At 32.5% G+C, this 65,961-nt stretch overlaps 5 protein-coding genes and 1 long non-coding RNA gene across 9 annotated transcripts; 3 read left to right on the top strand and 3 right to left on the bottom strand.

Annotated features, from left to right (window-relative positions):
- The first annotated feature begins 23,301 nt into the window (after positions 1-23,301).
- Positions 23,302-26,915, top strand: LOC111025979 (transcription factor bHLH94). 2 transcript variants are annotated; one of them, XM_022303927.2, is made up of 3 exons: positions 23,302-23,933; positions 25,735-26,175; positions 26,572-26,915. In XM_022303927.2, the coding sequence occupies exons 1-3, from the start codon at positions 23,445-23,447 to the stop codon at positions 26,665-26,667; spliced, it is 1,026 nt and encodes a 341-aa protein (XP_022159619.1). In that variant the 5' UTR covers positions 23,302-23,444; the 3' UTR covers positions 26,668-26,915. The 2 variants fall into 2 exon arrangements, with proteins under 2 accessions (XP_022159619.1, XP_087980908.1); XM_088124782.1 differs by having other exon boundaries at positions 23,303-23,933; positions 25,735-26,179; positions 26,576-26,915.
- A 5,327-nt stretch (positions 26,916-32,242) lies between these two features.
- Positions 32,243-38,080, top strand: ERCC1 (nucleotide repair protein). Of its 2 annotated transcripts, none has more exons than XM_022304016.2 (9): positions 32,243-32,558; positions 32,662-32,788; positions 33,726-33,829; positions 35,050-35,149; positions 35,284-35,360; positions 35,744-35,843; positions 36,023-36,094; positions 36,187-36,244; positions 37,356-37,531. In XM_022304016.2, the coding sequence occupies exons 1-9, from the start codon at positions 32,326-32,328 to the stop codon at positions 37,382-37,384; spliced, it is 900 nt and encodes a 299-aa protein (XP_022159708.1). In that variant the 5' UTR covers positions 32,243-32,325; the 3' UTR covers positions 37,385-37,531. The 2 variants fall into 2 exon arrangements, with proteins under 2 accessions (XP_022159708.1, XP_022159707.1); XM_022304015.2 differs by having other exon boundaries at positions 32,244-32,558; positions 36,187-36,255; positions 37,356-38,080.
- Positions 38,081-39,885: 1,805 nt separating this feature from the next.
- On the top strand, positions 39,886-42,538 carry LOC148211025 (uncharacterized). The gene is made up of 4 exons (XR_015791958.1): positions 39,886-40,109; positions 40,408-40,686; positions 41,005-41,092; positions 42,401-42,538. It is a non-coding gene; the product is annotated as an uncharacterized LOC148211025 (long non-coding RNA).
- LOC111004495 (Protein kinase superfamily protein) lies at positions 41,168-44,419 on the bottom strand. Its single transcript, XM_022275540.2, has 6 exons — positions 43,841-44,419; positions 43,374-43,621; positions 42,337-42,722; positions 41,968-42,100; positions 41,784-41,873; positions 41,168-41,694 (listed from the first exon to the last, which is right to left on the bottom strand). Exons 1-6 carry the CDS (start codon positions 44,181-44,183, stop codon positions 41,569-41,571), a joined length of 1,326 nt encoding a protein of 441 aa, XP_022131232.1. The 5' UTR covers positions 44,184-44,419; the 3' UTR covers positions 41,168-41,568.
- A 5,318-nt stretch (positions 44,420-49,737) lies between these two features.
- Positions 49,738-54,056, bottom strand: LOC111026170 (glycosyltransferase family protein 28). 2 transcript variants are annotated; one of them, XM_022304195.2, is made up of 5 exons: positions 53,933-54,056; positions 53,715-53,847; positions 52,804-53,005; positions 52,269-52,365; positions 49,738-50,141 (listed from the first exon to the last, which is right to left on the bottom strand). In XM_022304195.2, exons 3-5 carry the CDS (start codon positions 52,981-52,983, stop codon positions 49,885-49,887), a joined length of 534 nt encoding a protein of 177 aa, XP_022159887.1. In that variant the 5' UTR covers positions 52,984-53,005; positions 53,715-53,847; positions 53,933-54,056; the 3' UTR covers positions 49,738-49,884. The 2 variants fall into 2 exon arrangements, with proteins under 2 accessions (XP_022159887.1, XP_022159886.1); XM_022304194.2 differs by having other exon boundaries at positions 53,715-53,810.
- A 1,007-nt stretch (positions 54,057-55,063) lies between these two features.
- LOC111026105 (ribosome biogenesis protein BRX1 homolog 1) lies at positions 55,064-59,723 on the bottom strand. The gene is made up of 9 exons (XM_022304100.2): positions 59,576-59,723; positions 59,248-59,476; positions 58,595-58,736; positions 58,067-58,145; positions 57,827-57,951; positions 56,917-57,018; positions 56,310-56,381; positions 56,129-56,227; positions 55,064-55,453 (listed from the first exon to the last, which is right to left on the bottom strand). The coding sequence occupies exons 2-9, from the start codon at positions 59,448-59,450 to the stop codon at positions 55,322-55,324; spliced, it is 954 nt and encodes a 317-aa protein (XP_022159792.1). The 5' UTR covers positions 59,451-59,476; positions 59,576-59,723; the 3' UTR covers positions 55,064-55,321.
- Between the last annotated feature and the right edge of the window lie 6,238 nt (positions 59,724-65,961).

Raw genomic sequence — 65,961 nt, 5'->3', positions numbered from 1 at the left:
AAATATTTTGAATGTAGAGAGACCAAAATAAATTAAAGTCAAAAGTACAAGAACCAAAATATTATTTAAATTAAAAATCAATTTTTACCAATTTTATCTTTTTAGCACAGCCTGTGAGGATGGGGATTGAAACTCGTAGACAGACGACTTAACTACTTAAATTGATAGCAGTTAAGTTATGCCTTAGTCCGATAGCCTATACAATATAAAAGAGGGGATAAACGTTAATCTTCAATTATTTTTATGTCAATTTCAATCATATTTGGGACCCAAAAGGCAAGAGATTAATAGCATAGAGAATAGGCATGAGTGATGAGGGACACAAAATAATTGTTCCCTCTAGGTTCCTGTCTCTCAAAGTCTATATTCTATACATAGCTTGCGTTTTTTTCCCTTAAATTTTGATTTTTTCAAATTCTTAATCTTGTTTTATAATTTTATAATTCTATTATTCTAAAAGCAAGCCATGTGCCTTTTGTAAGTTTGTTTCAAGTTCAAAGTAACCATTGCCCCTGATAATAATAATGACTTATTGGGTAATAATAAATTAATTAGCAAGTGAATCAAATCTTGTAAATCTTAATTTAAAGAGAGAAAAAGAAAACACCAAGGGAAATTTCTCCACCACACACATTTTTTTATTAATGAATTTTCCATGGAAGCAAACAAAACAGGAAAAGTGTAATTGAATATTTCATGACAATTTGTAATAAAATAAAATAAAAGAAGAATCAATTAGAACCACAAGTTTGATGCATTTGCTTCCAAATGGGAAATAAAAAATGGATAGTTTTATTTCTCTAAATATCTATATATCAATCAAAATAATTTTAAATATATTATTTTCAAAAATTACAAATATTGAATTTAAGTCGTTGGTTGTTGTTGGACTCTTTTTTGCCTTTTAACTATAAATATGGTGACGGAGATGTTTTTATCAGGAGAAAGATCACTTTTTACCTTAAACTCGGTAAAGTGTATAATTTTCATAACAATTATATCTCAAATTTTGATAATTGTTACAATTTATACCATAAACTTTAAAAAGTATTGTAATTTTTACATTCATGTAAGTTTTTGTTCGAGGAACGGCTAAAAAAAGTATTCTCATGCACACACGAATTCATATATTTATATGAGACGAAATTGATAAGGTTAAGATAAATACGATATTAACCATCATGGGTGACAAAGACTCAATATAAATCAAAAGAGTTAAGAAGAAATGAGTTCAATCTACATGTAATAGCCATGGCCACCTACGTAGGAATCAATTTGATTCCTCCTATATGTTTTCTTATTAGAGAATTTCTTTTTTCTTTTGTAAAAATTTATAATAGGATCCCAAACTACCAAACTTTTTTTTTTCTAGTTATAGCAAAAAAATAATTATCAAATTAATTTGAATCAATTTTTAATCGAGATATTAATTAATAATAATTATTGATTAATCTAATATTTTCACAGCTAGATATATGTATTTTAATTTTTTCTGTATCAATAATTATTTTTTTAACTAATAGGGGAAAACCCCATAACATTATAACAATATTATGTATAACTTCACTATGTAATGAGTTTGTGATTATGATTACTCAATGGCTAAAACCACATAATAATGATTACTTTATTTGCTTTAATTATGTGTGTATTATTTTTTTCATTGAAACAGACAAAATTTGGTGAATGGGGTGAAGCATAATTAGTTCTTCTTTTTGTTTTACTCATTAAAATAAATTTGAGCCAATCAAAACCATGCATGAGTGAGGATTTCCTTCTATAGGCATCTACTTCCTTTTTTGTGTGCTAATTATTATGGAATATCTAAAAATTTAACACTTTTCATTTTTCATTTTTTTTTTTTTGAGTTGATCATCTTGTTGTTTCATGAAATATGTCTAGGGATGAAAAAGACAAGTGATATAAGTGAATTATAAATGTAGATTTTGGAATCTATGAAGTTGTTTGATTGCTTAGTTGATCCACATATAATAGTTGCTAATAACTCAACTATTCAGTATGTAAATTTTAAAGAAAAAAAATACTTTAATGCTAAATTATAAATTTAATCTATGACCTTCATTAGTTATATTTATTTTATTTTTTTCTTTAAAAACATTAACATTTACTTAGTCTCTCAAAATTTTAAAAAGTATCAAATACGTTTTCGTATTAATATTACTAGTATTCTAACACGTGCTTGTTACGTTGTATCTCAATTTTATTTTGTCATATATTTATGTTAATTTTACTTTAAAAAGGGTTGAAGATTTATCAAATATTATAGTATAAACATTATACTATAATATTTGATCGATATTTTAAAATATAAGTATAATTTAAAATTCAATAATATAATTCAAAACATTCAATGACTAAATACTAAAATAAGATTACTAAAAAAATATTTTAAGAAAAATATATAAACCGTTGTAAACTTGAAATCTCAAAGGCGGTTCATTTTGAGAAGATGTTGTCGAGAGGAAATCGATAGGTCAAGAAAACTCTCATCCAATTAATAGCTAACTTGGTTTTCTAGGAGATTGACGGTTGCTCCTCTTTAGAATTAAACATAAATTTTCAAAAAAGTAAAATATTTCCAATAACGTGAGTCATACTCAAATATACTTAGTCCCAATTTCATATCCAAATGCTTCATTTTCTCGCAACCAACACAACTCTGCATTATCTAATTTATTGTATTTTTCTCTACTAGAAAAAAAAAATTGGTCACAATAAATGAGAGATAATTGGAAAGGTTTGAACCAATGGAATATGGAAAGGAGCCATGAAGAGAGAGCATTTTGAGAGAGAAAAAAAAAGAGAGGAGGAATTTAGATGGGTGGAGAGAGGTGAGATATAGAGTTAATTGAAAAATATTATTAAGGATTGAGAGATGTAATTTTGATGAGGTGAGGACAGAGGGGAGAGAGGGTTTCACGAGAGAGGGAGAGAACATGAGAGAGAAAACTTGGAGTGATGGAGAACATAAATGAAACTAGAGGTAAATTAGGTATTATATAAATAATCAAGGTTAAAATCGTCCAATAAAAATTTAAATATAGATTAATTTTGATTTTAACCAGTCTTTATAGTGACCGTGTTTATTAAATAAATAACGATTTGGCACCATGATACAAGGGAGTCGACAAAAAAGTTCAATGTGGTAAGTGGACAAAATACACGTTTTAAATTAAATCGAATTGTTTTACCTTTACTTGCACTCGACCCTTTGTCAGTCATTTCTACATTATATAAAATTATCACTAGTTAATCAAATCAAAATGTCATTACAAAATGATGTTGATTGTAATAGGAAGACAAAATTAGATTCAATAGGTGAGCAACATTACAAATCTAGAGCTCAACCAAACGTAAGGTATGACCAGGTCCGAGGCCTAACTAGGCCCAAGGCGTGACTAGGTCTAGGATGTGACTAGGTCCATGGCATAACTAGTCTTAGGGCCCAACCAGGTATCGACCGACCAGATCCTAGTCGACCAGGTCCCGACCGATTGGGTCTTGGCCGTCGGCCAGCCAGCGTCTGTGCCTGATTTTTGTGCTTCGCCGATAAGCCCAATGATAGGCCGATCCCCATTCACTTGTAATGTTCGGACTGAGATTATACTATCTCAGAAGCCCAAACTATTTGAAAAGAGAAGAATTGAAGAGCACCACACCAGTGTGTAATTCTTCTATTTTACAGGTTTGTCGAATCCATTTCTATTCTTGAAGATTGGTGTAAATTTGGTAAATTCTGAAAGTTAAAATTTATGAATCAAGATTAATAATAGATATTATTAGAATCAAAATTCAAAATTGAGAGGTGCACACAATTGTGAAATGTTGTTACTAAGTCAAAATGACGGCTCCATGTAAGCATTACTTGAACTTCACGAATGATCATAATATTCAGAGATAGGAGGGAACCTAAGAAAAGCTGCAAGGAAAGAGTTGGGCTCCTATTTGGTGTTTGTCAAAGACCCTCAAATGAGTGCCTTAATGGCGAGTAGATCATTTTGTTAATATATATATGTGTTAGAATTTACAAATAAAATTAATTTTTGACAAAAATAAAGACTCACAATTTATGTGATAGGACGTTTTTTTTTTTTAAATGTCCTTAAGTTTCTCTGCATATTGCTCTAATAATATATATACGATGTCGATTTAACAAATCAACAATGATTTGTGTGTTATCGTAGTTTACGACGTCGGCGTTGTGAGCTTAACATCAAATTAACTGTCATTGTAGGTCTATGATATTGGTTATTTTAACGTTGGTTCTCAACTGACATTGATCCACATGTCATTGTAACTTACAATGTCGGTTCTCAAGAATCGAAGAGAACATGGAAGCCTTGTTATATTAATGGAAAACATTTAAATAAGATGACAAGTTTTTGAAAAAGGATGAGAATCACAAATCGCGTACATCTCAGCGTTATTTACACCATTTCAACCCCACCTTAGATCATATGTGACACCTTTAAATGAACGTATGCGATTTTCAAATAAAATAAAGTAAAATAAAATAAAACCATTCTTTAAAAGTCTATAACCAATAGCTTTTATTGTATAATTATTACAACATTGCTGTAAAAATGATAATATATTTTTTTAAAGTTCAATCATGATTTGCTATTCCCATTAAATTGGTTGTTCCACACCCATACACGTTACAAAATAAAATAATAAAGAAAAATGGTCTATGGTCATATTCACCAAAAAAAAAAAAAAAAGAGCAAAAACAAATAAGCTTTTTCGAGAAATCTGAGAATGTATCCTTCAAGACGCATATTGGTACCTTATTTGGTTTATTTATTATACTCGAATGCTTCTAAGAGTCTAAAAATTTTAACGAAGGATTGTTATGTTTTATGTTTTATTATTTTTATTTTTAATTTTTTTCCTAAAATGCACCCTTTAAAAATCTAATAAAATTATTATTATTATTTTCATACAATATAGCAAATCTGACTTCATAATCTATCTTTCAAATAAATGTGATATATTTTTTAAATAGAAATATAGTTAATCAAATTTAATTTAATAATTTATTTTTTTTTGACCCATAAAATCAATCTCTCTAAAAATAATAATAATAAAAGAAACCAATTACAAAAAGATGGATTTAAGTTTAAATTTAAAAAATTGATTTTGTTAAATTTTTAAGGGTCTTAGACGCATTTAAGTTTAAATTAAAAAGAAAAGAAGAAGGTACTTGAAAAACAGATTTTGGAAAAAAAGAAAAACGTAAAATGGGAGAATACATTTGTTGAAGAGACGCATTTCCTGATTTTTCTAAATAATCTTGAACCTATTTGTTTTTGCTATTTATTTATTTATTTTTAAATATCTTACCCTCCCAAAAAGTCCCAAATTTTTCCAGTGAGCATTTACTCTTTTTTTTTTCTTTTTCTTTTTTTCCTCTCTGTAGATTTTCATAAGTTTGGTCGAATAATAAAACCACTCTTAGTTTAAAAAGTGGTATTTGATTTTGCAGCCGCAGTTTTTAATTTCTTTTTTGAGATTTTGATTTGTGTACCATCTGCCACGTGGAAGGCTGAGATCGATTCATGGCCGACCTGTAATTTCAAGGTTCTTTTCCAATGGGTAAATGACAAAAACAAATTTTTTTTTTTTTAAATCTTTATATCAAATCAAATTTAACAGTTGTTGGTGTTGTAAAATGTTTTTAGTTGAGGGGCCACTTGGCACTTATTATAAATTTATATTTTTTGCATGCATGCAATTGCAAAAACAATCATGCTAATTGCTATTTGCTACCTACCCCTCCTTTTTTCTTAATTTTCATAATTGAGATTTGTTTGTGTTTAAACATTTTTCAATTATATTCTTTTGGCTTGTAAATATGTACATTTTTTTCGACATGCCATTCATTTAAAAAAAGTATAAATAAAAGCATTCAAATTTAAAGAGAGAGTAGAAATGTCGTAATTACAAAAAAAGATCGATTTTGTAGACTAGAAAGATGCAACCGTTTTTATATCATCTCACGAGAGGGCCAACCTAGAAATGTCTGAGAAAAAATTATTGTTTCTGTCTAATCAAATAAACCAAAGAAGATATATATATTTTTTAATTTTTATTTGATTTATGTGTTTTCATATTTTGTGTGGTTCTACCATATAGAGTTAAACATTGACAGTAGTCTCTATCATTTTAAAAAGAATTATTATCAATCATTTCAAAATGGATTAGAAAGAAACCATATAATTTACATGTTTTTTTTTTCAATTTTACTCAACCCATTTTGTCTCTACTTTTTAGGAACATGTATGCAATAATTCAATTAAATAAAAGTTATTACAACTTTGGAAATTGATTGTCTATTTTTTTTTAATTTATAAAAAACCCATCTTTAAAATTAATCAAAGGACAAATATATATAGGAAAAGGGGCCTAACAAGATGGGCTAATAATTAAAATTTCACCACAAATTTGGAGACCAAATAATTAAATTAGATTTAGGGGTAGGGTAGCTATAATTAAATTCTATCATTTTACAGTTTGCAAATTTGCAATCATATGCCTGCATTCAAAAATTAACTTTAAACATATTCTCGTGTTTTCACACCACTCCGAATGTGTATCATTTTTATTTTTATTTTTAAATCAAATTCTAATTTAATTAATTTTTACCCTAATTTAATTCTACTTACTGGAATCTTAGACTTGAACAAATGTTGCAAAATTTTCTTTTTTTCAACCTCTACTGTATTCACCGTCTAATTTAACAAAAAAAAAAAATAATGTAAAAATCTTCGAAGTTAAATTATTAATTATGACAAAAAGTAAGTCTCTATTGAGTATAATACACATGATTAACCATCATTTAATAAAGAAAAATACTTCACTCTTTAACGGTAACAATCGATTCTAATACCGATCGTATTTCTTGGAGAGAGGTGCAAAAACTCTCTCTTTCACTGAGGAGGGTGTTCCACCACTTCGACTAATGCGGATGCAGACGCACGATTCCCTCGTTGTGAAAGAAGTAATGAAAAGGATGCCCTAATCAAACTACTTTTGCTTTTGACGGTATAGCTTTCTAAAGCGTAGATCTATCAACGCAATATTCTAGGTACACAGATCATTGGTATTGGACGCATCGTTAGGTTGTGCCGAGTCACATCAACTCCGTTTTTTTCCGTTGCAGCCCTTCCAAATCTTATCCTCACTACTATTAAATATTTGACAACTCAAAAATGCAAAAAACAATTTTTTTTTAAACAATGAGTTGTCAACTTTTGAATAATGGCGAGGACAAGGTCCTCGAGTAATCTAATGTAAAATTTCCAATATTTATTCAAATCTATGGTCAAATTATCTTAGCTATGGGGTAAAGTTTGGATTTATTTTTCTTAATATTTTATATCCATAATCTTCTGCTCTATATTCTATTCGTGTCATTTCCTAATCGATTAACGTACAAAATGGGGTTGCAGAGAGAAAAATTTGGTCGCTCGGATAATTATAGATTTGAAAAGAGGGAGAGAGAGAGAGAAGAAAGCCTCGAGGAGAAGAGGTTTGTTTTCAAATTTTTTAACCCAAAGTTTTTTATGTTTTGGAAGGTGGTGCCTTTTATTCAAACCTTATTACCTTTAAAGACTTACCCTATTTCTCGGGATCAAGAGAGAGAATGAAATTAATTATATATCCATGCTTTTATGTAAAAAAGAGTACAGTTGAGAAAGACTTATAATGGGATGATTCAATTCATCAACAATAATTGACCACAAAAAAAGAAAAACTCTCATTTTACCGCTTACTCACAGGTGTAAAATAATCGAGAAAATTCCAGATACTCATGCCATATTTTTTCTATTTGTTACTCGCCACATCAACATCGTATTAAAATAATATGAAGTAACAAAGAATATATATATAAATAAAATTATAGTGTGAAAAAAAGAATAGATACTGCAAAATTACGTTGTTCAAAAGATAATCCGCAAAAATATTATTAGATTATAATGGTCCCACATGTCGAAATTTCCTCTCTCTCACATGGATCGATAGAATTAGAATAAAACAAGAAGATGCATGTGTGTGTTAAGAGAGATTGAGGAACAGACACATAAATGGAAGCATATGTAGTCTAATTATATATTATTAGGGTTACTTAACCATTTCTTTAATGTGATCTATGATTGAGTGGGTCCTAAAGAAACGACTTTCAATTAATATAAGGCTACTATGTGAATACTCATTTAACTCATATGTTATGGACAAGATCTAGTCTTGCTCGTGGCACGTAGATTAGATATAGGGTCAGTCGAGAATAATAACAATGGTTCACATTTAATTATCTAGCTTTATGAGTTGGCCACAACTAATATATGACCAAGTATGGCTGATTTAATGAACGACTCACCTCTGTCGTAGTATATATGCTGCCATATATATATGTACACATATCGTAAGAGTGGTCATAGTGCAACGTCTATTATTAAGCACGTGGTGATTTATATATATTGGCGTGGACATATAACTGTCATCTACCAAATCGTAAGAGGCTGGATGTGAAAATTTTCTTCCAATATATATATAGGAAGAACTCTAAGATCATTAAAGTATGTAATCTGCCTTCATCCAATCCTATCGGACTCAAACCAACTCTGACTTAAGCATTAAATCCATAATTATTTGAAACTACGAAGGAGACTTTAAAGCCAATGGAAACTTTACCATAGACATGAATTGACCTAGTAGAGCGCCGTTACTTGATTCAAAAATACATCACGATTGTCCTGCAACACAATTTAAGTTAAAAAGATTGAATATTGAGGTAGTGACGACGTGTTATCATATTTGTATATCAAAGTCTTTTAAGGATAGTATAGTGACAAGTACTCTGGCCTTGAGTTATACCACATACATTGAGGTCTAAAGTTCGAGCCCCGCGCTGATTATAGTGTTGCTCAACGAACATTGATTATAGTGATCTACTAGCGTAAAGCACATGACGTTTGAGAAATCTTTCAAATTCAATATATTTTTTTCTCTCATCTTGAATTGCAAAAAAAGTGCCATGGGTTGGAAATATTTCATATATATAAGTAAAAGTATAATAACAAACTAAAGCCAAAAAGGTGTTTTTGTACACTTTTTTAAAATATTAAAAGATCCCTTTTCTCACTATTGGTCAAGAAGAAACTAAGAATAGCATGGAAATTATAATATATAATCTACCTCATCCTCAAACTTTGGAACAAAACGCATTTCCTTTTTGACAATTTTAGAGCTCACCAAAACCATTCAATATTCATTAGACCCACATGCATAACAGCCTGTTCAATTATTTTCATATACATTTAAAACTTTAATATATATATATATATGCATAGATCCTATAGTATAAAAAATACAACATAATATAATAGAATTACAAATCAAACCATATAGAGATTTGCTTAATTTTAAAATAGAAGTAATATAAAACTAATTTGGACAACCCTCAAATAGTTTGCAATTGCAAATCACACCCTTCTATCAGTTAGCTTTAATTACTCGTTGCATCTTTAATTTTATTATTAAACTTTACTATTAACTTAATGAAATTTATATACACGTGGCATAATTGTAATATAATTACGCCACATTTACTAATTTTACATCAACTTAAGCACATATAGTAGGTTCAAATTCTGAGCTTGTTATTTTTAAGAAAAACGAAATTAAGTGCGTGATTTTGAAATGATTCGATCAACTAAAAAAAAAATATAAACTTAAATGAAAGAATATTGTTTATTGAATATTGTTGTATGAGCCGTGATGGATCCATGGAGGTAAGTAGGCAACAATGGGGTGTTGAAACCCTAATGGCGTAGACCAAGGGAGGTGGTGGGGGAGTGGGGTTTCGTCTCCTCTTCTACATACAACCAATCTTCATTACAAAGTTGACTCCAACGGAGACAAATTAAAATAGATTAAAAAAGTTATATATATATATATATATAGTCTTTAATGTTGTGATTATTTCTTGATTTGATCCCTATTATTAAATAGGGGATTTGACAGTTTCTGTACTTTTAAAAAGTTCGTTTTGATTTTAATACTTTCAACTTTTGTTCATTTTAGTCTCTATAATTTTAAAACATTTGTTTTAGTCTTTGTATTTTTAAAAAGTGACAATTTAGGTCCCTATTTGTAAAGTTTTAATACAAACTTTATACGTAATGAAAATTTTTTAGGACAAATTTATAACTACATTTCAAGAAATTTAGTGAGTGAAAGTGTTTTTTTAAAATTTTGATAGAAAGAAATGAGACAAAAATAAAAATCGATCACTTTTAAAAAGTCGAATGACCAAAGGCACACATTTTGAAAATACACCAATTAAAATGAACCTAAATTGAAACTATAGGGACTACTCTCATGGATTTCTTGAAAGTAAAAGAACTAATATAGTATTTAAGCTAAAATTTTAATTTAGCTCTTTATGTATTTTAATATATATATTTTTTAAATTAATTCTTCATCAGGGGTGAATGTTAAATTTAACTAATAATAAACTTGCATGACATAATAGATTGAACCACCCAAACAAAGTTTACAGGAGACTACAAGTTTATATTTCTCCTCCAATAATTATATATATATATAATTTTGGTGGCATTTATTCAAACAGCCTGCGTACAGTGGCCAAACAAAGCCAAAGGGGTTAGGTCGGCCGACTGCTGCCTCCGCCGCCGACTCCCTCACCCGCCCGGCAGCGGCCCCGCCCATGCGATGTATTTGAACTCTAAACCTCTCTTTCAAACTTATGGTAGAGATGCACCGCCCAATCCTTAGCTTTTCTCCAATGAGTGTGATGGGAGTTGAATTTTTGTTTTTCTACTCTCTTTTTAACTAATCGAAGGTTCAAATCTCTGATTGCAAATGTTACATCGTTGAAAGCATATTTATTTTCTTACTATTTTGAGTGGATTAGAACAATATGACTGATGATTTTGTATTATGAGAGAAAATTTAAAACTTTGATTTAATTAAGCATTCATTTTAATTTATAACTCAGTTGGTTAATGTATTAGTAGTATTATCATCTCTATAGGAGTGATTTTAAATCTTTGCTTGATATTCTCAACTCGAATATAACTCAATTAATTAAAAATTTTAGTATCGTTTTAGACGGTAGGTTTTGAATTGAAAATGTAAGGAAATAATGAAATTATTTTTGTTGCTTGGTTAATTTATCTCTCCTCCATATATATTAATCTAGTAATATAGTACATTTAAATTAGGATCCATTTTAAAGAGACAACTAATAATAATTAATTGTAAATATGTGCAAATAACAAAATAATAAATTTTTGTTTGATTTTTTAAATAGTGTTGTTAAATAAGTTTTCTACATCCTTTTTTTCTTTTAAGTTATTAAGCTATGTTATTTAAACTTGATTGCCAAATAAATCCTCTTATATCTAAATATAAGAAACTCATTCAGTTCAAATTTCATGCATAAGCAATTAAAATTCTTAGCATAAAAGGACTCGAACTATTTACCTTTATTAAATAATGCAAGTATTAAGTCTTACAAGTAAAAGAAAATATATTTCTTTTAACATTGAATTCTTAGATAATTTCTTATAATGGTTGAATCAATCCATGTACTTAAAATGTGTAAGGACTAATTAAATTTCTCGTCAACAATGTTACAAAATTTATGCAATAGTTATATTTTTCATTATACTGTCTCTTCATTAATCTTCTATCCCCATCAATTAAGGAGTGTAGTTCATCTCAAATTTAAATTGTATATAGTCGAGGAAGATCAAGAACTCTACTCAACTGACTTTTTACCGGCGGTTATGTATTCAAATGATCTATTCTATGTGAAACAGGTTAATATTTTTATTTTCGTATACAATTCAATTTTCTCCTACGCATAGATTCATTCACAATTCCATATTATTTTTGAATTAGAAGGTTCTTGAATAGTTTTGTAATAGTTAGATGATACAACTACAAGTATGAGGACACAAAAACTTTTAAGAGAGTCAAAGTAAAAGATTAGAAGTATTTAGTAAGCTTAATTAATTTAAAGAGTAGTTTCAACTACAAGTTGAAGAAGAGGGAAATGGGAAATTAAAAAGGTGTTACAAGAACCGGCCTAATGCCTATAAATTATAAAGAAAATAGAACTCTTTGCCTATAGGCTTCAATATGTGGCAATTTTTGGTTGAATTTTAATTTCCATTTTACCTACTTCATCACCATCTTTAATGCTCATCATCAAATTAATCTACTTTGTGTAAGCCAGAGACTAAAAGATTTAGTAATAGCCTTTCTAAGTTGCTTTTACTAATTGGAAAGGTTGACTAATTAGTTGGGTAAACATGTTTATGGCAGTAAGATCCATAATTAAAGCTTTAACGCGTATGTATAGGTGGTGTCTAGAGTTTAAAAAATTCTATTTTAATTGTTCATGTCTTAGGAAATATTTGAATTCGCCATCGTTCATCCGGTAAGTCATCTATCTCCAATTAGAAGGTAGTAAGTTCGAATCCTCATCCCGTCTATTGTAAAAAAGGGAAAAAATTGAATTCATATATATATTTTTTAATGTGAAATTGAGTGAGTACTAATGCAAGATTTGGCACCTAATAGCCCTAATATTCTCCAGGGAACTGAATCTTTTCAATATGTTTTGTAGTCACTCACATGCTTCAAGGTCATTATTCTACCTAAAAGTAAGCTTAACTCTTAACTTGTTATATTGACTAAACTACTGAAAAGAATGTGCACTTTATTATTGGTATTGATAGTTACTATCGATTATTTTAACCATTTCTTAACCATGCTTGCATGAATCTCAACTCTCATTCGGATGTGATATCAGTTTATTCATGCACGATTCTTTCCTACTCGAGTATCACAATTATGGTCAATGATATTCATTTGTTCACATTACTCCTTAATTACTACTTGCACATTGAGAATAACAATGGCAAAATATGTAATGTATTCCCAACGTTTTGTTTTGGTTACCAGGTTGGAATATTCTCCTATTAGTTGCTGCTCAAATCAACTCATTTCCACCAAAAAAGAGATCATATCACAAAGCTGTTTCTTAAAAACCTAAAACTATACTGTAGAATAAATATATAAAGGGATTACTTAAATAATATGAAATAAATATGTATTTTTAAATATATAAAAAAAATTAAAATTTTACAAAAGTAACATAATTCAGGTGGAAAGGAAAATTCAAATATAACACATAACAAAAAAATCACACTTATGCTATATTTTTTAAAAAAATTGTGATAGGTTTAATTTATAATACATATTGTTATGCAACGGAAAATCAACCACATGTCGACCAACAGATCAGAAGGGACTAGGGAAGCAACTGGCAAAGAATCAAACCAGGTCGAGCAGGGCTCAGTCCCGACCCCTGCTCGACGTCGAATCGGGCTCGGCCGACGGTCCAGCCCGGAAATCACCCACCTTTGATCAACGATTCTCTTTGGGCCTTGTAACTTCGAATTAGGGCTCCACTGTAAAAGGTTCTGGAATCATTCTCGCAGCTATAATAGCAATGCATCCTAACCTTTTTGGGGCAGGTAACATGTTGGGAAAAATCCCCTACTTCTACCGCAGGAATAAGCAGAAAATAACTGAGAAATTTAAAAAAAGCAATAAAATAAAGAAACACAAGAATTAACGTGGAAAAACTTCAAACCAGAGAAAAAACCACGGCCCACAAGGGAAAATCCACTATGCGAAAAATTATTACAATCACACAGATTTCTCTCCCCGACCCCAATTACACAAAATACTCTTTCAAAGCAAATACCGCTCAGTTAACTAGAGCTAGTATATCAGACTTAAAAGTATTTCAATTGGGATGATTAAAACCCAAGCCAATGAGCTCATTTTATAGTAGTTGAAACACGAACTTGAATAACTTCGTTTTTCTGAAGGAGTCGTCATTTTATATCAGGAACGCTATGTCATTTACAACTCCGGCATATTTCGGATGCTTGAAGGCCCCGCTGACGCGAAGTGATTTAGAAAGATTCTTCTTGATCGATGGTGATCGGTCATGGTATCCATAGCGTTGCTTCTTTTTCGGCCAAATCCGTCTTTCGTTTTGCTTTTCCCGGTCGTCGAGCCTGATCGACTCGACTCTTTTCTCTGCCTCCCAGCCTCTCACTTCGTTTCGTTCTTCTTCTCTTGAGTCGCTTGAATGAAGACACCCGATTGGCCCGACTTTCCCAAATGCCCACCACCGGCCCTTCTCCTTTCCGGGTTTGGATTTTTCGCGTCGTTTCAGTCGTCGTGGTCGACGAGGAAGAAAGAAATGAATGAATGTTCTTTTGGGAAAATGTAAAATAATACACCTACCGAGACGAAAGCCAAACTCCTTCTTGTACTTTTCCGATGTGGGACAACTTCTAGCACATGGAGACCATCCTTATGAGAATAAATCCTACTACTTCTGGTCCTGAAGTTTCCACGCTTGAAAAAAAAACTTGGGACGTATCGCTCAAATCGTTGGTCCGGTACTAGATGTAGCTTTTCCCCCGGGCAAAATGCGTATTCTTCCAATGTGAGGACAACTTTAATTCCAATATTTTGCCAAAACCCAACAAATTTCACCTTGGCAAGATATTGAAAAAAGTTCACAGCTTCTACTGCACTCATTGTCTTCACTGACAATCATAATTCTCAATTCAGAGAACTATAGCCTACTCCACCATGAAAGTAGATCACTTGGAATGTCGCCTTCCAAGAGTTTTCTTCCTCGTCACATGTCGATAAATCCTGCTGAGATTTATGGTGCAACTTCCACCTACTTGGCTCACTTGGAAGTTCTTCAGCCATCGACATAACTTCCACCACACACACCTTTCATAACCGCCAAGTTAATGCCCATGTGTAAACTTGTGGAACCGCTAACATCACATCCTCTATCATGGTAAAGCGGACATACCATGAGGATGAATTCTCTCTCTCTTCAAAGGAAGAGATCATCGTCTCCACTGATGAGAGAAACATTGTCAGCATCCCGCCCAAAGCCCTTTGACAAATCGGCTCTGTTGGGACAATCTTTCTTCATGTGTCCAGACTGTCTGCATCCCCAGCAACAAGCTTTCTTTTGTACGGAGTCTTTCTTCTTCTTCCAATTGCTAGCTACCAGAGCCGAATCTTCATGTGAAGTACGCCCTTCACTCTTCAGCCTTCTTTCCTCTAAGAAGAGTTTACTAGTAACCTCAGCAAAATTCAAAGTATTCTTCCCATACATCAAGATCGGCTTCATGTGTTCATAAGAAGGTGGAAGTGATAAGATGAGCCTGAGTGCTTTATCTTCGTCATCTATCTTCACTTCGATCGCCTCCAGCTCAAAGATGATGCTATTGAGATTACTCAGATGATCTGAAATTTTCATACCTTCCTCCATTCGCAGCGTGTGAAACTGCTCCTTTAGGTACAACCGATTTGAGATGCCCTTTGCCTGATACAACGCTTCGAGCTTCTCCCAAAGTTCTTTGGCTGTCGAAATTCCCTGCACATTCGCAAGAATATTCTTAGCCAAACTTGTTCGTATCGCGCTTGCAGCTCTCAAATCCATTTCCTCTCAATCTTCATCACTCATGCTAGACTTCTTAGAACTTCTGCTAGAACCACCACTGGACTCCATTGGACCACCATCACCGCTTAGCTTTTCCGAAGCACCTTCACTCGGTCTTCCCTTCAATGCCTTGTGTAACCCAGATTGTATCAGCACATCCTTGACTTGCACTTGCCACAAGCCAAAGTTGATCCTTCCATAAAATTTCATTACGTCAATCTTCACTGGACTCATAAAGAATGACATATCTGCTTCACACTCCTAGCAAATCTGCAAATAGTGAACAATCCACACTATTCACAGAACCGTAGCTCGTTTCAAGAAATCTTTTATGATGTGGAAGTTTAGACAATGCTGCAACCACAGAGCATACTCAGAAATTCTAGAAACTACAAACCTAAAGCTCTGATACCACTTGTTGGGAAAAATCCCCTACTTCTACCGCAGGAATAAGCAGAAAATAACTGAGAAATTTAAAGAAAGCAATAAAATAAAGAAATATAAGAATTAACGTGGAAAAACTCTAAACCAGAGAAAAAACCACGGACCACAAGGAAAAATCCACTATGTGAAAAAGCTAGTATATGAGGCTTAAAGTATTTCAATTGGGATGATTAAAACCCAAACCCATGAGCTCCTTTTATAGTAGTTGAAACACATCTCCTCCTTGTACTTTTCCGATGTGGGACAACTTTTAGCACATGAAGACCATCCTTGTATTATTCCAATGTGGGACAACTTTAATTCCAATATTTTGCCAAAACCCAACATAACATATTGTCAACTCACCATTTCTCGGCTCCTTTTGCTAACTTAGACATCGGAGTCCGTGTGACTAAAGTCACACTGGTTTAGATCGATTCGGTTTTGTAGGTACCAGTTTTCTTATTATCAAGTTTGGTGTGTACGAGAAGGAGAACCGAAGGGTCGAAATCCACACGTCAACACATATTAAATTCGTGAAATTTCACATAAATAATAGACACGGTCTCATATGGATCTTTGATTTATCCCACGATAACACATCAATCAATGTATACAATTTTTGCTTACATCAACCTAAAAGAAAAGAGGCATGGTCTCATATGGATCTTTGATTTTTACCACGATTCAAGCCTTGACACATCAAAAATAGTTGAAAACGAAACAAATAATATTAAAAGGTTTTGCAAAACAAAAATATGAGTTTATATTCAAGTTAAACAAAAAAAGATAAAAAAGTCCGCATTCTACTCCGAAATAATCTTTGAAACATGAGTTTAACGTGTTTTGATGCTAAGTCAGCGAAAAATGTGTTTAAAGGTGAATTTTACGAGTCTAACGTATTGACAACGTCTCAACGTATTGTTTTCAGGTGTCTAATAAGTCCAAACAAGTCACCACAATGTTTTTATTATTGTAACTATAAACAAGACAACTTTTTCCACTCTTCAATCAAATCGTAAGTAAAATAAATGACAACGTCCTTAACAAACATAGACAAAAGTGAGATTCTCTTATAAACTCCGAAGAATATGATAAGTTATATCAAGTAACAGGTAATACTCTGTGTCATATGTTACAGGGAGGACATGCACACTCATATTTTTAATGGATTAAATCCATCAAGCTAATCTGATGCAAAATTTTAAGAAATTCAACATTCAAATGCTTCAATCATTCTAGATAGGATATTGGAATTCATCAATGGAAGATAATTAGGCCTAATTTATAATAATTAAAAATTAGTTGGCATGATTTCGAAATCAATTAGCCAGATGAAATATTTTAATCTCTTTATCTTATTTATCTTTTTAATTAATTTTAATATATTTTAATTTGATTTATTTAAATGAAGTTAGGGTCAGTAGATTACAGTACTTAAAGATTTTTACCCCAATCTTAGAGACGAAAACCATCTATTCCCAATTTCCCATCATCTATATTAAAAATTTCACCAGTACGCATGTGGCATTTTAATTGAAAACATCTCAATAAAACACATAAATTTTTTTTTTTAACCTTCCACTTTTTTCCACTTTTTTATCGAGGATATATACTTTGACTAGTTAAACCATAATAATATTAAAAAAAAAGGATTAAATTTAGGTATGACTTTTTCCCATAATCTTGCCATACATATCACCTAAGTAAAAAATACAAATTAATAACAAACTCAAACGAAACTATAATAATTATTAATCCGAATATAATCAAGTGGATAAGACAAATATTATCATCCACACCTTCACCGTTGCAATCGTTGCAATGGTTGAACTATAGAAAAAGAAAGAAACTAAAACAATTAAAATTCAAAAATAACAAAAATATTTGGTCATGGTAATAGAACTTAAACAACGAAAATTTGATGACAAACTAAAATTAAAAAAAAAAAACATGAATTTCTAGGATTTAATGATTCATAAATCTTGAGTGATATCTTATTAACTATCTGCATTGATTTTGAGTAGAGGAAAATGATAATTAAGGTTATCTAAAAGTCATATGTGGTAGAAATATTAAACCAATTACAACTAGTAGTGGGTCCTGGGATAAATATTGACTAGATCTTAGATATATCTTAATGCTAGCTAGAACCCTCCCAATTAATTGGGAAAAAGATCGAAACATTGACTAAATCTAGATATCTTAGTGCTGGAATCCTCACGATTGATTGGGAAAAAGTGCTAAAGTAATAAATATGGATAAAATGCATTAAATTTATTTCAACATTTACCAAAATTCGTCACCTTTAATTTCTCGATATGATGCCGAGTATGGAACTATATCTAGAATTTTTCTTGTGTTACTATAGGGTGGAATGAAATAATCTATTCATCCTTTAAATATCCATATCCTTTTAAAAAGACTGTTTTTAATATCTCATTACTTCAAAATATTGAGTTGTAAATTAATTTTTTATAAGAGGCTTTCTTTTGCATGAATTAATTAACTTATTGTTTTTAAAAGACAACTATTTCTAGCATGTTTTAAAACAAGTTTAGATTTGGAATAAAATTTCAAACTACACTACAAATTAAATAATTAGTTTCCCAAAGTATAATTTATTTTTACAACAAATGCTATAAAAGAAAAGGCCAGTGGTGAGGGAAATTTAATTTGAGTCTTCTACATGATGACTTTTTTTGGGTCATTAATTTATATTATTTATACAAACAACCAATCAATTGCCAGTTGGGTCTAGGTATTTATTTAATTTAATAGGTTTTAGATTTTGTATTTCTGATAAGAAAGGGTTCGCTATATTGCAATTTTTTTGTTTTTTCTACATATCTTCATGGGTTTGACCAAAAGATTTCATATTTATTTTATGGAAGTTTGTCTGTTTCTGTATGGACATTAATTTTGAAAAATATTCCATACTCATCCCAATTATATTTTAATTTATTATTGTATTTTATTGAACGTAGATGAGTGGTCAAACATGAATTTAGTTTAACGGTAATTGATACATATCTATCAAAAAGTTATAAGTTCAAATCTTCTCGCCCCACTTGATGTGAAAAAATAAAAAAATAAAAAACAAAAGAAGAACCATAGATTTAGTGGCTGTATTATTGAATATGATCTTTTATTTAGACTTTGAATCATATTTCTATTTAGTCTCTATTGTTAGTATTAGTGTATGTTGTTGTTGGCTGTACAATAAATTTTAGTTGTGGGTGTGAGTTAATGTGATTGTGTTCGATGGTTATACAACTAATTAATGTTCGGTTTGGGATTTGCTATAGCTGAATAATTAATTGTTGTTAATTATCTTTTTACAAGAACCAGCTATTAAAGCTTTGGAAGCCCTAGCAATCTTGGAAGGTCTCAAAGCATTGAGTCAATCCGTTACCCTAGAAGCTGGAATCAAAATTGAGGTGGAATCAGATTGTCTGGAAGTAGTGAACATCATCAATAAATCGTCCATGGAGCTCACCGAAGTTTCTCTAATTGTTGAAGACATATGGAAAGAGGTGAAATCCTTGCCAATTGTGTTTTCATGGGATAGTGGAGTCGCTCATGGAGCCCATCATCAATAAAGCATCTGCCGAGGAAGGCTAATGGAGTCGCTCATGGGATAGCAAGGAGAGCGTGCGAAGAGGGATTCTCGTCTTCGTGGAACCAGTTTTGCCCTATGTGGCTGTCTGCTTTGTTGGCCGCTGATTGTGTTTAATTTGTTTTTGTTGTTCTGTTTCAAAAAAAAGAAAAAAAGAACCAGCTATAACATAAAAGTAAATTAATATTTTATAAATTTAATTTTAAACCTGAAAAAGCAAGTCATATATATATTTTTAGTATAATATGTGGAGGTGGGAATCGAACCCTCAACATCGAAGTTAGAAATATATGTTAATTACTACTGAGTTGTGCTCTTTTTGTAAAAAGCAAGTCATGCCTTGGGTAAATTAATACTAATTAAATTGTTGTGGTTTAGCTACAATCACCCAAGTATAAGTATTATCTCAATTATGCTTATTTTTTCCCCCTGTTTGGGCTGATATTTGCTTTAAAAATCTTTTATAAGATAGTTATAAGACTTTTATAGATTTAAATTAAAAACTATATTTTGTTTACTTTAAATTATTTGATAAAATATTTGGGGAAAATTTCACGAAATTTTTTTTTGTTTAAGACCATGTTATTTTTTTTAGTAAAACAAATTTGGGTATGGACATTTGACCTCTAACCTCATGAAAAATAATATAGATTTCAATTATTGTTGAGATAGGTTCCAGTTGACTTAAATAATTTTTATGATTTCAAACCCTAACTAAGGGAAAAGAACGAAAAAAAGATATAGGAATTTGTGAAAGGATAAAAGAATAATTTTAAAAGAGTTGTGAGAGCAATTAAGAGGTTCTAAAATCGTAGGGAATTTAATCTATGACCAGCTAAATTAATATATAATCACATTTATCAAAAAAAAAAAAAAAGGTTAAGATTGTCCACTATGGCTATTTTGAAGATCAATCACAGTAACTATTAGACATGTCACATTAGACATTAATTGATTGTGTCTATAAAAGGTACAAAATAAATTTTCTTAAGAAGGTAACTTTGGAGCTCATCAACTTGCTCGCCAAGGTCGTTGACGAAGGGTTTAATCTATCTTTATTAGTTGTTAACATAAGTTTAATTTAGCGATAATTAATACATGATCAAAAGATTATAGGTTAAAATTCTCACTCTTTGTTCAAGAACTCAATAGATACCATTCCACTAAATTTATAAATATTGTTACAATCAAACTCTCATATTCTAAGATTATTAGATTTGAACTTAAAATTTTTATTTTTTTTTGTTTTTTTAATCAAAATGTCGACTTAATGTCAATTTGAAAACCAAATTATTTTATGGTTAATTCTGTAGTTTTCAATTAAAATGAAAAAAAATAGAGTTAAATATAACTACCTTTCCAGAGTTTGATTATAACTTGGAGTTCAATAGGTCGTTTATGAGTTTAATTGTAACAATCATGTAAGTTAATTGAGAGATGATTGATCAAATTAAAAATTTGAATGAGTAAGTACAACAAACCTGTGGTGTGTTTCGCAATTTTCTCTGTAAGTAGTTCGATTAGACAATATATAAGTTAAACATGAAACTCGTTTTATTGTCCCATTTAATGTTGTTTTATCTTTGATTTTAGAGTGATTAAACATGTATTAAGCTATAATAACTTTTATCTATTAATGATAGTTTAACTAATATATCATTAGTTATGTGATCATGATGATCACAATAATTTTTATATTAGTTTTTTAATAAAAAAGAAACGGTTTAGTGATAAAAGACGTCTACTGCTTTTTCTAAGATCATGGGTTCAATTAGGAGCCCACATTTAAAGGTGCCGTATTAGGCAAAGTTAAGGTTTTCTTTTTGTCTTTGAAGTTGTTGAAGTTGTTGAGGTGATTTTTCACTAGCCACGTGTTGACATCTGATAACTACAACAGGGATGAGTCAAGAAACAGTAGCTCGAACCTTCGACGAAGTCGAATTGAACTACTAGAGACGGTCGTGAATTATGTTATTTAGCCAAGCCGCCCATAATCGTCTCATACCTCAGCCGCCTGAGCTATCAACGAGTCTACCAATAACACATATTTCAGTCGCTTGAGTTATCAGTTGAGTCAACTTGTGTTAACTTCTGCATGCATAAACCTTTAACAGAATTCACGACAACATGCTGCAATTCTCAGGCTGTCGGAGAGTCGTTGGAAGTCTCTCAAAGGTCTTGTCGGAAGTTCCACTTCATTTTAAAGTACGCGAAACTATATTCTTTCTCTAGTATAGATCGACCAACTACTGATTTGAACATCAGAATACTACCCTATTTTGTAAATCTCTTACTTGCATTCGCCTCAGTTCATTCGGAAAGTCAATTCACCTGTACCGCGAGGTTCGCAGACCTGAACATTTTCTCACACAGACAAAAGTTTATATACCTTTATCATAAATGGGTTCCACAAACGCTTCAATTCTTTTAGAAATGAAAGTAATGATAAGTATCTTTTTACATATGTTGAAAATAATTTTAAAATTTAGTTTGTATATTGAATATATTGCATGATAAAATTCACACATGATATGTACAAAGAAAAGGTGGCATTATCCTTTTATCTCTTTATTCTCATATACATCAAAAGTTGTGTAAAGAAAAAATCAACTTTCTCGTCTATATAATTGAGAGAGAGTTTATAGAAAATAAAAATAATTTCTAAGGTACTCTTTCAAATTATTTTACTAAATTTTATTTTTTTTAGTTATTCAACTTGTAGCTGACACCTTAATTAATTGGGCTATATTTATGTAAAAATAAATTTTATTAATTTAATTAGAAATATCCAATATTTTAATTTGATACAGTAGGTATACTTACCCATAAAATCGAAAACTACACATTTTACAACTATTTCATTTTTATTCATATCCTAACAAACTTTGCTTAATCCATGCAAAAACTTTGAAACATATATGATTATTAAGGCCCTCCTTGAAAACTATTTCATTTTTATTTTTTATTTTTGAAAAAACTATCCTTGTTTCTTTGAGATTTATGTGATAATGTTTTTCACTTTTCTTAGAAATACATATCATTCTTGGACAAATTTTAAAAATAAAAACATTTTTTTTTAACTAGGCCCATTTGACACTTTTTTTTTGGTTATATGCTTTTTTAAATTATGTTTGATTTATCACCATTATCTTAGCATACCTTCCTAAATGCATTTGAATATTTAGCAAAATTCCAAAAACAAAACAAGTTTTTACACACTCCCTTTTTTTAATTTTCAAAATTGACTTACATTTCGAAAACGTTTTTAAAATGCAAATAATAAAGCAAAGAAACACATAAAGGAGTGATGCTTTGCTTCTAAGCCTAACTTTTAAAAACAAAGAACAAAAAAACGAAAGGTTATCATTTATCATCAAATGTTATAATATTTTATTAAAAGAGAAACATTATTATTTTCTTTTTTTTTTTATTTCGGGAAAAGGAACAACAAAACTGTGAATAAAAAGGGAAGATCTAATTGTTGAGATCTCAATGTTTCTCTCTTGCAATAAAATAAAAAATAAAAAATAAAAAATCCAACAAGAACAATAATAATAATAATGGTTGTAGTTTCACGTGCAGCCTAAGCTGTAGATTTGCATAATTCCCTTTTCCATGTACAAAAAAACCAACTTTAAAAACCCCATTTTTCCATCCCCCAAAGACCACCCAAAAACAACCACATTTTAGCCTCCCTTTTTGGGGTCCTCTCCTCTCTCTCTCCTTTTCCCTATAATTAGATTTCAATTTGAATTCCAAAAAAAAAAAAAAAAAAAATTTCAAGAGAAAATTATCATGGCACTTGAGGCAGTGGTTTTCCAACAAGACCCATTTGGCCAAGGCAGCAGCAGCAAAGATTTGTACAATTTGATGGGTTCTGCAGCAGCAATCTGGGGGAGCTATGATGAAGAATTCTCCAAAGAAGATGAAGATTTTTCTTTTCTCGGGAACCAAACAGAAAATTCTCCTAATTATTACCACTGTGGATCGGATCAATGGAATTATTATTCTTGTGTGGATCCGAGTAATTTTTTAAACGAACCACAGGCGCCGCCGCCGCAGCCGCAGCCGCCCCATGATGATTCTTCTTCTCCGGTGGGTCAGATCGTCGGCGGAGGGCGGTGGCGGGCGGCGAGGAGGCGGCGGTGGAAAACGGAGAAGAATAAAGAGGAAATAGAGAATCAAAGAATGACACACATTACTGTGGAGCGCAATAGAAGAAAGCAAATGAATCACTATCTCTCTGTTCTTCGATCATTAATGCCTCACTCCTACGTCCAAAGGGTACCCTTTCTTTCTCTCTCCTCTCCTCTCTCTCCAAAGAGATTCAAAAATATATTTTTTGCTTCTTATCGACGAGGATCAAATTTGGTTTTCGCTATCATTTTAAATTGAAGAGTCATTGATTCTTAAACAAAATCTCTATTTTTCATTTATCTCTTAATTATCAGATATTTAACGGTGGTCACGATAAGAAAGATTATCCGCCCCCAAAGAGTAAAGTATTTTTCAAAGAGAGAAAAAAAAATCATTTCTCTCTCTCTTGCTATAAGGCAGTAACTTTTTAGTTGGGGTAAAATTTTATATTCAACTTTTGATGTTTTAATTCTGAAAATAACTTTATTTTATTATTATTATTATTTTTTTGGTTGTAAAACGAAGTGAAAATGGTAATTCTGCCCACTACTATATTGTTTGACGGATGGGATAAAAAATGCAGAAAAGAGTGAATATAAAGTTTAGGTTAAAACACTTTTTTCGTTCTATTTTTACTAAAGTAACAAATTAATCTCTAAATTTAGTCTGTAACAATTTATTTCCTATACTTTTAAATTGATAACAATTTAGTCATTGAACTTTAATATGTAACAATTTAGTTTTTGTAGTTTAAAGGTGGTAACGATTTACTCCTTATCGTGAAATTTTTGTTTGTTTGTTAAGTTTCTTATATATATAGATTGATACTAGAGAGACTAAATATGTTTATAAAATTAGAAAGATTAAATTGTTATATGATAAAATTTGATACTTAATTTTAATAAAAAAATTTTACGATAGGGACTAGATTGTTACAAATTTTATACTACATAGACTAAATTATTACAGACTAAAGTTGAGGGACTAAATTGTTACTTTAGTGAAAGTACAGGGATTAAATCGTTATAAACTAAAGTTTAAGGATTAAATTGTTACTTTAGTAAAAGTATATGGACCAAATGTGTTTTTTAACCTAAATTAAATTTTTTTTTTTTAAGCAAACACTTGTCGAGAGAAGTTAGCAGCAAAAGGGAATTTTTGTTGGCGGAAAGTGAAAAAGCTCCCTTCAAAATGAAGCCAAAAATTTTCACATAAAAAGGGTAAAATTTTTCCACCACTCCCATTATAACTTTCTATATATGCATGCAATTTTTAAATTCCAAAACGTTAAGGAACAAATTAAAAAAATAATATTTAGGTACATATATATATGTCATTAAAAATTAAATTTATTCTATTTTGTCTCTCTCTTCTTTTTATGCATTAATCTTAGCTTTAAATATTTTGACACTATAGTTCCTACTTACTAGTATTCTCAAAGTAAATATACTTTAGAATCTGAATTTCTTTGATGTAATAATTCTTTGAATTTGAGGGGCATCTTGATCCCTTTCTTCTTTCTTCGATCCGTCCTGTTCTACTTTAACAGAGTAGAAAGAGAGAAGAAAGAGAAGAAAAAAAGTTCTCTCTTTCACGGTCTCGCTCTAATGTTCGGGACTCTCGTCTCCGCCCCCCACACCCACCCTCCAATTATAGCAAAGAGAGTGAGGAATATGGAAGGAAAAAGGAAAAGAAAAAAGAAAAAAGTAACTGTGGGCTTAAATGATACAAAGTAAGACCACGCGCAAGGCACCCATAGTTTTTGATTTGTAATGATATAATTGACAGAGAAAGAAAGAAAGAAAACCAAAGAATGATCTTAAATGACCAAAAAAGAAAGAAAGTTGACAAAAATAATGGAAACTTTGGTGGGTGAATTTATATAATTAATTTGATCTTTTTTATTTTTCTTTTTCTTTTGTGAGTTTGATTATTGCTGGCCGTGCAGGGCGACCAAGCCTCAATCATAGGCGGAGCCATCAACTTTGTGAAGGAGTTGGAGCAGCAAGTACATTTCCTTAGTGCTCAAACACATGTAAAGCCCTCTCCCAATGCTGCACCAAATATTATTGCTCCTCCCTTCTCTCATTTCTTTTCCTTCCCGCACTACTCGTCCTCGACATCGACCTCGACCTCGACTTCGGCGTCTGCTCCTTCGGGCCTCACCAGTATGGCTGCCTCCGCCGTCCCGAGCAACCAGATTCAGTCCTCTCTGGCTGACGTCGAGGTCTCCATGGTTGACTCCCATGCAAACCTCAAGATAAGGTGCAAGAAGCTCCCCAAGCAACTCCTCAAGATTGTCTCTGGCTTGCATCGCTTGCACCTCAGTGTTCTTCACCTCAATGTCTCCACTCTCCATCAGATCGTCCTCTATTCCTTCAGTCTCAAGGTAGGTTCGTTGTCTAATTATATACTTGCCTATACACCCGTCGGTATGAACTGGTTTTCACGCGTCGTCGTAAAAATTAGTAGGAACTTCTACTAATCAGTATGTAGGCAAGAATTATTGTTGATGTTAGTTTTGTTATTACGTTATGAAAATTACTTATATGGTGACTAATCAGCACTGATTTTTATGTTGAAAAATTGACAGCTCAATTTTATATTTTCTAGGTTTATTACTTGAATTTTGATTAAATTTAATGGGAAAAGAATGTAGCTTTCAAAAACCCATTTTTGGATTTTAGAATTTAGTTAAGATTTCGTGGAGCGAGAATGAAAATTTTTAAACAAAATTATTATCGAACGGAGTGGATCGTAATTTATTTTTCTTTTTTCTGTATAGGTAGAGGAATATTGTGGGCTTTCTTCTGTGGATGAAATTGCGAGAGCTGTACATCAGTTGGTTTGCAGAATTCAAGAAGAGGCATTCTCCCTCTGATTTTGAGCAAGAGAAAGAAAAATTAGCATTTTAATTAATGATCTTTTCCTTTTGTTTTTTAATCTCTTTCTCTCTCTTGATGAAGCTAGAGCTTCACATTGTAAACTTTGAGGTTGTTCTTTGTTCTGTTCTTCTTCTCTCTCTAAATTTTTGGTCGGTTCAACATGTTCTTTGTCTTTAATTGATTATTATTAGGCTCTGTTAACTTCGCATTTGTTGCAATTAATTAAATGTTACTTTCAAGCTAATTGGCTTTCTGTCTCTCCTCTCTCTCTCTCTAAAGAAAGAAAAACAATTAAATGACTGTGACACTGGCGAAAGCAACATCCTCAAATGATAGATTCCAAAAAAGTGTTCAATTTTAGAAAAACATTTTCTTTAAAAAAGTCATGTCCAAGTTTTGTTACAAACTTGGTTTCTTTGTGCGATTTCGTTTTTAGTTTCTAATTTTAAAAAATTAATTTTCTTTTTCTCATAATTTCTTTAGTATTTTTTCATTTTTTTAATTTATTATTAAATTTTTAGTCAAATTTTAGAAATAAAAACGAATTTTTAGATTTTGTTTTAATTTTAAAATTTGTCTTATATTTTGAAATTTTTTTAAGAAAGTTGATAACAAGACAAATGAATGCATTAGTAAAATTAGAGGTCGTGAGCTAATTAATTTTTAAAAATAGAAAAATAAAAACAAAATTGTTATCAAATAATTTCATATTTTAAAAAGTTTTAATACTTTCTAAACTTTTAAGATTGTACATGTACATCTATCTAATTCGAGTACTTTAAAAAGTTTATCGTAAGTTTAACTTCTAACTCTTTGTGTCTTATAAAGTTATTAACTTTGTTACTACTATTCATTATTAAAGATTACTTGGTAAATTGATTTATGACAATTTCAATTGTATAATTTAATTTGATAATGTAAGTAATAAATTAATGGAAAATGACATAAATTTATTAGATACAAAATAAAAAATTTAGGATAAAATTTTAAATGATAGAACTTAAATGGACAAAATTTCTAAAACTTCAAGGAATTATTAAAAAGACATATAATGTAGGAGAACTAGCTGGATAGAGATGATCCTAGTTTTGAGATTTTAACCTTTAAAATATTACATTTTAGGTTTAAGTGTCATTTTGATTGGTATATTTTTTACTTTGGTTCATTTTGGTCTATATATATTTTGAATTCTTTCTCATTTTAGTATTGGTACTTTCAAAACATCTTTTCTTGTTCCCTGAATTTTTAAAACGTGACTAATTTGGTCTCTAGTAACCTAAATTGTTTACACAATTGAATCTCTTTAATATAAATTTATGACTACATTTCAAGAAATTTAACGAGTGAAATGTCATTCTATAATTATGATTAAAAGAAATGAGATCAAAATTAAAACAGATCAAATTGTCACTTTTTAAAATTACATGTATTAAAATAAACGTTTTACACGTCAAGAACCAACCAAAATGAATCAAAGTAAAAAATACAAAAACTAAAATTGTATTTAAACATATTTTCAAGAGTCATGTAGGGTACTTGACCACTTGAAGTTGATGTCGGTACCACAACATAAAATTAAGATAATTTTATCTTAATTAATCATGGCCCAGTGGGGAAATGAAATAAAAAATGATAATTAATTAAAGTAATTAGTTTGGTTTTATGATTAATTATAATTTATGGTAGGTATATATATATGAGTTTGTTTATAAATTAAATGATGAGAGGAGAGGGATGGAATTTGTACGATGGGTAAAGGTGGAATCCCAATGTAATCGAAAAAAGCTGATTTGGTTGTGGGGTTTTGAATCCCTTTAACAGAACATAATAAAAAAGTTAAAAAAATAATAGAAAAAGCTATGGCTGTAAATCGTTGAGCAGAAAATTTATAATTTTACGAATAATAATATATTACATTTATAGAAGCTCCTTTTTCATTAGAAAAAAAATCATACGAATATCATTTCCAAAACATAAGTGGTTTAATCTAAAGTGAGCAGATCACAATGAGTCGGTTAAACTTTTATATATTTTGTTTTAGCTTGTGGTTGGAGGCGAATCATCACCTGTCACATGCATGTTATCATAGAAACTACTAGTCGCCATAATTTTGTTCACCTTTCACCACCTCTATCTTGTTGGAGGCCAGCTTCAGAGTTTAGTGAAAGGTTTAAGGTATAATCGGGAGGTCGTGAAGAATGAGTCGACCACATAATGCATTGTATGTTAACTTGGCTTTGACAACCACAAATTCGGCCACAAATTCAGCCATCTTAGTAACCTGGAATTCGCCTTCTCTCATAGTGATCAGGAGATCGATGGAGTCTTCTGGAGCTACTTATTCGCCTGAGAAGCCGATAAGTGGGGTGGGGCTAGGCTTCAGTTGACTTCACTCCCAATCGAGAGCGATGTAGGTGGAGAAGGAGAAGATGTTTGCCGAGGCACCTTTATCAACCAATATATGTCGGACTTTCACATGGTCAATCTAGGGCACGATGACCAGGGTGGCATTTAAAGGACATGGATGACCTGAAGGTCCTTATCGGTGGAGGCGATTTGGTAGGGGGTGATCTATAAGTAGTTGGCGCACACCTCTTGTCGCACATCACGGACCATTGCCTTCTGCTTATTGCTCGTTTGACCACGTTTGGCACTTTAAAGATCTTGTTGATGACGACGGGCCGATTTATACGCTTGGGGGGACACTATAGGACCTTTCTCTTTCCACCTTCTCGCTTTTAGAGTTGCTAGTTCCACCACTTGTGGCCCATACAACGTGGTTTTTGAAGTATCCCCTCTAAATAAGGGTCTTGATTTACCTTTTCAAGTCGTAGCATCGAAAGTGTCGTGGTCGTGGTCCTTTCGGAAGTGGCAGTACTTCAACCTGTCGCGTTTCTCAGGGCCCCGATGCATCGGGCTTGGTTTAATGAAGATGTCAAGCTTCTAATCTTGAATACGAGGATTTCTGCCACAGGGACACTCAGCGGAGTGAATCTTTCGAACTTTCTAGGTCGATCTAACCTGCGATCGTTGCAATTCCTCATTTCCCTGGGCAAGTTTCCTCTAGCGAGCTGCTCTTCCTATGATTGGATAAGCTTGTTCGCTAGCATAAACTTCCTTCCTTCACAGGTTGTTCATAATTACAGCTGGGTCAAAATACCGTTTTACCCCTGTAATTATCTCTTGTTCCTTAAGTCCCACTGATCCTTTAATGAACAATGATTTGTAGTCCAACTATCAAATCAAAAAATCCTCTCAAACCTTTTGATGAGAATGATGCCAATTGTTCAAGACCTGGATTCAGCTCTTAAAAGAACAACCTCTCTACTATCCCAAAATTGGGTGGAAGTGAATTCTTTCTTGTACCCTATGTCCCTAGCTATCTACCTGGTCTTACCCTTGAAATGAGAGGCTTATTGAGCCAGCGCTATTGAGCTGCTCTCACCCATGCAGATTTAAGGATAATCTCGAGTAAACAGAAGTTCATAGTTAGCTCAGAATTAAGATCGAGTTACCTAGGCCATCAAAGTCGAGATAGTTAGTTTTAGACAGTAAACAGTGTTATAAAGTAAAAGTGACTATCTCATGGTCCGGTCTTATGCAAACTCTTTGCACAGGATGACGCCCCCACTCGCATGTCTTCACATGAACGAATTAGGATCACATTGTTTATACTAGCTACAAATTGGGCCGCATCCATAGTGTCCCCAGAATAAGGCGCCCAACCTTATTCCTATACTATAGACCATTTAGACTATTAACTCAAACTTGATCCATATTTATGTCTCTACATAAAGTTTGAGTCTCATGTAACAATCTAAGATCCTTAGTTTATTGGATTTAGATCTAGTAAGAACATTTTATTGGATCAATAACTACTTATTGATTATAACCTTCAATAACAACTTTATTGAATGATAAAAGTATATATGGCATTTACAAACTATGAGTTTTAGGACATAAAACCCAACACAGAGAGCACGTCCTCTGTGAGTTCGCCTTGGTTCTCGACTTCCTGATGATGGGGGAGTCTTTTCATGTTCGGTTGCGTGTCTTTATGATTATTGGGGAACCTATCTTAGTCCTCCACGTTTTGGTTACTTGAACCTAGCTTGGTAACCTTTAGCCATTTCTATGGAGAGTGATTGGCTCGACGATACGTCCCCACAAATGGCTGTCAACTGTTGATGACGAAATCTGCCATGCGTCGTGGAGTGATGTGTTCTGGCCCTTATGAAGCTATGGGCGAGCAAGCTGGAAGTGAGATACCTGTAAAAACAGGTAAAGCACTCTTAACACTCAAGTTAGTTCTGAGTACGAGCTGGGCAGATTAGCTTCAGACAGATTTTCATACATAATTTGGTGGAGTGAGAGCGTATTTATAGGGGATGAGTTGGTAGTTATCCATCCTATCAACTGTAGAATTGTTCCCTGAGTTAGTAAGCTACTTTATGCTGTTGATGGAGCCACATGATATCAGGGCTCATCTCGGATAAGCTCTGGTACATTTTATCTAGAGATTGCTAAGTCAATTATGTTAACCTAGGAGTTCAGTGCGGGCCTTATGGGCTCATTCCACGTGGCTCGTGGCCTTGCCCCAAATAAACATCAACTAAGATAAGGAGCTCATCGGTAGCTGCAACAACTCTATTTGTATCATTATCATCATTACCAACACTTTGTTGATTTACGTTAGTTGAAGCACGACAGTTTTGGGAGGCGCTATAACGACAATTGACCAATTACATCGAATAGTAGGTCAGTTTTGACTCGAACCAATGCAAAGAAATGAGGAGGGGGAGAAGAAGAAAAATGGAGAGGGGAGAGGCACAAGAGAGAGAAGTAGAGAGAGGGGGAGAAGATGGAGAAAAGATGTGAAAGAGAAAGGAGTAGAGAAGGGGGAGAAGAGAAAGAAAGACATGAGAACGAACTCAATACGAAGGGGAGTAGAGAGAATGGAAGAATAAAGATGAGGAAATAATTGTTGAAGATCATGACACAATTTTCATAAAAAAAAATATATTTTAAAAGTTTTAAATAATATTGCAGACCAAGATTTTAGATGTCGATGTCAATGTAAATGTCGAAGTCGCAATTTCATGAAAATATTGATAAATTGTACGGATGTTTTTCAAAAAAAATTAGAGAAATTAAAAAATCATAAAAATTATTTAAATTAGCAAATATATATTTTTAAATTTATAAATAAATTTAAAATGATTGATTAATATTATGTATATATTATTAACATTTTGGTCATGTTTTTCATATTTTGTCTATTTTTTTTACTACAATGAAAACGTCAATTTATCCTTTACGTCGTCGATCATATAGATACATGAACATATGGATCGTCGACAAATATTTAATAACATGTTGCAGACTATGGTAGTTAAAAAAAATATTTATATCGGTTCAGTCGTTTTTTAGCTTTTGGGATAGATCAACTAACCGGCTTTTCCATTTTTAGATGGAAAATAGGTTTCGACCGAACTAAAAAACCGACCGCCGACCAACGCCGGTTCGGTCAGTCGGGTCGTTTCGTACCTAAAAGAAATAGGCCATTCCTTCGATTTCCACAACCGAAATACGCAAGAAAACAGAACGAAGCAGGAGCCCGTTTGAACGTCCCAAATTCCTTCGAGAATCTGAAAATGGAGCAGCGGGAGGAGGAAGACAACTTACAGCAGACTGTCCACAAAAAGAGCAAGACCATTATCAAGATACCCTCTTATCAAGAAGTCCTCGAAATCTCACAACCGAAACCCCAATCCTTCTCCCAAGCCTTTTCTTTCCTCAAATCCTCTGAATTCTACTCTCCTCCTCCAAACCCAGCCTCTGCCTCCTCTTCCCAGCCCCTTCCGCCTTCTCAAATCACGAACCCAAGGTCCATTTTTGTTCTTTTTCCCGCGCTTTCCTTCATTTTGGATTTTGTCTTCTGGGTTTACTTGGATTTCAATATGGTTTTTGTGGGTCGTTGTTGATTTCAGGAAAAATGATCAATTAGAGACTTCATCTTCTTCGACTTCAGCTTCAGCTTCTGCAGCTGCTCCAACTAATAGCTTGTCCGGGTCGAGCTCCGCTACTCGCAATGCCATTCTTGTGAGCAATAGACAGGTGAGATCATCTTAATTTGAACTGGCACGCTGTGTTTTCCATATGTCGTTGTCAATATTTTGGAGTGTACAGTTAGGATCACGGCTTCCACCGGCTGTGTTGTAGCTTATCTCAGTGTGGTACATGAATCAGTTATAATTATTAGGCAGATTGAAAAAGAGACACGAATCTTAGCTCATAACTGATTAATATGAAGTTTAGAAAATGGTAATTTTAAAATATTTTGAAGTTATTCTGCGAGAATTGATTCTTATTATGAATGCTAACGATGGAAGGGTGGAGAGACGTGGTTGTTAGGGGGAGATTCATCTGACGCATTTGCTATTTGTTGATAATAAAATTCTTTTACATTAGTAGTGATTAATGTCTTTTGGTAATGTTAATGGAAGGGAAGGCTAATGGTCTTCAAGGGATTTCTAGGCTCAGCATTAACAGATTGAAATCCTCAGGTTTAGGGGTCAATTGTGATGTACATAAATTGGAAACGTGGGTTCAATTGGTTGGTTGTAAAGTCTCCAAGTCCTCCCTTATTATTTTGGTTTCCCTTGTGCATTTTTATCAATAGGAAAGGAATAAGAGGATCTTCCATTGTAGGAATGTCTTCCGAGGAGGTCCAAAGCATTAATGCTTCATGCCTCACTCTAGACTTCTATGTTCTCTTTTTGTTTTGGGAAATTACAGTTAGCTTTGTTCTTATGTTGTTGCTTTTCTTTTTGTTGCTCTTGGGTGGCTTTGACCTGTCTTTTTTATGTTACCTCATGCTCGGTCTTCCACTATTCTTAGTAAAAGTGGCTTCTTAAAAAGAAAAATAAAGAAAGAAAAAGAAATATTGAATATTAGCCTTTTGGGCTTATTGCTTCATGTTTACTTTATTTGAAATTTATGGCAGTGTGAAGTTGTTAGTAGTAGTGAATGGTTTTTCTCATGTTTCTCTCAGAGGGGAAATCCCCTTCTCAAACATATCAGGAACGTGAGATGGACTTTTGCGGATATTGTGCCTGATTACTTACTTGGGCAAAGCTCTTGTGCTCTCTATCTAAGGTTCAAGTTTCATTCCCTTTCTATTTTTTATACTCATGGTATCTAAAAATAAATAAATGAATAAAATTCTCTCTAGATTTAATGTGTCCAGTGTGCATCTAAGCATGTTCTTTTCTGACATGTATGCACCCCTGGCACTCACAAACTAGAGTGTCTATGCTTATTATTTGCATTTGCTCTCATAAGAATTTATAGGATATAAAATGTGCACCATGAACAGCAGGATGTTGAGGTCTGGAATTCGAAGTGAAATTTTTTATTTGCCTGTTTTCATAACAATGCCTTCTGATTTGTAGTTTCTATTCAGTGTCATGTGTTGGAAGGCTTTTAGATAGCAACTAGTTCTTTAAGGTTAATATGTAATCAAATGTGGTTCTATTTGCGCATATAAGAGTTGTATTATGACAAAAAGTGTTTTCTTTTAGCATTTTAACCTCAGTACTGGGTTTGAACTCTCACAACATCTTATCCAAGCAAAACATTGTGCTAAGAAACACAAACACGGATTCATCTGGACACGTGTCTGACGTGCCAGAAAATGTGTCCAATACTTTTTTATTTATTTTTTTTCCAATTTCGAACATGCCTGGACACACCTTAGACACGCATATGAAAAAAAATAGAACATGCATCAAGAGAGATAAAACCCAGCCCATTAAGCCCAACCTAAAACATAAGAAAAAAAAACCCAGGAACCCTTGAAATAAAAGACCATAAAAACCCAGGAACCCTTGTGAGAAAAGATATGTTGCCAACTGCTAGTGCCTGCCCACTTCGCTGCCAGCTGCTGCAACTGCAAGGTTCCAATTGTTTTTTCTTAACTTCGTAAAAAACAGATGTTGTAGAACACGTATTGATTATTAACAAATCCTATATGTTGATCATATATAAACGATTAGGATAACATCTTCATCTTCCTCTAGCCAATCAAATCCTTCTATATTTTCAAGCTCTTCTATTGTTGAATATGAATAAAAAAATATATCAATATATATATGCATATATTCTTTAAAAAAAATAATGTGTCCCACATGTGTCCATGTCCATGTCCATACATTTTCAAAAATTTATGTGTCACCGACCACCGTGTAGCGTGTCCATGTCATGTCATATTTTTGCCCCGTGTTCATGCTTCTTAGACATTGTGCATCAATCGTTTAAATCATTCTTCTTTCTGCATGTTAGAATATTCCATTGATTAGATCAATCCTCTTTTGCAGTCTCCGGTATCATCTACTGCATCCTGATTACCTGTATTACCGTATAAGAGAATTGCAAAAAAATTTCAAGCTTTGTGTTGTCCTTTGTCATGTTGATGTGGTAAGAAACCATACTAACTAGCTGGCCCTTTTGGTACCCTTTTCTCCCGTTTTCCTGATTAAAACATTAATGTATTGAAATCTTAGTTGTTTTGGTGCTTGTAAGAAGTAATGGCATGTATAGTGTGATTTCAGGAGGATGTTGTCAAACCGTTACTTGAAGTCACTAAAACAGCTCTACTTCACGATTGTACCCTTCTATGTGCTTGGAGGTACATTTTTTATGTTTCTTTGAAGTGGATTTTGGCTAGCTTCTTTGGTATTTCTGTCATCAATGACTTTTGACTGTTCCTGCTATCAACCTACTTGTGAAATAAATATATTTTTAGGACTAATTGTGGTACATATTTCGTTGTCAAGCATTTTAATGGTTTCCGTTGATAATTTTGTCTGTGATAGGAAATGGACTTTTTTTTGTTGATAGAACTTCAATAACTATTAAATTGAAAAGTGGAATTAAAGATTGGAATGGGAACGTTTTGAGTAACCTGTTTGTGCCTTTGTGGGTATCTAATAGTTAAAGAGTAGACAACTTGATGCCCGGAAATTTGACTTTTAGATTTGCTCAAGAGTTTCCATTTCTGCTTTTTATTAGTTTGGAGGAGTGTGGTCGCTACTTGGAGACAATAAAAGTTTATGAAAACAAGTCCGCAGATATTATTCAAGGCCAGATGGACACTGACTATCTCTCACGGGTATTGATTTTCTTGAGGCTTTCTGCCTATTAAACATTTATTTCTGTGATATCAGTATCGTGTGGTCTTTTCCTATTTAAAATACTGATTATTTTTTCAAAATTCAAATCCATGACAATTTATTTTCCTTTCTTAGCCTATAAGTCTATTCTAAATTAAAATTCTCATTTCAATTGTAGCTAACTCATGTCTTAACATCAGTTCGGCATGTTAACAAGACTGATGTTGTCACCCTTGGAACGACATTCGGGGTAAACCTCTGCTGTATTTTGACTAAGATTCTTAAATTATTTTAATGTTGTCTTGAGTTGGTGCCAAACTGCTAATTCATTTTCTGTTGTAGTCCCTGTCTCATATCATGGATGCATCCATGGAAGATCTAGCTCGTTGCCCTGGCATAGGTGAGCGCAAGGTAGTCCTCCATTTTTGGAAACGTGACCCTCCTCTCTACATGTTTCCTTAGTTCGTGTTATTTGTATTCCTGTTTGTTGGCTTTTCTATGTTTATTTTGACAATATCCAATATGTACATGATGTCATACATACTGGTAAATTTTGAATTTATTTTAGCGAGAAGGATTACTCTCTTTGTCATCAAAACATGTTTATAATGGTTAAATTAACAGTTTAGTCCTTGAACTTTTAGAGTTGTGTTGTGCTAATAGATCCCTTAAAATGTGTTTAATAGGTTCTTAGACTTTTAATTTTATGTCTAATAGATCCTTAAATTTTTAATTTTGTGTCTAAGAGGGCTATGAATTAGAAAAAATTTCAAACAGATCAGAGACCTACTAAAACAAAATTGAAAGTTCAAGGACTTATTTGAAACTTTTAAAGTTTAAGGACCTATTGACATAAAAGTGAAAGTTTAGAGACGTACTAGATTTTTTCAACCATCATGGGATGGCTTAAGTAGTCAATGAGGGCCAATGTAAATAGCAAAGGAGTTAGAGGGAATGAGTTCAAACCATGGTGGCCACCTACCTAAGATTTAATATCCTACGAGTTACCTTGTCAACCAAATGTAGTAGGGTCAGGCGGTTGACCCGTGACTAGTCGAGGTGCGCACAAACTAGCCCGGACACACGGATTTCAAAAAAAAATAGATATTTTCTAAAATTTATGGATTAAGCTTGAAATTTAACCTTTATAATATTACAAGTAATTATAGAAACATTTATAATTATTGAGTAATGATATGTTTGAAGAAATGTTAATGAAGATGAGTCTCACATTTTGACATATTATGTTAATAATAAGTATTTAACTGTGATATAACTTGCTTGATTTAATAGTTGTCCCGTATTTTTCACTCATAATGGCATTTTCCTCGATATCCGGTCTATGATCTTGTAAATTTAGATTGCCGATAATTCTAATGATACTGGCAGTTTTCATACTCCACACCAATCTCATTTTTTGATCGGGTGGATGAGCTTATAGCATCTAGAGAATTAGAGTGATGTTTCATTTGCGTGCATGAATGCTGTTGTGAATTTCTCTTACTCATCAGGTAAGGCGGCTGTACGACACTTTCCATGAGCCTTTCAAGCGTGTTGTTTCGACTCACCCTGATGTTCCAGAAACCCCTGCCGAGAAGAATACCGAACCACTCTCAACGGGCGAAGATGTGGATGGGAAGAAAACAGAAGATGCTGGCAAACTCAAGAAAGAACCCGACTTAACCATCAAATCAGCTTTGTCTGCTGCTTTTGCCAAATATGGTAATAAAATTGGTAAAAGTAATAGCAGGTCACAAGGAGAGGAAAAAGAAGAAACAAGTGTGCCCTTGAATTCAGAACCTGAAAGTAGCAACTTACAGTAACGTCATCCTAAACTCACAAGCTTTTGACCATCCAAATCCATGAAGACCAATAGCATAAATATGTCTGAAGTCTTACTGTTGTTCCTGATGCTGCTTGATCACTTCCTACATGTCCACATGTCCTTCAGCAACACAAATGAAATCGAAATGAACTCGTGTTTTGTTTTTAGGTGTGAGCAAGCTTGGCCGAATACTTACAGATATTAAAAAAAAAAAGTGACTCTGCTGTTAGTTGAAATGAAAGATAGGAAGTAATTAAGTTTTGGGTACTAGGTGACTCTAGAGTAGTTTGAAATCTACATGTAAATTATGTTTGCCTTTCTTCTTTCTTCTTTGTTTGTAGCTGTAATTTTTCTTGGACAAGTGAAAACTAAGATCATCTTTTTCCTCAATAAACGTCTTCTTTTTAGACACATATAAGGTCTCCATCTGGCTGATATTCGGCTTCAAATTATTGTTTACAAAAGCAAAATTGCAACTTCTTGTTATATTGTTAATCATTGTTTACATCAGTTTGGATAGTAATTTGTTGAAATTGCAGCCTACTTGTTTGTATCGGGTGAGAAAGTGGTCAATGGAATGTAATATCTACAAGCTGTTTTTACTGCCTTGAGATGGAAAAAGGCAAATAGCACTTTGGCAGCCTTGCAACGTTGATTTGGTTATAATATTTTATTGGAGTTTTGTGGAAGCTATATTTTTCCTTCATCTTCTGATTGGACATGTTTTTCTTTCTGATCTTGCAGGTCTCAGTAAACTGAGAAAACCCACACTTGCAGGTTAACAGGATTTGCAAATTTCTTTAAGATATTCTGATATTGGCAAGTTGTAGATTCTGACCTCTATGGGAAATTTAAGGACTCTATCACCATACCGATTAAGGAGGCCCGGTTATAATTAAACTTGTTTGATAACGTTCGTGTCGTTTTTTTTAATTGTTTGTTATTTTGCATCTTTTTAAGTTTGTTGTTTTTTAAGAAAGTGAAGTAGAAATAGCTGGGCAATTATTCATTGTTTCTTGTTCTTCCTTTTGCCTAAAAGAATAAAAAAAATTATATTTTGGTAACAGTGTCTTAATTTTCCAACTTTAAATTTAAGGGAAAAAATTACTGGAAAATGGAAGTTTGATAAAATATTCCAAATTTATTTAATTTTTTGTTTGATTTATACATGATTTATAAGCCCAAAATGATTAGCTAGAGGCAATTTCAACAACACTAAGAAAAATTTAAAATAGAAAACAAGAATCAAGAAATCAACGTTCGCTCTTTAGTATGTTTCTTAGCTTTCTTAAAATGCATTCGAATTTTTAGTCAAATCTCAAAGGAAAAAAAAAATTCACAAACTACTTTTTTTAGGTTTTAAACTTTGATTTAGATTTTAAAAATATTTTTAAAAAGTCGTAACAATACAGAGCAATACATAGATGGAAGTAATATTTATAACCTTAATCTTCAAATATAAACCAGTAGTTAACAGATTGAGTCCAAATTCTTTATTTCTAAAATTTGAAATTTTAGAAACTTTTCTAAAAGATGAAAAACTACCAGCATGAAACATCACCACACTTGTTTAACATGAAACGGTAAAATGCTACCGAATAGACTTTACATACTACCTCCAAATGTTAGTGCCAGTGGTGAGTATGATTGCAGAGGAACCGTTGTGCTATCTTGAGGTTTTAACTTGCAGAAATGCTTGGGGCTGTGTGATTGGCTTTTTCTAAGATAGGTACAATTAATGAAATAGCTGACATCATTTTACTTTAGGACTATAAATTGATCTTTGGTGTTGATGAGTACAACCACAATTATTCTGTTCTTGTTAAGAATTTGAATTATTGAGTTTGTTTTATTCATGTACTATACTGTTTTCTTTAACATTTAAGAATGTTTTATACTGAATCAAAATATGCTCTCCTTCCTGAAAAGGGAGAGAGATCACTTCTGCCCCTACATTGGTTTTACACAACCTAATAGGCATTTTATGGGGCAAAGGCAACTTCATCATTCTCTATTATTGCATTGTGAAGACAACTCAATCGTTTCTTTTCAATATTACATCGTACAAGAAGTAGAAATGTCGTAACCATTGAGCTATGCAGGTTTACAATTAAAACATGTTCTGGTCCCAAGTAGATATAAGATATTGTTGTTCCATTTCCCTCCCCTCTTTGTGAATTGTGATTTACATATGAAACTGTTCCGTACTTTAGTTTCTTTGTCTCTTCCTTCTGAGGCTTTTGGGGTCCAAGATTCCCATTGCATCTGTCATTTCAACTTTTTGAACTGTTCCAGTAGGAAAGAACACAATTATATGAACTTTGTCTTATTTATGAAAATTTATCAAGCTATAGGCATTTTGTCTTTCTTAGGGACTGCAGCTCTTCTTCTACCTCCATTGCCAGGACTGTACATAAGTTTCTTACCTCATGATTTTAAGGTAAAGAACTAAAGAGATGGTAACTAGAAAAGTTTCACTGCCAAGATGTTCAGGTTATTTTTAAAAATGAGCCAAGGATGTCCATGTTGGATTTTTTTGTCCTGATTGTCCATTTTATGGTTTTTCTAGTCCTGTTACTTAAAGTTGGCTGGGAGCCTGTAAATTGCTTCTATCTTGTATTCTTGTTTTATTGTCTAGAAGATTCTGTTACTCTTTTCTAAATTCGAGACTGAAAAGTATGTATTTAAAAGAAAACTTATGCTGGTACCTAACAAAATAGTTCTTTTGAATGGAACAGGTGCAACTCAATTCATCCAATTACTGCAAGGATGAAGCCAATCTGGAATATGAACTGAAAAAAAAAAAAAGATTTACGGAACTGACCACAGGAATATCGGTTACAATACCTATCAACCGAAAAGGAATCCTTCTAGTAGTATCGGCCATTTACCCTATTTCATCAAGTCGTAATGCAAGAGACATAAACTGTGATGAGAATCGATGGGATGAGAGAACTCTAATTCCATTATTATTCTTTTTCACCAAATAAAGCATGATTCGGAATCTGCATCCAATGGTTAATACTAAATGCCTTGTTATAGGAATTGTACTACATTTAAAAGAAAATTTCATGACCTAGATGGCGTATTCTTTTTAGGGTGAGTTTGAGATAATTTTTGGAGGGTGAGAAACACTTCTCAAAGTTTTCGTAGTGCTGGGTTGAATAATAAAAATGATTTAAAAAATTATAAAAATACTTGCTTTTAGGAGAACCTCTTAATTATTGCTTCTTTCAAAACTGCTTTTAGGAGCATTTTCACTCAAAATCATCTCAGATTCACCACTCAATTTTAGAGAGAAATTCTCTCTCTAATATCTGGTTTCATGATCTCAGTTGAAGCTTTTGACCCAATGGACAAGTTAGCTCTTGTGGCAGAGTGTATTGCCTACAGATTTTAACTTAGCTTCAGTCTGACTCTCAGGTAAGATGTCCAAGTTCTGTTTTGCTACTATTTTCATCTGCCACTAAAAGTATTCAGTATCCGGAGCTCAAAATCTTTACTTCTGCCAAATGTAAACTCTGATTGATAGTTTACAGTAATTATATAATTGGTCTACAATCTAGTGATGTTCGTAGCATCGAATGGTAATCGACGTTTATGTACAAGTCTCATATCTCCTTGTCGAATTATTCATAGTATTTCTGATAAAGAGATTTTTTAATATAGCTGGTTGTTGCCTCTGCAGGTTCACATTGACATGCTCTAATATGGGATTCCATAAAAGTTACACAAAAGCCTACTTTAGTGAACCTTAATCTGTTCTTGGAAGGGCTTCTTGATGAAACTTGTATAGATTTCACTCTCATAGTGTAGAATCCTCTTAATGACTTCCCACCAGAAGAACTAGACTGTTTCTTAACTATAATGGAGGAAAATGCAGTCTTTAGTGAAGCTCGTCAATTCAAGAATCTCAAGGACGAGGACGGGTTCTTAACTAGAGGAATCAGTGATTGCACAACATCAGTCATTAGTGGCCTGTAGTCTGCTTCGGGCTGCACGCACATCGCTGCAATGGCTGCTACCTGAGAAACATATATTATAGGGTGTGAAAAAGAGTGAGATTAGCAAATTTATAATCCTTATAAGAATGTTCATAAAAGGATGAACCAACTTGAATTAGATCCTTCTTAGAGTATTTTCCTTGAATAGCTGGGTCCACCATTTTCTCCACTTTTTCTCTGTTAGTTAGTCTTGGGAGAGCCTGAGGAGCAATATAATAGGAGATTAGCTCTCTACAAGAATGTCACCAAACCACCTCGTAATGACTTGAGAAAAATGCAACACAATTTACTAACCCATGAGACGAGTACATGCTCCCCCTGTGGCCGCTTGATATCGACTGGCACACGACCTGTCAATAGTTCTAGCAGCACAACACCATAGCTGTACACATCTGACTTTGTTGTAAGCTTACCTGTTGAAGCATACCTATACTTTCCCAGCAGAAAATTGTGAATTGAGGTATAGAACAGAACAATAAATCAACATAATGAACTAACAAAAGTTTTCCCCCAGAGTTTTTTTTTTCTTTTGATATTCTTGAGTGTTCGGACTAGTTTGTGCGTTCCTAGAGTAACATCATTTTGAAACCAATTTTTTTCTTAGAAAGTTAACAATTTAGTTGAAGGGAGGGGTGTAGTAGTATTATATTTTTGAGCACTTACTCTGGTGCTAGATATCCTGTGGTTCCAAGAATTTGTGTAGATATTTGACCGTTGATCTTATCAGATCCCATCTTGGCCGATCCAAAATCGGACACCTTGGCTCGAAAATCCTGATCCAGAAGAACATTGGTGCACTTGAAGTTACGATGGATCACTGATGGGACTGCATGCTCATGGAGGAACTCGAGAGCCTTGGCACAATCAAGGGCTATCCTTAACCGAGTATTCCAATCCAACGGCCGAGATTCACTGTTTGGATTATGCAGATGACGATGGAGAGTACCATTGTGCATGAATTCAAATATCAGAAGCCTATGGTGTTGGTCAGCGCAGTAGCCAAGCAACTCCACCAAACAAGGCGAGTGCAAGCGGCTTAGGAGATCCACCTGATTTCAGTGAGTTGAATTAAATGTTATCTTATCTGCTTTTTAATATTTGCATCTAAAAACTTGAATGATTCCAATTTAGGGAAAACTCCAAACTAAATCTCAATTTCAGTAATTTAGATCCCAAGTATGACCATTTATACCTTCTCAAAGCTAAATTCGAAAATTTCCTATGAACTGGCCAACATATCATACAAAGTTCAACCAAATAAAATAAAAAAACATTCAAACTTAACAACAAAATGCCTAAATCCAATCAAACACAACTAAAAGTAGTCAAACGCTTGTAACTAGTCACAAATTTTTAGAAAAACAGAAACTAAACTAATTAAGGGTATTAATCGCATGCATCAACTTACTCGAGAATAAGGTCTAAATTGATGAAATTGAAAGTTTCAGATTAAAGTTGACTTGCCCATTAAAGTTTGAACTTTTGCCTTCATCTTACTACAAACAAATTGATAGGTGTAAGAAAGATCACTAGGCTCATTGTTCCATGCCATGAAAGCTGGCATTGTTGATGGAAAGTCAAAACAAGTTTACTTAAGCTTCCTAATACATATTTTAAATCTAGATAGAACTCAAGTAACATGGGGGAGAGAGAAAGAAGAGAGAGAGAGAGAGAGAGAAGAATTAATGGAAGTTACTGACCTCCATCCTGAAGGCACGCTCTCTCTGCTTCCCTTCTCTGTGCAGCATCTTAATTGCGACCACAGCTCCATCAGCAAGGACCCCTCTGTACACACTTCCAAATCTTCCATTTCCAATCACATTGGCCTCACTGAAATTCTCAGTGGCCACTTCCAGCTCCTTATATGTGAAAACTTGGACTCCTCTGATTCTGTACTGTGGCATCCTCCCTGAATTCCCTCCATATAAGCACCCGCCCCCCTTCACTTCTGCTCCCATTTTCACAGAAACAACAAAACTTTTTAGCTGCTAATGGATATTGTTCTTTTTTTATGAATCTCGATGAAGTAGATAAAAGGTAATGAATTCAAGATGTAACGAACAATTGTCTAGCACTTCAATCATAGGACTCGACGAGTTTGATACAGAATAGAAGAGAAGAAACCACAGTTTTAAAGACTGTTTTGAAACCAACATCTGAATTGTACCTGGGCTTGAGTCAAAATTGATGGCTGTGTGGGGAATGAATCTGTTGCTTGAGTTGTGGATGCTGCTGCTGCTGTTTGATTCTCTGCAGGCGGTCAGCTTGTTTCGGGACGATTTGAGGCGCTGCAGCATCAAGATGAGGACGAGAATGGCGACGAGTACGGTGATGCAGATGATGGAGGCAATGATGATGAGAAATGAATTGGAGCTGAGAATGCCATGGTGATGGTGGTGGTGTTGGTGTTGGTGTTGGCCATTGTTGGAGGTCTGAGAGTGAGAATGGTTGTGCTTATGGATGTGGTTTCTTGGTGCTGCTTCTGCAGTTGAATTGTTAACTTCTTCCATGAGTAGCACACCAAAGGAAGAAGATGAGTTACAGAGATAAATGGTTAGTTTGGCTTAGACTCAGTACACATCTATGTAAATGGAGGTTGAGTTTCCCTTTCTAGGAGGTCATCCCTTGTCTCTTTCTCCATATTTCTCCCTCTGCTCTCTTTTTTATTTAAATGCTATTTCTTTCGGGCATTTCCACATTGTTTATTTTAGTTCCTATACTCTCGAAACACTCATTTTAACTCATACTATGCCTAAAATTTTTTGAAATATAGCTCTAAGCTTGTATAAAAGGTTCCTATTGAATCTAAGAGAGTTGTTTTTTAAAAGTACATAGATCAAAATGCACGCTGAAACGGAGGTTTAAATATATACTCCTTTATTTTCTCTGTTGGGTCTCGTGAGGAGCAAATGGGTTTGAATGAGAATGATTGGTCCAAAGGGTTTGTATTTAGTGAGGGAATTGTCGTTGTCTTTTGTATCAGAAGAATTTTGGAAGCTTTATTTATCACAGCCTTTGCTTTTTTGTCTTCATCTTCTTTTTTTGTTTGGTAAAATAATTTATTAAATATTTGCCTACTATATGTTATTATTATTTTATATATTATATTCCTTAGAGTGTAAAATTATGCATGATTTTGAGAAATTGATCTACTTGACTTTGTGTTTAATAATAGATAGTGAGTGGTGATTGGTTAAGTGATATATGCAACTGTGCCACCTACGTTTCCACATTGCCATCCCAAAATACATAGAGAGAGGAATGGAAAATAGTTAGTCATTTAATCTTGGTATTTTTCTTAATCTTTTATTATCTTGTTTGCAAAATTTAAAAAAAAAAAAAAAAATTCTATGTACAATACAAATCTTTTAGTTTAAAATTGGTAGATTATAACGAACATTTTAAAAGTACAGAAATTAAAATAGACAAAATTTGAAAGTAAAACAAATAAATAATTATTTTAAAATTACAGTAACTAAAATAATAAAAGCTAAAAATATATGGACTAAAATAGTATAAAAAAATCAATTATTATACTTGTGAAAAGTGTCAATTTTTTTTTGTCTAAAGTTTCAATTTCTCTTAATTCTTTCAACTTCCATTTGATTGATTTTAAGAAAGCATGATGTAAAAATCTCTCTAAATTCACTAATTTCAATGGAAATTACCTTTTTTGCACAAAATTAACTATGGAATAAATTCTCAAAAACTCATAAATTTCAACAAAGATCCAGCTCCCAGTGTTGTTTTCTTCCACAAATTTCTACTCTGATACAACTTATGAAAATTAATTTCTTTTTCTATAGTTTTAAATTTTGTAGTCTAACATATCTGTCATTTTTTCTCACTGATGCTCATATTTTGTCACTCCATCCAAGTTATAAAAATTTGAGTATTAAGTATTTGTCGAGTCAAATGATATTTTATTGATAACGGACTAAAGATAAGCATAATTCAAAGTCTAAAGTTTAAGAACATATTTATTTTATACTTAAAGTATAAAGATAAAATATGTAATATAGTATTTAAAATATCAGGGACAAAATAACATATTTATTTCAAATTTTTGAAAAAAAAAATACAAAATTGAAATTTAATTGGGTGGATGTGTACAAATTCTACTAAAGAGTTATTGAATGTGGAAGAGGATTTTGGGTTTGAAAGAAGAAAGTAAAAGTCAATGGAGAGTGAAACAAAAACAGCATTTATTATTTGGGTTTCCATTGGCCCATTTTTCCAATAAATTTCCTAATCATTTTACAGCTCAAACTCACATGTCAATACCCAAAATGTCTAAACAATACCACTCTCCCCCTAAAAAAAACCATAAAATGTATGTTTAAATATTATTTTGACGCCAAACGTAAAAAAAAATATATATTTTTTTATATTTATTTTGATCTCTCTACTTTCAATTTTTGTTTATTTAAATTCTTGTAATTTCAAAATGTCTGCTTGATCCATGTACTTTACAAAAGTGATAAAACTTAAAATATCATTGGAAATATAATACTAATAATAAAAAAGTTTAATTTATTTTTATTTATTTAGTAATTTTTTTATTTTTATTTATTTAGTAATTTTTTTAGTACAAAGTTTAACTTATTTTTGAAAGGTGTTTGTTTAATTTAAATAGATTTTTTTTTTATAACTTTCATCAACAAATTCATAATTTCCCAAAAGTATCTATTGAAATCGACGTTTTATCGATATTTAGTGAATGAAATTTGAAACATAAAATATGAAATTAGAATTTTTAAAAGATTAAAGACGAACTTATAAAATTGCTCAAATTATATATTTAACATTTTATAATATTTCAAAATTATATATTAAAGTAAAGAAAACTTGTAATAAATAAACTTGAATTTTAAAAATAAAATGAATCTTCAATAAATAGAGAGAATTAAAATTCAAGTTTATTCATTTGAGTTTCGGATTTCATGTGATGATCTTTTCAACAAGTAATCCTTTTAACCCCCAATTACAGTCATAATTTTTACTGAAAAATCATATAATCCATAATTTTTTGGGAAACTTCTTTTTCAATTTTTAATTTTTTTAATAAAAAAAATTCTTGATTAAGATTTAAAAAATATAATAAGAAAAAAAAAAGCAAAATAAAAAATAGAAAGGCTAAATTTGATGCTTTTTTTTCCTTTACACAAATCACTTAGAAAGCATACCCCATGATTAACTCTAATCTGAGTGCTTTCTTTTGGTAAACTCCAAAAAAGTTCTATAATTTCATAAATTTTCCACCCTATAATGAAAACTTTATGTTTCTTTATTTCCAAATATATAAAAATCATTGCTACACAACTTGGATTTTGTATGGTTAGAAACAAAATTTTGATCCCACCATATGAAATCAACATTTAATAATCCAACGAGACCCAAATTTGGAAATATTACTATATTAAACTCTCTTTCTAACCATTATTGAAAAAGTATATGTGTTAAAGTGTCTTCTCTAGACAATGTTAAAAAATAATTGATTGATGTTATACTTGAAAATTTAAAGCGAGCATAACTCAACGGTAATTGACATATACCTCCATCAGAGATTGTGAGTTCTAATCCCCGAACTCTATTGTTAGTGGAAGAACAAAATGCCTAAAGAAATTTCTTTTAAAAGAGAGAGAAAAACCAATACATACATTTGAAACACCATATTCCAAATCTTCCTCTGCCACACACACAGAAATAATAAAAATAATAAAAATCAAAGTGTTGTAGAATATCTAGTAATATAGACAAATTGCCACCATGATTGTTATGACATTCAAAAAGCTAGCTTGGGATAGTCACAAATATTCCATAAGTCAATGAAATAAAAGTTTTTTATTTTCTGTTTTTTAAAATGCTTAGAAATACTAGTTTTACCTATTTGCTATCTACTTGTCAATTTTTGAAAACTAAAATGGGTAGTTTTCAAAAATATTATTTTTACTTTTAAAATTTGATTAATACATGAAAAATATACCCAAAAAATTATGAAGAATCAAGTAATTTTTAAGAAAGTCACAAAATCATATCACATATGAACTGGGTGGATATATTTTTAGGCTTTTTATAGTTTTGGTTTGTATATTCATAATGATACCATAAGTGCTTTAGGGCGTCTCCAAGATATGTTTTCAGATACCGCTATATAATTACAATTCGTGTTTACTCAATGGACACAAAACACTATGCTTTAACACCTAGTATAACGACCCCCGGTGCAACAACAAGTACCAGTTTGACTTGGGGGTGGTGATTTAGTGGCAGTGGACGGCAAAGTTGCTTTGTTACCTCTTCCATTAGGAACTGTAGATTTTTTGGTTCATCATTGATCATATTTACACAACAAGGAAACGGCCAAACGTATCGTACATTGCAAGTATGGTCGTTTGGTATTGAGTAGTTGATTCCCGATCCATGTATTTAGTTCCACGCTAACTTAATTTTTTTTTTTTTTTGTTTAAACCACCTCACCCTTATGATCTGAATATCCTATATTTTCACAATTATTTTTCATTTCGTACTTTGACTATTTTTCAAGATGTGCTCTTCTTTCTCACCCTAATTTCTAAAAACTAGAAATAAAATCTATCACCTAACACGTTTAAAAAGGCTACATTATTATCCCATCTCAAATTCATAAGACCCTTTAAATGACACTAATATTGAGTAAATTACAGCATTGACTAAGCATATCAAAATAAGATGAAGGAATTTCTTGTAAAATAAATATGAACATGGGTTGAAAATCCACAAAACATCTGAGAGTGATATTGCAAATAAAATGATAAATATACCTGGCTTAGGTGGGCCCCACTGTTCACTATCAAAGATGAATATGTGCATGTGTGGAACTTTGTCTGCTATCTTTGACAGTCCCTCTCACTCTGTATCCCTTCTTCTTCTTCTTCTCTGCCATCTACCAGAACCTCACAGGACACATTACATTAGCTGGACTTTGGGCATCAAGATAGACTTCAAATTCAACTCCTGCCAAACTCAAATAAAATAATAATAGCCCTCGACCCCTTGTTTCGAAAATACCCCTCGTTTTTTCGAAAGTTTCAATACTGCCCTTGATCCTTGATCTTTCATAAACGTTTCAAAAATATCATTTGACTAAATATTAGTGAATCTGAAACGACATAACAATTAATGTGAAAGCTTACTTAGATTAAGTTTAAAAAGAGAGAAAATATGGAAGAATCTGTCGTTTTAAAAGTGTGATTAGGGTAAAGTTGGATAGACAATAGAGAAGCAAACTCTGTTGACAGTGGAGAAAGAAGACTCTTGGGACAAGATTAACTCTAAAAAGAGAAAAATTGAAAGCAACTCCCACGTTAAGATTCTGCCACGTTAATTTTTCACTCAAAATATCGTATATGAAAGGTCAAGAATTGTATTGAAACTGTTGAAATGATAGGGGTATTTTTTAAACACAGAGGAAATTGTTTCAATGCTATTTTTGTAATTTAGCCTGACATATAAATGGAGGGTTGATAGAATCAAACTCCACTCAAGATAAAAGGCTTCTTCCAAATATGAATATCATTCAAATCTGTGTGAATTTGTCTTCTCATTGAGACTCGGCGATATCTTAATCTCTCAATTGATGATCAATCAGCATCAGTCACATGCTTTGGTATATCATTGATTCCAAAAAGCACCTCCCTCAACCACTTTCTGGAAAGTGTCAAACCTGATTCAACACACTGACCAAATATATAGGGGCAACGGTCGACCTATTCATGTCGTTTTTCACCGCGAACAGTGAAACTCAAGACGAGAGTCAGGTCTTGGTTCATGAAAAAGTACAGGAAGCTGACTTATGCTCAGGAATTTCTCAGTTGCCGTTTCTCTTGTAAATTCAGAAACAGAAGGTTCTTTGAACGAGTAACAAAAAAACACATCAAGCAATATAGAGGCATAACGGTAGATGCTCAATCTCAATATCGCTTTCCTTCCCGGACAGTGAAACTTTAGATGAGAATCAGATCTTGGATCATGAAAAAAGTATTATGCTCAGAAATTTCTACAGTTGCCTTTTCTTTGAAAAAGTAACAAAAGCCAAAATCTTATTTCCGTAATGTTTGTAAAATAAAACCATACACATGTTGGTAGTGACTCAGAGCATGACTCCTATTAACATTGATAACTTAAACCAATTAAAGAGTTTAATTTGGACAAAGAAACTTTAAAATCTCATTAATCTTCAGGAAAACCCAGAAACCTATTAATAAGCCTTCCTACTGGTTTAGCATCACCTTGTGTGTATGGAATGAGAGACTCCAAATTCATGGCCTCTATAGTTTGATGTAGTGCTTGGGGGCGAGCACAATACAAGTGCTTCCGCTCAGCTAGTTCTTCAGCAAGTTCAATTTGATGATTGTCCATTAGATCTTCATTCACTACTACAATCAAAGGTTTACCGCGTCTCAATGTCTCAAATATACTTCCGGACCCTGCAAAATTTGGAACCAATGGTCAAGGATCAAGCCGTGAACAAAGGAGGGGGCAATTCCCCGAAGTTTGGTCAGACTAAAGAATTAAGATTTTAAAAAATAATATTAATAATAAGCTTTCACTAAGAAAATGGAAGAAAATGCAAGGTACATAAAAAGGTTAGCCCATTAAAAAAGGGAATCTACCTATAAGAGGGGACCAATCCAAAATAATGATATACCTAACTGGTTATTACAAAAAACCTTAGAAACCAACACCCATAAAGAGGTATTAAATCTAACTAGATCCCAGACTTTCCTCCAATGCCTCTCCACCCCTAAAAATTATATTTTTCCTCTCGATCCCAACACCCACAAAATAGCAAAAAAGAAAAAAGAAAAAAAAAAAGCTTACTACAACAGCATCCCATCTGTTTGCCCCATAACTATTAGAATTTAAATATTCTATATAGAATGTAATATTTTGGCCCTCCGTATCAAACTTCTGGCTCTGGCCTTGCCAACAGTTATCCAAGATATACCAGTACATAATTAATTCTTAACGATGCAGTCTTTCCCACATTGAGAAATGAAGGATGAAAAGAGGTTAACATCCAACAAGTTACAGAGTTTCAAGAGTGGACATCATTACCCCATGTTTTATTGTCCTTTCACTTCTCACACAGAATAGAGACTTTTGGTTTGAAGCTGGACAGTGGTGGTACATTCTCTATAAGATCTCTTACACATGACCTTGGGCTAGGGTCAATCAAATAGCACTCACCTCTACAGAAATATCTGGAAGGATAAATTACCCGAAAAAGGTCAAAATTTTCCTTTAGGAGCTTAACCATTCTTGCTCTAACACCAATGATAACCTCAAAAAAGAACCTCTTGGCTGGCCATCTCCCCAAACTGGTTCTCTTTATGCAAGAAAAGTCAGAATCACAAAGCCATATTTTCTTTAACCATCGCATGCTAATTTTTGGGATCTGATCCCTCCCAAGGATCCTCTCGGCATGCTATCTTTAGTCCTTGAAGGATACACATTCAATAGAGAGAAGAAAATTCTTTGGAGCCAATTTATCAGGGCATTTTTGTGGCATGGAATGAAAGGAACAACCAAATAGTCGAGGAAAAGAACATGTATGATCGTTTTATTAATGCTCTCACTTGGTGTCCAGCATTGAATAGATCGGCAGATAAGAATATCTATCCATTGGTAATGGAAATTACATTAGTAGGAATATAAGCCGAAACATCTCCCAATTGGGTCTCAACTATTGGTAAAGCAGTCATACCTAATACACAACCAATTAATGTTTGGATAAAAATTCTTTCCGGAACCATCCTATTTCCAGAACTCACTAACCTCAAATTCAAAGTAGCAGTATGATTTCTCTTTTGTCAAATTGGAGGTGCTTTTTGAAAACATCCCTTGGTTTGGGGATTGGCTTCCCCCCCATTTTGCATTTTGTAGTTTCATCTTATCAATGAAAATGTTTCTTATCCAAAAAGAACATCCAAAAATCAAAATTTCCATATTTAACTCATGAAATAGATATAAACCTCAACAATTAGAACTTTTTAAGTCAGACATATAATTAAGCTCATTCATTTGAATGTGACAGAAAATTTGAATGAATTTTAGTCTAGATAAGGCACAGAAGATTAGAAGTAGGAGATGGAATTTACCAAAGATGAAGCTTACAAGCAAGCAGGTTTCCCCCAAGGTTTCAATGCACCATAGTTGGTTTCAATCCACTATAGTGGGTTCTACATAAATGCTAATTGTTGAATCAAGGGAACTCAGAATTTGATAGATAAATGATAAATCCTATCAAAAAAGGAAATAGACAGATACTATGTTACCAAGACAAGAACCTACAAAATTAAACTGAATATTCAATATTTTCTCTCGTATTGAATAGCATATTAATTTGGGTTATTAGCTATATCAGTGTATCCATGTCATAGTAACATATGGACCAGGTGATCAAATTACGAGGAATGATAATAACCAATCATAATCCATAGCATGCATGAGGAGATACCAGATACAGCATGGCTGCATGGAGACAAAATAGTATTTTTGAATTCACATTCTGTGGACAACAAAGTGTAAAGCAGCAACTTAAAAAGTCTTACCAGCATGGCTAATTACAAGAGAAGCTGACTTTAGATGATCTGCTATGCTTGATGAGAAAGAGAAATAGTCTACAACAAGCCCATCTTCTCCATGAGACTGCACAAAAGTATTTAACTGAGAAGTTGACGTTGAATCATAGATCACCTTAAACTTTTAGATAAAAAAAGTCGATTCCTTTTTATTATATACACAACATTGACATAAAATCAAAGTTCAAGGTGTGAGCCGAAGCTGAATAGAAGAAGGCCAGAATTGTTTGGAATCTCTTTCTTTCAAGCCTCAATGCTATTTTGTAGAATTTTGATTGGAAAAAAATAGAACGGTGTAGAGGTTATTGAGAGGAGGTTAAGAGTTCGGAATATTTTAATGTCTTCCTTCGGAAATTGGATTATAAGACAATTCTTCTATAATTTTGTAAAATATTGATTCTTAACAATCAGAGGCTCTTTTTTGTAGTTTTTAGCTCCTTTTAGATTCGGGCTAGTCTTTTTTCTCACCTACACCATATCAAATCAAATGATACACAGAAAATACCTTGGTTGGATTATATGTACCACGTCCCATTTGAATGAGAAGGTGGGTATAGCCTCTAGCATATAATTTTTGTTTTACTTGCTCAGTGTCCACCGCCCTAACCAAAGCATCAAAACACGTTGTTCCCACAGTAACAAACACCATCCTTGTCAGTTTACCATCAACCTTCGTATCTCCCATTCCAAATTCAATGATTTACCACCTGGTATTGCAACAGACAGGCATGAACTACTTAAAACATAGCAACAAGGTAATGGGAAAGGGAAAAAGAAAATCGTTTACATATATTGAAGATATCCAAATCCAAGAATGAATAAGAAAGGAATAACATGGAAGGTTTGAAATCATTCACATATATTGAAGATATCCTCCCCTCCCCTCCCCTCCCCCTCTATCTTTCTCCCTTCCTCCCTATCTCCCATCCTCCCCAGCTATATATACAACTATTGGAACAAGAGTTTCGAATTTCTTTTTCTTTAATAAGAAACCATGCTTGAGAAGAAATGAAAAAACGTACCAGGGATATACAAAAAACGAGCTCGACAAAATGGGGTCTAAGAATCAAATGATATGCGTCCTAACTAGTAATTACAATAAGCCTTATAGACGACACCCAAAGAGAAAGTAAAACTTAACCAGCTCCCAAATTGAAACAAGAGTTCAAATCTAGATTCTGCTTCAGAACAACAAAAAGTAGATGTTTCCTTTATGAGTTCTCTGCTCTTCAAACCATTTTTGTTTATGTGGATCTTTTGAGAAATTGTCATATATTCCAAATATTCTCTTCCTACGTCACATAGAAGCTTGATAGTGCATATCTCAGTACTGTATACAATTTTCCCATAATTATCCATATCGTAGCAGAAACAAGATTTCGCAGTTCTCAATCACATGATAGAAAACACACAAACCTGCTGCAGCTCCCCGAGTGTTGCTTTGGCTTCTGTTCGGCGAATATGGATCCTTGTTCTTGCGATCTCGAACGCTGACTGATCTTTTCTCACAATCTGGTAAGATTGGAAATCAGAATTTCACCTCCCATCCCTAAATTAGTACAATTTTAAATGATCCTTTAACATACAATTATAAGGATAAATATACATAAGGTTCAATCGATTCGATCCCTTACATAGGCGCAACGAACGGCAGTTGAGGTGAGCGGCGGCGTACGGCGGCGGCGAGAGGAACAAGCCGCAGGCGGCCACTAAAATACCGCCAAATTTATAATTCTGGGAAATATTCTTAGAAATATAGTTATATTATATAATTTAATATCAAATTATTTCCAAAGCGATATTAATACAAAATTATAACCTTAAATTCTCTTTGGTCTCTGGACTTTTAAAAAATATATTTTAGTTGTTAAACTTTTTAGATTTATTCCCATTTTAAAAATTTCTACTCTAAAATTTAATAAAATAATCATTTTGATCTTCATCTTTAATACGTTTAAACTGCAAATAACACGACTTTAAATAAATGTACTAATGTGTTGACGTAATTATGTATTAGACTCATGTAAGTTTGTTTTTTTTAGTACCACGTAAGTTTGTTAAGTCTATTACAAGATAAGCGGAAATTAGGTGCCAGAATAATAGACAAAAATGATAAAAAAAAAATTCAAATACTAAAATACAATTTAAATATGTATGGACAAAAATTGTTTTATTTTTTAGTTTAGGACTAAATTGACATTTTATAAGTTGAGAGTCAAAATGATATTTAAATCTAAATATTATATAATAATTTGTTGGCTTCAGTTGATTTATCGACTAAACTATTCTCAATTGTTTGGTTCAGTTAGATTCAAATCAAAATTGTTAACCGAACCTATTTAGTTTGATTCAATCTAAGAGTGGTTTTCATGTAATCATTTTAACATTCCATTACACACCTTTTGAAGTGATTTTATATTATTCAAAATCTTTTGAAGTGATTTTTATATTATTAAAAATGATTTTGAATGACTAATATTTAAAGTTTTAAATATTAAAGAGAAAATATGACAAAATTTTTAGAGAAAGAAAAGTCGGAAGAAACAAAAATGTCAGAGAAATTTTATAAAAAACAAAATTCGAATTTCAACCTTAGTATATTGTTACAGTAAGTATATAAATATGTCTTCCTACCAAGTCCCAAATTGGATCATGCCACTAATAATTTAATAAAATCATGAAATGGCCTTCCAAGCTAAATTCTTTACACTTCTCTTTTGAAACTCTTCCTAGTAACACAAAATCAAATATCAAATAGCCAAATATGATATAACATTTCGTCTTATAAAAATCATATCTAAAATGAGACTGGTTTAACAACGATCTTTTAAAAAAATAAACATAGAAAAAACAGAATAGGTTTCAAAAAATAAAAAATAAAACAAGGCCAAAATTTGCACTACAGATCTTATCTTAGACAACATAAATGTCTGTAACCACCAACAGTATTATAGAACAAAATTTCCCATTTAACATCCCAGGGTGAGGAACTCCTGGGCAAAATTAGGTCCTCAGAAAAAAGACTATTCCTTCCACATATCAGCAAACTCGTCTGGTTCCAAAGGATTCGATAGCTCATGCATCTTCCTCCTTGTTTTTGCTTTGACTTTCTTCGAGTATTTCCCGGCCTTCTGCTTTTTCTCCAAAGCACGAATCTAGGGAGGGAAGTGAAAAACATGAGAATTTTACAGCTACCATTGAAGGTCAGATTATAGAGAACTTGGTTCAAATTGTTGGCATTGATCAAAAGTATACATAGTTAAAGGCCAATTTGTGCCCATTTACAAATTCGTGTAAAACGAGCTAACTGTTCTCCGAAGTACTCGAAAGAATATTGCCCTTTTCGAGGCTTTGAACAGGAGGGAAAAAAAAACCCCATGAGACTAGTCAAAAGTGTGGGTACACTCCATGTATTAAAAGAACAGACAAAAGCATCACATAATGGTGAATGAGATCAGAAAATCATTTCTCAAGTAACCTTGAACTGAAAAAATATTCAATACTTCCCCCCCTTTGCAATGACACTATTTTTATTTGTCATTTTGATATTTTAGTCTCTCGTAAACTGTGGAAGCTTGTAGCCTGTTTAGTAATGTTGTTTTTCATTTCTCATTTTCAATCAAGAAAAAACAAAATTGTACGTAGTAAATGAAAAACAAGAAACGGAAATATTACCAAGCATGGTAATAGCTAATGCCTCCTGTATTTAGTTCATAATTAATGCAAATATATACTTGCAATTTTCACCCCCATTCCCCAAATCCCAATAGTGCTAAAAGGCATGAAAAAGTGTAATCAAATCCAGATGATCAAAACTTTAATCATCTAACCTGGTTTGGCGATATGTAAAGCGGGTTCTCATATAGGGTTGGACCTCCAAAACTGCCACCAAATATCTTGATTGGATTCAAACAGAATCGTGGGCCAACCTGTAAAAACAAATATATGAAGTCCAGCTAAAAAGTATGAAAACTCATTCATAAACTAAGCAAGAAGAGAAAAACTTGAGACCTCAATAAGAGTCACTTTATCTAGTCCTCCTCTGGCTACTTTATCTGCTGATTCATTATGTGGAACAGCTATCTGATAACACCAAACAAAGAAGAAAGACGCCATATCATAAGTAACTGTTAGTCAGGGAAAGGAACACCCGCACACAAACCCCGAACAGGGACGAATATACCAACAGTTAGTGCAAAAGCGAACACATAACTTTAACTGTGAACAATTATATGCAAATGGTTTAAGGAGTCTGATAGGAACTAGAAAATTAACTAAAAATTAATAGAAAATGTTGACAAGAAAGGAAAATTACCAGATCCCAATCACTTTGAGAGATCACTCTCCCAAAGACCATTACCAAGATCTGCTTAATCTTAAACCCCTCCACCAACCTACTGTATTTATAACCACTACAAAATCATTAGCTAATGACGATCGATAATAATATTTCTAAGATTTATCCTAACAATGTTCTTATTACTCCGCCCCAAAACACACATTGTCGCTCAGGTGTGGTTACACAAACTCCTTAAACTTTGAACTCAAGTTACACAATGACTATGTATAAATATGAGAGCTTTAATTCTGTAACTAACATAATATAAATATAGCATACCTGGTAATTTCGGAACCATATATGATCGTCAACAATGGAGAAAACAAATACATGATCATGGTACGGTTTAGAATGCCGATGCTCTTTCGGAATTCCAAAAATCTGAGGGCACAAAAATAAGTTGAAGCTAGACTATGACATATTAAAACGAAGACTTCATAGGACTTTTAAACAGAAGTGCCATTATTTGGAAAAGTAACTAGGAATCTACTATTTTTCATAACATAGTAAATAGGCAGCAAATCAAAATATAAGGGACTCTAATTTTGAAAAAAATAAATGCAGCATGAAAAGAGAAACGATAGTATTGAGATGTCAGCATAAAAATCTGAAGTCAGGCACAAATACACGCATACGTAAATATAAGAAACAAAGAAGAAATTTCGTTATTGGAAAAGTTATGGGGGAATAGCCCTTAGTGCCAAAAACAGGGACTCCCAATTGGCAGGCTTCCTCCCTTAAAGATTCTCTTCTTTCTCCTGAACCATATAATCTCCACAAAAGAGCTATCACAAGATTCACTAATCCAATTTTTTTATGCCATAGGAACATGAAATAAGTGCATTAACGTTTTTTTTTTTTTTAAGAAAATCAACTTACATTGATAAAAATGAAAAGAATACAAAAGGGTAATAAAAGGGAAAAAAAGAACCAATACAAAAGCAAGCATATAAATTTTATGAAATAACATAACCAAAATTCATGTCATAGAATTCTAGATGATAATTGGGCTGTGCAAACATTATTTAATCAATTTCATTAAGTGTTTGATCTGGATTGAAATAACGAAGAAATGAAGAAAGGTAAACTAAGAAGAAAGAGAAGGAATTTGATATTTGATACATTCACGTGTAGAAGGGAAAATAGTTTTAAGCATGAACTATGCTTAAGAAAAGTTTTCAATTGATACCTGAACAATCATTTCCTTCAGAAGTTTCCAGTGGACATCTTTATCAAAATTAGACGAGAATGTCAAAATTGGACGAGAACCCTTCAGATGGTTCCCTGTAAGTTTCAATTCTTCCATTGTATGCACTGAAAACAAAAATGGAAAAATAAGCAAACTGCATTGAACTAAGAAATCCTGATTTTCTATGATTTCGTCACAAAATTCAGGATAATATAATTTAATTATAAGTTAAAAAATTACCAGCATTAACTAGAAACTTCACAGATGGCCCACTAGGGCACTTTGCCATCCATAAATATAGATCTTTATGTTTTCTGCACTGCAATTGGAGACAAAAAGATCAACAAATAAAGTTATGTGAATGCTATACAGCATTAAAAACGATAGAAATAACTACGACATAAAGTAAAAGAACTGAAAATTATTGATCTTTGAACAAAAATGATTTATGATTGATTCAGTTTTATAGAAACAAAATCCAGAGGACCAAAAAGATCCATTAGAATCAAGTACAAAAATCAAACTCCAAGTCATTTTGACAGAATGATGGGAAAAATAAGCCATGTCATCACAATGTACGAAAATGATGAGAATGCAAGTAGGAAAATAATGAAAAGAAAAGAATACATAATACATCCTTCCTAACCAGGCGCCAAAAGGTTATTATCCTTATTCTAATGGAAAGCAAATTCCAAAAATAAAGTAATACAGATTACAAATGGAAATCCAAGTCTAGACTTAGGTAGAGAGCAATGCAGGAGTTCTAACCTCAAAAAATAGAGAGGAAGAACAACCCTTGAGCTCAACCAGCTCATTTAGTGTTGCACCCTTACTGGACCTCGACTCCACCTTGTTATCCTTCTTACAATGTGGCAGAAGTGATACCATATTCAACATCAAATGCCGATACCTAACAATCACACAGGTCAATAAAATTACCAATCCTATTAAGGAAAAACTTTTTATTGATAAGTGAAAACCTACATCACAAACTACCTGACCTAATTTGAATTAAAATGATGTAATTACAAAAAGGCTTGTCAAGAAAATCGAAATTTAGGGAGTGAACACAAAGAACATTGAAATTTTGCCAAACCATAAACTTCTCTCTGATGTCCATCCTCATCATCATATATCCTACTACTATTTCTTTCTAAACACAAGCCCATAAAGAAAGCTTTCACCATCCAACCAAATAGTTATTTCTTTTCCTCTCAAACCTTGTCAACATTACTATTGAACCATGTTCTTCTTTGCCTGGTAATCCAACAACCAAGTTAAAGAGTTCCATAACTCAGACTACAAATTCAGTTGCAATGAGAGAATAGATGCCCCATGGTATCTTCTGATTTTCTATAGAAAGTGCAACAACTAAGGCTGTTCGGCGAACTTAAAATTGATTCCCTGCCTATATATCGTACCTAAAATTGATCCGGCGGGAGCAAGTAACGAGAACCTTCTCTTTATTCCGAAAAACTGCATGATCAGAACCTGATTCGCTCTCTTTCCCCACTTCTTTGTCTTTCCATCCCATGAGCGTCCGCTTGGGTCTCTCGGGGGCGTCGCTATCCTTCTTAACCGCGACCGAAGCCAAAGCCTCGCTATGCTTCCTCTTCTTCGCCATTGAGAATACTGCCCCCTTCAGAAACACTGCACATAAATCAAGCAATGGAAGTTGAAGAAATTTGTAGAGATTAAGGGAAAAAGGAAGAAGAAGGAATCGAGAGGGAGAGTGGGAGAGAGGCTCACGTTCGGCGGTTAACGGCGGCGACGGCAGCTCCAGGCGGCGCGACAGCACTCTCCGGCGGCGGTCTCTGTAACAGTAATCTAAGCAGCCAGGGCAGCACCTTACCGCTTTCAAAGAAGAACTGAAAAAATACGAGGGAGGAAATTTAAATAGGGTTTGCATATTTTGTTTTTAGGCTAAATTACAATTTTACCCCTTAAAACTTTTTTTTTTAACACAATAACGCAAGGATTTTTTTTTTAATATAACATGTTGGGGGATGAAATCCAAATTCACAACCTCTTGATTGGAGGTATATGCCTCGTTGAACTATGTTCGTTTTGGTATGCGAGTGAGAAATTTTAACTAATAATTTTTTTGTCGAAAAATATAATTCAAATTGGTAGTTTTATTAGTTGTGTCGATTTAGGATACAATAATAATTTTGGAATAACTAAAATCACTTAGTTCAAAAATCACATTTGTGAAAAAAAATCATAATAAGACTAATTACTTAGGAATAAAATGCCTTAGAATTAAAGATATTCCTAGAATGTTATCACATTTTTATAGAAATTGAATGATGTGTGTGTTTCTTGGGGAAATATAAAATTTGCATTAAAATTATTCAAAATCTAATCTCAACCATTAATTTAGATTAACTAATTTTGAATAATTAAGTGTTGTTAGATAATTTGATTTTATTAAGTCAAATTACTTAAAATAATTTGAAAGAATTAAATTTTAATTTAATTTTCATTCATTTGTATAATAACTAATTATTATAAGTAATGTACTTTTATTTCTATTTTCTTTTTTATTTAACAACCTTTAAATAAATAAAAAAATTATTTAGCAATATATCTTAAAAGAAATAACAAAAATTAATTAGCAAATTCATTCAGAAATCAATATTTTAATTATAATTAATGAGTACATCAAATTGAAGAATTAACAATAAAGGTTATATTTCATAATCAAATATAATTAAAATAATCTCCTAAACATACACAAAGTTAATCATTTTCCCTACAGTAAATTAAACCTACAAGGATAATATATTTTTTAGTACAACATGTGGAGGTAGGAGATCGAACTCACAAGCTCTTGGTTTGATATATATGTCAACTACCACTAAACTGTGCTCGCTTTGGCCAAAACAAGGATAATATAATCTCATAAGCGAACAAAAAAATATAAATGTCCATACATAAGATGTTAAAATCCGTGTAGCTATTACATAGAAGAGTCGGACTATTCATACAAACCAAAGATGAGTATTAAAAATTCACATCTTCATTAGTGGGAAGATTAAAGAAGTAATCAATATAAGATTGATCTTTAGTGATAATCTTACCAACTCGAACTCTGTCCTACACTTAATCCATCAACCCTTCTAATTTCACTTATTAAGGAATTTATATATTCAAGTCAAGATAGGCGATAGAAATACTTTGATAGCTTCAATGGATTGATCTTTCGTTATAGTCATGATGAATGCTATATATTCGAGTCAACATAGGTGGTCGAATTATGGTTAGCTCACATTATTTAAGAGTATGCTTAATAGAATTCCGTAATGTATGAAATTTTTAATAAAGTAGCCCTCATTGTATTAAATTTCATTTCCCATCCTTTTGTACCTTTTAATATCGCTCACTCTACACCGACACAAATCATTTTTGCAGCACTTCATTCCTTTTAAGAGTCTCACAATTCTATTGTTCATGCCAATTCGAATGCAATAGAATAAGACATCTATTGTCATCTCGAATTAGATGGTTTCATTCTCTACTCTGATAATTGTTGAACTAAACAAATCCATCACTGCCATTATTTCTACAAAATTTCAAGCTCCTCGATATAGAGAAAGAATTTGGGAGACTCAAAAGCCATTGAGAAACCGTAAACAATCACGTCATCGTCATTTTAACTTGTTCGTCGTATGACTCGCCTCGACAAAAATGAAGTTGCCATCTTTCTTTATTATTATTAATTTTCATTTGTCATAACATTGTGGACAGAAAGAGGAGTGAAAGAAAGGTAATAGATGAAATCAGCAATAGCAATGGCAGACATGGCCACCCCCAACTTTCTTGCAAAATCCTCCTTTTTCACAGCCAGAAATGCAGTGAGTGTTGCACCTGCCATCGTCTGGGTTGCAGCCCCCAAAGTCGGGATGGTCTTTGCAACACAATTGAGCACTTGTGTTCAAACTCCCTGTAAATCCATTTTGGTTAAGCACTTCAAAATTTTCATGCTCAATCTTTTTAATACAACGACACTTGATTACTGCTTCTTCCAAAAACTTTTTTGCACAACACATGTTTCTTTCAAAATCATGGTCTTCTAAAAATACTCGAGTAATTATGTGGAGCAAAACGAAAGCAATTTAATTACGATGTTGTTAACCAATTGTGTGCTACATAATAAATCACTTTGATGTTTGGTTGCACACATTTTCAAGCACTCTTAAGTGCTTTAGCCAAAGGAAAAAAAACTTGGCTCAGCAAGATTCAAGAGAAGCTTCCTTCTGAATATCTATGTAGTCCAGTAGTATATAGACAATTATTTTTTTTAATTATTTATTATGTTTTAGTATCTCATCAATATCTCCTATGTTTTCTCTTATTTTTCTCTGTTTTGTATCTTCGCCTTCTCTATTTTTTTTTATTGCTTACTATTTTTAAATCGTTATATATTTTTTATCCAAATCTATTGTATATTTTTTACTGTATCTCTTCCATACTATTTAAAAAAGAATTTTTTTATTGTTACAAAAAAAGTTGTTATATTTTTCTTCGGACATCAGACGAAACTTGGTATTTTTTTTTTACAATGCAAAAGTACATGGGGTAGAAAGTTGAACTCTTAAAAAAAATGGTTTCGTTATCTTTTTTTCCTAATATTTTTTAAATACAAAAACATACATTAAATTAAAAATAAAAAAGACAAATTAATTTGAGAGATACTTGTGATTTTGTAAAATGGAAATAAAAAACTTTAAAAAAATGAAGCAATGCATAAGAGAGAAACAAGAAGAAGTAAGATGTTGTGGGGAGGAGAGAGAGAAAAAAAACGAGATATGAGATATGAATTTGGAGTTTACTTTTTCCATACACATTTTTATATTACTCAAAATCATTATTATTTCGATAGGCAAGAGTAGTTGGCCTTGCCAAAAGTGACTCCAACACATAATCATAATTATTTATTTTCCTAGAAGTATTAATAGAGAAAAATGTATAGCTAAAACCTCTATTTTTAAGAGTAACTTAAAACCGATCAGTCTAAAAGAGAAGTCATACCCGAGTACAAGATGAGGAAGGCAATGAAAACCATGGAAATAACTCCTACTTTAGCCATTCTTTTATCGACCTTGTAAAAATTGCTTATATCTTCTTATATGCCTTGTAAAACTTTAATGGATTGTATAGTGCATTTTGCAATGATTGATGATTTCTTTTTATAGTTGAAATTCGTTAAGACATGCAATGAATTAATTTTTTAATATATGGAATTAAAGTTTTTATTTTTTGAACATAAGTATCTAGACTAATTTGACATCATTTCCTTTTTGGTTTTTCACAAATTCTAAAAATATATTGAAAATAATTAATGTTGAAAGATATGGTTTCATTTCGGTTTCGATTGCTATTTTTATTGGAAATGTTGATGGCTTCATACAAATTTTCAAACACAAAAGGAAACAAAATTAATGTTGTGGCCAAGGATATGCTTTTATTTCCATTTCCATCCTCACTCTTTAAAACTTTTTTTTGGCTCATCACGATTTACCATAAATAAATAGAAAACAACTAATATTTTTGCCATATGCTTTCAATTCGATTTTCCATTGTGATTTGTATTTTAAATGTAATTAATGAATTAATATCATACTCGCCATTGTTCAAAATTTCATTCGACACGTCTACATTTCAATGTTCGACGGTCTCGACATCAACATGAGGAGAAAATCGTTTTTTCCCGACATGTTTGTTGGAAAATTGAAGACCCTGAATAAATTTCTCCTTCCACATAAATATTCAAACACAACAAAAAAATATGCAAATAGAAAGAAAACTATAAAAACACAAGAATAACGACACGGCAAATTATACTGGTTCACCACTAAAGGCTACATCCAGTCTTCCACTCATATGTGGGTAATTTACTAATAATTGTTTAAGCATTGAAATACAAAACTCTCTCCAAAAATATCTCCAAGAGGTCCCAACAAAAGCCCTCTAGCTTCTAAGTATACCCACTGGATACCGAATCTTTTTCAACACTACCCACAACCACTCAAGTCTCTTTTTTTATTTACTATTTATAAGAGGTCAAATATTCTAATTCTTACAGGAAAACAATATTGTAATCTTTATAAGATAACAATATTCTATCCCCGGTAAGAATTGGTAATAGTGTTGAAAAATCATTTGCTTCATAGGACATTAGTTTCCTGTTTTGACTCTATAATTCCAACAATCTCCCACTTTGAGACAAAGCGACAATTCTCTGCCTCCCACTGCATCAACAGTGTCCCATCAACTTCTTGACACCATTTGTCAAGACACAGTTCTGACTACTATATCAACGAATTGATCCACACTACTCGGTCCTATCCAAGCTCTGTTTGTGATTATCCTGAGACTAAACAATCTTACATGGTCTTGTCCCTCAGACGCTAGAGACACAGCCACGTGTTCTCATTCAAACTAAGTGGTCCATGTAGCTTCCTTTCTCGATCGAACCCAACGACCTCTGAAGGAAGATTCCTCTGATGACTTGGAGCTCTCACCCAAGTCTGTTGCCTTTCTAGAGATATTCCCTTTGACTTCAATACCCACTGTAGTCTTCTCCCTCGATGCATTCTCTCGCTTATGCGACTTCATCAACTCGCTCTTCCCTGCTAGTCTCTTTCCCAAAGTCTTGTGTATCTTTTTGCATGTAAGAAGATCTTTTACCTGCATCTTCCAAAAACTGAAATTCTCTCCGGTGAACTTTAGAATCCCTTCATAGTAATGGTGTGCATGATATTTGTCCCCCGTGATGCTGCAATCTTACAGCTCTGATACCACTTATTGGAAAATTGAAGACCCTAAATAATTTTCTCTTACACAGAAATATCCAAACACAACAAAAAATATGCAAATAAGAAGAAAACTGTAAAAGCACAAGAATAACGACACATCAAATTATACTGGTTCACCACTAAGGGCTACGTCCAATCTTCCACTCAAATGTGGGTAATTCACTAATAATTGTTTAAGGATTGGAATACAATACTCTCCCCAAAAATATCCCCTAGAGATCTCAACAAAAGTCATCTAGCTTCTAAGTATTGTAACACACTATACTTAGGTACAAGAATGAAAAACACTCACTAAATTTACTGGATACATAATCCTTTTCAACACTGACCACAACCACTCAAGTCTCTTTTATTTGGATTCTGTACAAAAATATAAGAGTTATATTTATAAGAGGCTAAATATCCTAATTCTTATAGGAAAACAGTATTGTAATTCTTATAAGACAACAATATCTTACTCCCGATAGGAATTGGTAATAGTGTTGAAAAATCATTTTCTTCACAAGACATGGGTTTCCTGTTTTGGCTCCATAATCCCAACAATGTTGACATGTCGACCAAATTTCGATTTTTTTTTTTTTTGCATTGAACGGTTGAGAAAATCTGCATCCATGGTGGCCTTCTAGTTAGTTGAGACTTAGATAAGATAATTGTTTTTCAAATTTCTGTAAATTCAAAACTTGTGAAGAGTAACAAGAAAAGTCAAAAATAATAGTAAAAGATTATACGACATTGGACGTTTTCTATTTTTCTTTTAAAGAAATTACAGTTACATTTTTATCCTTTTGGTTCAAAAAGAAAAAAAACAAACAAACAAACTTTAAATTAAATTTAACTATAAAAATCTAACAACATCTTAAAAGAAATAGATTATATTTATAAAAAAATTTAATTTAACTAAAAAAATCTAACAAAATCTTAAAGTAATTGATTTAAAAGAAAAACAAGTTTTAAATTAAATTTAACTAACCAAATTTTAAAACAAACAAATAAAAGAAAATCAATTTCACTCATTATTATTAAACATATCAATTTTAGAAAAGTTTTTATTTATTTATTTTAGTAGGACGGGGAATCGAACTCAAAACTTCATGGTTTATATCTTGTTGTATTTAGCTTATGTCTTCGTATTTATATTATTAATTTACTTTTTTTTTCTAACAGCTTTTTCAAATATATCATTTTTTATATATCGAAATGAACAATTACCATCGTTTATAGTCGTAAAGAATAGTCATCATCCTTTGTTTTTCCATTCCATTCACTCAGATCTCTTCCGTTTCACCGAACTATGCGCATAAATTTTAGAAAAGT

The sequence above is a fragment of the Momordica charantia genome (assembly GCF_013281855.1).
Source record: "Momordica charantia cultivar OHB3-1 chromosome 6 unlocalized genomic scaffold, Mcharantia_2.0 BLBB01000006.1, whole genome shotgun sequence".
Taxonomy (NCBI): Eukaryota; Viridiplantae; Streptophyta; class Magnoliopsida; order Cucurbitales; family Cucurbitaceae; genus Momordica; species Momordica charantia.
Note: the sequence above shows the minus strand (reverse complement) of the source record. Positions and strands in the feature narration are given on the sequence as shown.

Excerpts from the sequence above, each read along its gene's own strand:
- LOC111025979 (XM_022303927.2), top strand. The coding sequence starts at position 23,445 with ATGGCACTTGAGGCAGTGGTTTTCCAACAAGACCCATTTGGCCAAGGC. Across the intron at positions 23,934-25,734 it reads CTCACTCCTACGTCCAAAGG|GGCGACCAAGCCTCAATCAT; the intron begins GTACCCTTTCTT and ends CTGGCCGTGCAG. Across the intron at positions 26,176-26,571 it reads TCTATTCCTTCAGTCTCAAG|GTAGAGGAATATTGTGGGCT; the intron begins GTAGGTTCGTTG and ends TTTTCTGTATAG.
- ERCC1 (XM_022304015.2), top strand. The coding sequence starts at position 32,326 with ATGGAGCAGCGGGAGGAGGAAGACAACTTACAGCAGACTGTCCACAAA. Across the intron at positions 32,559-32,661 it reads TCTCAAATCACGAACCCAAG|GAAAAATGATCAATTAGAGA; the intron begins GTCCATTTTTGT and ends TGTTGATTTCAG. Across the intron at positions 36,256-37,355 it reads CTGGCATAGGTGAGCGCAAG|GTAAGGCGGCTGTACGACAC; the intron begins GTAGTCCTCCAT and ends CTTACTCATCAG.
- LOC111004495 (XM_022275540.2), bottom strand. The coding sequence starts at position 44,183 with ATGGAAGAAGTTAACAATTCAACTGCAGAAGCAGCACCAAGAAACCAC. Across the intron at positions 42,723-43,373 it reads AGCGTGCCTTCAGGATGGAG|GTGGATCTCCTAAGCCGCTT; the intron begins GTCAGTAACTTC and ends CACTGAAATCAG. Across the intron at positions 42,101-42,336 it reads ACAGGATATCTAGCACCAGA|GTATGCTTCAACAGGTAAGC; the intron begins GTAAGTGCTCAA and ends GGGAAAGTATAG.
- LOC111026170 (XM_022304195.2), bottom strand. The coding sequence starts at position 52,983 with ATGGGAGATACGAAGGTTGATGGTAAACTGACAAGGATGGTGTTTGTT. Across the intron at positions 52,366-52,803 it reads GTACATATAATCCAACCAAG|TCTCATGGAGAAGATGGGCT; the intron begins GTATTTTCTGTG and ends ACTTTTGTGCAG. Across the intron at positions 50,142-52,268 it reads TCTTGTAATTAGCCATGCTG|GGTCCGGAAGTATATTTGAG; the intron begins GTAAGACTTTTT and ends CAAATTTTGCAG.
- LOC111026105 (XM_022304100.2), bottom strand. The coding sequence starts at position 59,450 with ATGGCGAAGAAGAGGAAGCATAGCGAGGCTTTGGCTTCGGTCGCGGTT. Across the intron at positions 58,146-58,594 it reads CTTCCTCTCTATTTTTTGAG|TGCAGAAAACATAAAGATCT; the intron begins GTTAGAACTCCT and ends CTCCAATTGCAG. Across the intron at positions 56,228-56,309 it reads ATAAAGTGACTCTTATTGAG|GTTGGCCCACGATTCTGTTT; the intron begins GTCTCAAGTTTT and ends TTGTTTTTACAG.